The sequence below is a fragment of the Osmerus mordax genome, chromosome 9, assembly GCF_038355195.1.
Source record: "Osmerus mordax isolate fOsmMor3 chromosome 9, fOsmMor3.pri, whole genome shotgun sequence".
NCBI classification, from domain to species: domain Eukaryota; kingdom Metazoa; phylum Chordata; class Actinopteri; order Osmeriformes; family Osmeridae; genus Osmerus; species Osmerus mordax.
The window spans coordinates 11,247,730-11,319,222 of NC_090058.1; the positions used below are offsets into that span (position 1 = coordinate 11,247,730).

General features: G+C 41.6%; 5 protein-coding genes and 1 non-coding gene across 7 annotated transcripts in view; 2 read left to right on the top strand and 4 right to left on the bottom strand.

Moving 5' to 3' along the window:
* Window positions 1–17, bottom strand: part of zgc:110158 (uncharacterized protein LOC553590 homolog) — an 18,429-nt gene extending 18,412 nt beyond the window's left edge. The window contains exon 1 of the mRNA XM_067242857.1: window positions 1–17. This exon is cut by the window's left edge and continues 122 nt beyond it. The gene's annotated coding sequence lies outside the window, so the exon portion shown is untranslated.
* Window positions 18–13,597: 13,580 nt separating this feature from the next.
* On the bottom strand, window positions 13,598–13,740 carry LOC136949658 (U4 spliceosomal RNA). The gene has a single exon (XR_010877459.1). It is a non-coding gene; the product is annotated as a U4 spliceosomal RNA (small nuclear RNA).
* Window positions 13,741–14,160: 420 nt separating this feature from the next.
* On the bottom strand, window positions 14,161–24,901 carry mocs1 (molybdenum cofactor synthesis 1). Of its 2 annotated transcripts, none has more exons than XM_067243687.1 (11): window positions 24,654–24,901; window positions 23,512–23,647; window positions 22,961–23,128; window positions 21,640–21,804; window positions 20,587–20,648; window positions 20,012–20,123; window positions 19,311–19,423; window positions 18,947–19,057; window positions 16,900–17,020; window positions 16,440–16,487; window positions 14,161–16,220 (listed from the first exon to the last, which is right to left on the bottom strand). In XM_067243687.1, exons 1-11 carry the CDS (start codon window positions 24,873–24,875, stop codon window positions 15,121–15,123), a joined length of 2,358 nt encoding a protein of 785 aa, XP_067099788.1. In that variant the 5' UTR covers window positions 24,876–24,901; the 3' UTR covers window positions 14,161–15,120. The 2 variants fall into 2 exon arrangements, with proteins under 2 accessions (XP_067099788.1, XP_067099790.1); XM_067243689.1 differs by having other exon boundaries at window positions 16,081–16,220; window positions 16,425–16,487.
* A 2,079-nt stretch (window positions 24,902–26,980) lies between these two features.
* spdya (speedy/RINGO cell cycle regulator family member A) lies at window positions 26,981–29,519 on the top strand. Its single transcript, XM_067243657.1, has 7 exons — window positions 26,981–27,109; window positions 27,340–27,624; window positions 27,722–27,780; window positions 27,882–27,967; window positions 28,083–28,254; window positions 28,495–28,837; window positions 29,231–29,519. Exons 2-7 carry the CDS (start codon window positions 27,372–27,374, stop codon window positions 29,290–29,292), a joined length of 975 nt encoding a protein of 324 aa, XP_067099758.1. The 5' UTR covers window positions 26,981–27,109; window positions 27,340–27,371; the 3' UTR covers window positions 29,293–29,519.
* A 443-nt stretch (window positions 29,520–29,962) lies between these two features.
* Window positions 29,963–33,022, bottom strand: trmt61b (tRNA methyltransferase 61B). Its single transcript, XM_067243608.1, has 7 exons — window positions 31,966–33,022; window positions 31,487–31,589; window positions 31,018–31,208; window positions 30,698–30,789; window positions 30,385–30,587; window positions 30,175–30,255; window positions 29,963–30,087 (listed from the first exon to the last, which is right to left on the bottom strand). Exons 1-7 carry the CDS (start codon window positions 32,815–32,817, stop codon window positions 30,053–30,055), a joined length of 1,557 nt encoding a protein of 518 aa, XP_067099709.1. The 5' UTR covers window positions 32,818–33,022; the 3' UTR covers window positions 29,963–30,052.
* Window positions 33,023–33,570: 548 nt separating this feature from the next.
* On the top strand, window positions 33,571–43,492 carry wdr43 (WD repeat domain 43). Its single transcript, XM_067243576.1, has 18 exons — window positions 33,571–33,793; window positions 34,849–34,983; window positions 35,223–35,344; window positions 35,743–35,863; window positions 36,144–36,262; window positions 36,937–37,039; window positions 37,158–37,222; window positions 37,470–37,629; window positions 38,361–38,447; window positions 38,684–38,809; window positions 39,106–39,243; window positions 39,359–39,445; window positions 39,570–39,601; window positions 39,731–39,794; window positions 40,242–40,355; window positions 40,579–40,648; window positions 42,249–42,307; window positions 42,460–43,492. Exons 1-18 carry the CDS (start codon window positions 33,587–33,589, stop codon window positions 42,586–42,588), a joined length of 1,938 nt encoding a protein of 645 aa, XP_067099677.1. The 5' UTR covers window positions 33,571–33,586; the 3' UTR covers window positions 42,589–43,492.
* The last annotated feature ends 28,001 nt before the right edge of the window (window positions 43,493–71,493 follow it).

Below are 71,493 nucleotides of genomic sequence, written 5' to 3' on the forward strand. Positions count from 1 at the left end.
GAAAACCTACTATCTCCATAGCTACCCAGTTAGTGTTCTTTGCTCCGGTTTCCTTTTTTCTACATCCCCAACATTGCCCACAAATCAGGCAGGGTTTCAGCCGAGGGGGAACTTGAAACGGTCCACTGGTGGATCTTTTTTTTTTTCAATCGCTGTTCCTGGATTCTGCTCACGCCCCCCCTGTTGTGAAATGGTGGGGGCTTCTTAAAGGCGCAGTAGTCCTGTATTAGTGGATGGTGAATGACGGAGTACAGAAGAAGGCCTAGCCACATGTGAACATCTATGCAGTAAGACTACACTGGCATTCTTACAGCCACTAATAGTGGTTAAACGCTATAAGTAATATCAGATAAATACAAATTGACTTCATAAATAGCATTCTACAAAATGTGATTCCACCAGGTAGCCAAAAGACTGCACGTAACGTTTTAACATTGGTTCCGGCTTGTTTTTTTCTCAGGAATGACTGCTAGCTACTTTCTCCACAGTGTAAGTGGGGGTTTTCAGACATACTCAAATGGCCACAAACAGTATAACATAAGATTGTTTGACATTAAGCAATCATATAGTTTATCTTAATCCAAGTATGCTTTCTAGTGCAGTACAGTTTCTAGTATTGTAAGTAGTCTGTTTCGGTGTAGTCTAATCTCACAAGCTTGTTTTTTTATGATATTAAACTGAGTTGGGTGTAGTTGTATTACAGTGTAACCTCGTGACTGTCATTGCTACATGACTGTAACAATGTAGTCTGTGTGTGTGTGTGTGTGTCATGTTCCTTTAAGAGTATGGTGTGTGTGTGTGTGTGTGTGTGTCATGTTCCTTTAAGAGTATGGTGTGTGTGTGTGTGTGTGTGTGCATGAAGGGACAGTGGCAGGGAGTTTGTGTGTGTGCGCGCGTGTGTATGTGTGTGTGAGGCAAAGGCAGCGTGTTGTGTTTTTATGCTGCTCGGCTGTGGGAAGGGCACAGCTGACTGTGTGTGTGGGTGTGTGTGTTTGTGTGTTTTTGCGTGTGCCGTCACAGTTGACTTTAAATATGGCTACATTATGCACTGACTTTAGGATGTCAAGATATTGAAGGACAAGAGAAGAAGGAAGGGGACAGGAAACCAAGGAACCACACACCGAGGAGGGGGGTGTATGTGGGGGGGTACTTACTAGACATCGAAAAAAAGAGATTGCACAGGGCTAGGTCTGTCTGCCTCCTCCTCTCGCCTCTGCAGTGTAGGTCTCACCTACAATATCCACCGACACACACACACACACACACACACACACACACACACACACACACACAGACAGACAGAAAGAGAAGGGTGGATAAAAAGCGAGAGATGGAGTAAGAAAGAGAGAGAGGTATCTATTAAGCTCTGAACCACAGTCTCTATCATTGTCTCATCATAGCAGCAGTATTGATCCCTGAACCCCGAGACCTCGGAGGCACACCGCTTAGTCCTCAGCAGAGAACTATCACACATACATACGCACAAACGAGCCTCTGACGGGGTTGGTGTGCGCGTACGTGTGTGGGATTTTCTGCCTTCTCAAACGCAGATAAGGCAGTTGGACCTGTTGGACCTAACAATATAAATAAGGAACAGTACAGCCGGTAGCCTGCATGTACATGTCTAGTGTCTATGAATTCGATCCCACTCATCCTCCCCCTCTATCCTTCCTCTCAATCTCCACGTCTTTCTCTGACTAGCCTCCCTTTCTCCTCCTTGCTTATTTCCTTTCTCTCTCTCTCTCTCTCGCTCGCTCGCTCTCTCTCTCTCTCTCTCTCTCTCTCTCTCTCTCTATAACATGAGTAATTTTGTTCGCTGTGCTACAGAGCCTCTTAGGACAGACACGCATCACAGAGATGATAGATGCTGCTCACTAAGGCTCCACCATCTAGTTAGCCTAAAGGCCCTTCTCTTGCATACAGATATCACCTACAGGGGCTGGAGGGGGAGGGACATGCACTGCCCAATCATCATCCAAGTTTGCTCATCTGGGTTTTTTTTATAGTGTGTGTACAGTGTATGTTAAGGTGGGGGGTATGATTACGTCTGAAATCCAGGGGAGGAGTTAGGTTAATTAGAAGTGAAAAGGAAGTGGGTGTGTCTCTCTTCTCTGATGGACTGATTTGCATAGCCAAGCTATAATTACGCTAACAAACAACATGATCAAGCCCCTATCCCACAAGAGTACACACACACACATGCACACAAATATACACATAAACAAAATCTCAAAACAGGTTGTATTCAAACATTCCAAACATGTATTTTTCATCACTCACTCACTCGTGCTTCAAGCATACCATTTACATTTTTATTGCTAATTGAATGGAATCATCTGCAATGCCAATCAGTTTATTTGTTGGGTTTCTGTATCAGTATTCACAGCAGTTCGTATAGAAACCAGTCCCAATACCCAAGATGTATCCACGTTTCTCTCCTTACTTCCCTTCTATAGGCAATCCCCCTACAATATATGGGTCACCCCCGGGAAGAGCATCCATACTGTCCCATGGTATTCACCAATCCACTTAAAGATCTCATAGGCCGTTCTTATTGTATGACTGTTACATCACTACAGTCGAGTTGGAACAGTCACCTTCCTGGACATTGCATGTTGTTAATCACATGCAGCATGCTATATACTCCATGTTTATTGATGGAGGGACTTTCATTGAGACCTATATCCACCTCAGGTCCTGTCATGCAGCCCCCACGGTCATCTCTCCCATCTCTGTCCTTTTCTGCTCCTTCCCAGACGACTTCCCATCTCAACAGGAATGTAATCTTTCGAGCCATCGCGCTCCTTGTTTTCCCGCGCCCCTATTTTCTCTGCTCGACGACCACAGACTGCCTCTGTATGCTGATGCCTCGCTCTGCCTCTGTGCCGTTCTCTCTCTCCCCCTCCTCACCTCCCCTCGGCTTCCTCTTCTTCCCCTCTCTCTCTGCCTCTTCGCTCTACCCACCTCTCCTTCGGTGTCTACCTCTCCCTATACCGAACATGCTGCGTTGTGTGCATGTGCGATTCTCTGCTCCGTGGATAAACGGAAGGAGATCGGACTCCTCACTAAGGTTGAGATCACCACTATGCTTACAAAGTTTGACGTCTTTGTAAATCCATGATGCCGTGCCGACAAATAGGTGTGCCCTTTTTTGAGATGTACAGGGAGCAGATTGTATTAGAGAAGGGTAAATCTCACCGAAGAACCAGACAGAAATGGGGGGGCCCCTGGTGCAATGGAGACGGAAGCTTAGGGTGGGAGAGAAAAAGGCGTACCAGTATTCTGAAAGATTAAATGTAGAGAGAGAAAGCTGGGGGAGAGCGTGTGGGGCATGATATGGAGAGGGCAGAGTAGAGGGGCAGAGAAAGAGAGACAGAGACAGCGAGAGACAATGTGTGTGTGTGTGCGCCGTGTGTAGGCGTGTGTTTGTGTGAGTGTGTGTGTATGTGTAAAGAGGTCAGGCTAAGCTTATGAAACATTCTCTGACCTAACCTGGCCTATTTCTGACAGAACAGAATTCTGGACCTCACATCAAACCCACAAGCCCTGGAGTCAAAAGGGAGGTGGCTTTTCTGACAGAAACACACACACACACCAAGCACTGCACAAGCAGACATGTACACAACCCTAAGCATTAACAGTAAATCTATAGTTAATCTATGAGTGTTATATTTTCAGTGAAAGCTTTGCTGAAGTCAAGTAAACAGACATGTCATTGTTTAAGATTGTGCCAGTTTGTGACTGTCTTAAATGAGTGTTTCTTCACGGGAGGATATATCAGGAAGCCAATCTAATCTATGTAACATACCGTACCTAAAGTTCTAATATTGATTCTTCATCAGTAAGTAAAACACAACGTTTGTACATACCGTGCGTGGATAATTGTAAACTTTATACCAAGTCTTGCATATACATTTAACCTGTGAGCCAGCTTGAGGAACACGTTGCCTGGGTGTCAAATTGAATCCAGATTGTGTGTTCACTCAAAAAAACAAACTGTGTGATGTGTCTCCACAGACAGCATGCAGATGTTGTTCCCTTGTACCCTGGAACCTTCTTTTGATTTCCCATCGATGTCATCGCCGGTCACCACACTTAAGAGTGTTCTTACTTCTGATTCTAGAACCCAGCAGTTGTATTTTGCTGTTGCAGAACTTAAGGCATTCTAGGATACAGTTCTCTCTCAGAAGAAGAGGGTTCCCTAATAGAATAAGCAAGCAAAAAGAGTCATTTAAAAAATAATTAACAACTGAAGATAGGTAGCACCTATTTTAGTTTGTCAATTAATGTCCATCCATCTCATTACTTGATAAATGTAAACAGGCAGGACTGGAGCTACACTGGAGGACCACGCACAGGAACACAGTGCTGCGTGGGGGCCACAAACAACCCCACTACTGCTCCATTGCTCTGGCCTGGATGCAATAGTTTGTCAGGAGATTCTGATGTGTGTGTGTTGTTAAGAGTCTTGCCCCTCAGCCAGAACTACAGGGCCTCTTTCCCCCTTCATTGGGCCCCTCAACCTTTTCTCTCTCTCTCTCTCTCTCTCTCTCTCTCTCTCTCTCTCTCTCTCTCTCTCTCTCTCTCTCTTTCTCTCAAACACACACACACGCTACTTCTTGATCTCTCTTCACCCTCTTTCTTTTTGCTCTTTCCCTCTTTCTCCTTCCTTCACTCTCCGCTTTCTTCCGCCCTCTCAGCACACCGCTCTCCCTGCCCCTCTCCCTTTCCCTCCCCTCGGCCTTCTCCTCTCCTCCCTCCTTCCTTCTGCTTCCTTCACCAGATCTTCCCCCTTGCTCCCGCTACCCCCTTCTTCTCCCTTTCGTTGTCTACCTTCCCCCACCCACCCCCCAACCCTCCCCATCCTCCCGTAGACTAGGTATAAACACACACACATGGACACTCACCAGAAAACTGGTACTTCAGCTCTCTTAAGAAGAAGCTCTTAACACGCAGCCTATGTGTTTGTGTGTGTATTTGTGTTCACAACATGGCATGGTGGTATGAAGGCTTGATGGTGTGTATCTGTTTATTGAGTGAAAGGTGATGCAGTGTGGTATGAGTGTGTGTGTGTGTGTGTTTGTGTGGCGGGGGGGGGGGGGGGCACTTTGTGTCTCTGAGCTGCTGACTCCACACATGATCCCCATTAGAGGTTGGTGGGAGCACGACCAGAACACACACTCTCTCACACGTGCACACGCACACACAAACACACACACATTAAAGTACATGAATGAATGCACACTAGTCGGATGTAAATGCATACAGGAAATCTTAACGGGGAGCCATTCTAAATGCCTAGAAAAGAAGTAGATCTGCTGTATCTGTATCACACACATGCAAGCACAAACATTCACATTCTGCCTTTCCAAATTGCTTCTCACTTAGACATTAACAAACATCTGGAGGAATAAGAAAGACAAAACAGTTCAACAATCATAACTCAATGGATAGTGACCAGTCTTTGCATGTCAATGAAAAAATGAAAGAGTTAAACTGGTGTATTGGTTCAAAGCCATACAATCCTGAGACGATTGCAAAGGTTATCAAGATTATGAAGCGTCATGAAAGGAGAAAAAAACTTAAGCAGCAACAAAACTGTAACCTCAACAACAGTACTGCCACTTCACTTGAACTTCTAATATCTGCTATAAACTGTCATTGAGTTGATCAGGATCACATGAGTTTGTTTGGTTTCAAACCTGTCAACGTTTTTAAATGGTTGCATACACTTAAAAAAACTACAGTATTTGTCAATGTTTATCAACACTGGTACATACATATATAAATAAATAAATCCTTGTGAAAACATTCCGCAATCATGTTTTTCTGCTTCTTACAATAAAGTAGTAATGTTACGTCTCTGTACTGTTAAATGACACTCCAATTGTTAATCATTTGTAATAATTTGTAATCATTTTCATAAAACAACTTTCAGAGCCGGCCCCCTTCATATCAAGTATTTCCCCACACTGTAGCAAAATAAACAACAACAATGAAGGCAGCAGGAGAGATAATCAGGTCTAAGTCCTCATCTAAACTGCACCCATTCTGGTCCACGCCTGCTGGCCCTGGGGATTTTACTGTAGCTCTAATCCACTTAAGAGGAGAGGGGGCTCCGCTGCTGTTTCTAAGGGGCTGACCCAGGCCGTGAAAACACACGCACGCACACACACACACACACGCGGGGAACACACAGGTACACACAGTCACATACACACGAGCGCACACACGTCGAACACACATGTAGGCATATGCAAACAAATACACACCAGTGCATTTACACACACACCAGCACACTGGATGCATACACACATCCTATGACATCCGTGCATACATGATGGTCACACACATACACACATAAACATGCACACCGAAAGAGAGAGAGAAAAAGAGAGAGGGGCGGCGGGGGGGGAAGAGATAGTGAGAGATAGTGAGAGAGAGACATAGACAAAGAAATAGAGAGAGAGACTGACTTTGCTATCGTCTCATAATCCTTTAGCTAATACTTTGATGACAGACTACAAGTGAACACGACACACACACGCGTGTGTAATCTGCATGCCAGTGTTTGACATGTCATCAAGCAGTATGAAGACTACATGACCTCCGCAGGCATAAAACCAAGAGATCAAACTCAGTAGGCCCTTTCCATGGTCAGACTAACAGTCTTAAGTACAGTCGTCTACATTGTCGAATGGCAGGACACTAACTTTCTGCAGGTGATGACTTTACAACACTATGAAACATACCCAACACCGACTAACAATCTTCAATGTATTTGTTAACTTAATATGGAATATCTACATGGTATACATGGTAATTAACACTGCATTCTGTAGATATTATCTATTAATATTACCTACTGATAATTTTGGAATAAATATTTGGAATTGCAGTAGGCCTATACCGTAAATAAATATTTAATGTATGTAATGTGGTTAAAAGTATGAACAAAACGACCAATTCATGTAAAGAAAAACGAAAAACAAATACTAAACATTAATTTAATAATACTTGATAATACCAATCCCTTATTTTTTGTGCAGTCAAACGTTCTGGCAGTACTTTTCTCTCCCCACACCAACGTTTTCGTTATCTAATTTGAAATGTACTAATTCCTTATTCTTGCGGAGGGAGGGTAAGATGGTGACTTGAACAGCTGCTTCATGACCCAAAAAACTGTCAGTCTTTCCCTGGAATAAATTGTGGAATATACCATCTTTAGGTACAGGGGTTACAGTCTTCACTGAAGCGTCGTGTACACCAACACATTTCACCTATATACTTGCTTAAATAAATTTGAAGTGTAACACTTAATCTTTGAAATCCTAATTCTTATGTATTTTGAGCATATTTCTACATAAAGAGCTAAAATATATAGAAAATTATACTAGTCAACCCCTGTGCTCTCCAGTCGAGTTTCTAGCGGACCCATAGTAGAATCAATTCAGCGAAAGGGGAGCTTGAAACCGTCCACTCATGCTTTCCTCCGAGTTTGAGGGAAACAGAGTCGAACTGAACACACTGGCTATCTCGCAGCACAACATGTGGGGTGCATTTTGACCGTGTTATTCTCTTTTCTTTTAGAAGAAATTATAAATTACGAAGTATTTGTGAATTCACAAGTTTTGATGAGTACAATTGAAATTGTATAGATTTGATAAATGTATTGTTTAGTTATCCAATGTGGATCATCTTCATAGTACAAGCAGACACGAACTAAAGAAAACAATTTAGTTGTATGCCGATACGTTGCGCCCATCTTTCATGCGCCTGGTCAGGTGGAAGTGTATCTTAGACAATTATTCCTACCTTTGCGCGAATATGTTAGTGTTTGCATGTGCATTTCAGAGAGATAGATAAAACAGGTAGAAGGAGATAGGGGAATGTGTGTGAGGTAAATATAGCGAATTAGAGAATGACGTTGTTTACATTTGCTCATTTACCAATAAATCAATCAGTTGAAACGACTCAGGGCAAGTTCAGCATCAAGCATGTACAGAGCCCACAACCTTAACACATCGAGAAGGTTCATACATAGACCAAGAGGTCGATGTACCTGAGTTTGTGATGCACAACCTCTCTTTGAGTTGCTATGGAGATGTCATCTGTGGATTCAACTTGGGCACACCAATATACTTGATGTGACGCTGTGTGTATTTTCATGTTTTCTGCATGGATAGCCAAGAATTTCTGTATGTGTGTGTGTCTGTATGTTCACCAGCAGACAAATGTCACCTTCATGGGTGGCTCCATATGTACGAGCATCCTTCAGAATATAACAGATTAGCTTTGCAGGCAGGGATGTTGATGAGGTCATCACTTCCCAAGGTCACCTAGCTGCACATTAAGGCTCAGTAACATAACAGCCTCTGGACACTAACCCCCCCCCCCCCACCACCCCCCTTATATACCACACCTCCTTCTCCCTACACCCACATCTGAAAGGACTAGATAGCTGTGCACCACTGCACATCTCCTGTCACTTGCAGAACCATTGCCGTTCCTTCTAATTCTTGTATTTCTGTGAGTTTTGAGGCTCCATTCAAACCTTGCTCTCTTGCTCCCTGTGTGCTCCCCTCGGGAGACAATGAACACATTGAAGCAAATCTGTTTCCATGGGTTGTGAATCACAGCCAGCCAGCTTTGTTTAGCATGAGGGAAAGAGCATGTGTGTGGTTGTGCATGGGTACACACAGTTTTCTGTTTGTGTGTGTGTGTGCGCAAGAGGGAGAACGAAAGAGAGAAAAAATAAGAGTGTGAGTTTCTCTCTGTGTGTGAATGTGTATGTGTGTGTTTGCACTGCATGCGTCATGCGATTGCCATGTGAGTCATCCTCCCTAGCGTTGGGGTTTAAGTAGTGAGTAAGAGCCCTCCTTCTACCATCTCCACTCTGTAACTCTCTGAGCCAACCTGAGCTCCATACTTCTTCACCTCACCTCACCACCCCTTTCCTTCTCCTTACCTCCTCTTTTCTTCCTTTGCCGTCTCCTCAGTCTCTCCCTTGCGCTCGTCCCCCCTAATCCATCTTTTCTATTCCACCCCTTTTCCTCCCCTCTTGACTCTTTTTTTACCACTACCCTTATCATTCTATTCTCCAAACCCTACTCCTTGATTCTTTCCCTCCTTCTCTACTCCCTCATCCAACAGGTTTCAGACTTATTAATGACTGGTGTCCAGATTCAACCAGCGGGGAACTCCTCAGTGTAATTGTCACATTACAACAATTTCCTAATGATTACTATTTTTCTATTTCTTTTACAAGTCAAATTCTCCTGTTATTCGACCGTACAGCCTTGGTCTAGTTCTAGTTCCATGCAGGTGTGCAAGCAAGGAGCCAGACACAGTGCCGATAAGTCAACACCACGCTGACGTAACTACACCAGAGGCGACTGATGTTGCAACAAAGATGGACGAAGACAAAGACGAGCAGGTCACTTATTTGACAAACATCCTATTGAGTGGAAGATCTAGCACTATCAAGAGACCTTCATATTTGTTTGAATGTTTGTGTGTATATATAAACCAACATGAATAAAGGTATGTATTGGATGGACAGCAACCAAGAACACCTGCTAGCTCTGAAAGGGTAAGGTGGACGTTTCAGAAGGTAATCATCTGCCAAACTTAGACGGAGTTCCTCTGTAAGAACAGAGCTTGCTGCCTGACATTATTTGACATACTTTTTGAATACAGCCATGTATTCTTAGGGTTCTTAATTGGTATTCTTACATACTGATTCCCCAAACCTCTGCAGAGGTTGTACTGCCATACTGGATGGAGACAGGGGAACCTGGTTGAGCTCCCATGGTTTTTGGACATATTCTACCATCTAGTGGCTGTAGACAGGAAAACAGATCACAGCTGAAAGACCTGCAGACAATATTGGCAATACAGATCATCATTATGACATTCGATTTGAATGTGCATTCGGTATGTTTTTTCAGTAGAAATAATTATTTGTTACTTTTAAACATGGTAATGAGGCCCTTTGAAAGTTGCTTCGCAACACAGACTGCTCAGTGCAGGTGGAATGTCCGTTTTTAATTTTTGGAGTGTTGTTACTGTATAGTTCAAACCTATATAGTTTGAACTTGTTTGTGCTTATGTAAGCTAAAGTACAAGGTAATACAAAACTACTTGGCGCAAAACAACTGTGTTAAATGTTGTTTTAAGAATGACTGTGTCCATTTTAATGTCTAACATCTAATTGTGCTCTGTGGAATTATGGTCAGGTCATTATGAAGGGGTCAGTTCATGTGACCATGGGGCAAGCACAAATTCGACAAAATGTACAGATGTTATAATTAACATAGTAATGGCTAGCAAGTTTCCTTATCTGTTTGTTCAGGACATTCAAGTATTTCATTAATGAATAATTCAGTTTCAAATTCATTACCACTTCAAACTGAGTGAGATGGACTTGGACTACCAAGACAAGAAAAGCCTAAGTAAGTAACTCAATCTATACAAGCCAGACAACTTTAAATGGATTAGCCAAAGCTAGTGGCCATGTTAGGTCTGTATTTACCGGCATCACCAACACTCTGGAGAAAAGAAGGATAGGGGAAATGAGAGCACAAATCAGTCAGAGTGAAGGAATGAGAGAAAGGAAGGGACTACAGAGTCTACAAACAATTATTGATTACTACTCAGTTTCCCCTAGTCTCTCAGACTGTTATTTTACAGAAGAGAAATCATGTTGCCAGTAGAGAGGCTCTGTATACAACCTGTTTCTCAGGCTTATATTTGAAGACAAATTGGAATTCAATTTTTCTAATTGGGTTTAATTGGTTTCTCACAAATTGATGTTCCCTCTCTGCTGTCGGAACTCAATGCAGCTTATCTATCACCTTTTCACTGTTCAGGAGAAGATGTGATGTGAGATGTAAGACATTCCCAACTGGACTGACATTCCTTGGTAGTGTGTCTCAACATGTTCTAAAATCACTGTTGTACTCTAATTAGTGTAAGAGGAATATACACTCTCTAGTCACTCTCAACTTAAATATAAACTAAAAAAGCGAACAAGCACTCTTGCTTCTCTACAGTGATGTGGTGTGCTGATCACTACAGTGATGTGGTGTGCTGATCACTACAGTGATGTGGTGTGCTGATCACTACAGTGATGTGGTGTGCTGATCACTACAAACCCCCATGACAGAGACATTTCCTCCACCACCCCAATGCCAATTCTCCTTGGATTCTTTAGTGAATGTTCTTGACCCCTACCTGGACCCAGAACACACAATGGCAGAACAGGCAGACAAGGTGATAGAAATGTAACTTTGGGCTCTGCTCTGGTTAAATAATGTGTGGAACAAGATGTTGAATCTGTTCTCTCGAGAATAGTGTATGTAGTCAGTACTTCCAGTTCCAAAGCAGCTTTGAAACCTGAACCCGAAGCACTTGTGGAGCCTTTAGTGCAGTAGACAAATATAAACACTGAACTGCAGTGGACAGATATCACATGACACAACAAGGGGGAGGTGCAGTCCTTTGCAATAGTTGGCTTGGAGGGAACAAACAAACAAAAAACAAGTGACAGAAAACATACATAACATGAGAGAATGACTATCATGGAAAGACAGCTGACTATGAAAGAAAACGTAACTTCACTCGCCAAATGGTTTGCTCCAAATATCCATCCTGAAAGTAGTCCTTGTAAACTGTTTGGAAAAGGGCAGGCACTTTCCAAAAATACTTGGCAGTTAATTGGATGAACTGTCTGATATGAGGAACAAACAATCTGGCGAGTCAGATTACAGTAGCATTCACGTGAAAAGTAACGAAAGACTCATAGCTGAAGACACAGTTGAGTGGAGAACGAATCATTCATGTATTCTTAGCTAAGCTTGGCGATAATGGAAAAAAAAGCGAAGTCATACCCAAGAACACAGTTTAGAGTTGAATTAATAATTTCTGTTTCCTATCCTGAATTTATGCAACTGTCACGTGACAAATAAAAGAAAGACTCTAAACCAAAGATCCAGTCGAGTGGTGAACAAATAATTTTTGTTTCCTCTACTGAGCCTATGCAACTGTCACAATGTGCGGGCACAAGAAAATGAAAGAATAACTCTATTCGACTGACGACACTTTAGATTATTACAATATTGAAGCATAACAGCATTCCTGGGAAGTGGCAGAGAGACAGCATGAATAATTATTAGTGTTTAATTGTGGCAGGAAATGGGATTGTTCTCATAAAGTAATGAAGTTTTTAATTAAAGCATGAATATTGTTCTGGTGCTTCCGATCATCATTTCTCCCATCCTGATGTAACACAGTTACATAAACAGAACGTGAATATGGAAATGAGGCTTGAGGTACGATAACAACATGATGCTCACAGTATAGACATTAACAGACAGTAGCTTTCAATATTTGTATTTATTTTATATTTTATTGTCTACATCACATAACATGTTATTTAAGTTTATGTTTATAAGTAAAATATATATTAAGTCATACAGAATGAACTATTATTATACAATTATATAATAAACAATGAAACAATCGTACATAGCCTGTATTTTATGTTTACATTTATATACAATATTCATTTTCAGTATAAATCAAATATCTTATGTACAATTATACTTTAAATGGTGAATACAAATAGGCCTACATACATTTCCTATGTTCATATAAATTGGATTATTAAGTAAGATCTAGAGTTCAGGATCTCTAGTCTTCCCAGAATAAAAGTGTCTCTTTATGGTTCCTGACTGACTGAAGCTGTTCCCACACTGGTCACAGTGGTACGGCTTCTCTCCTGAGTGAACACGCTGGTGTCTCTCTAAGGTTCCTGAATCTCTGAAGCTCTTCCCACACTGGTCACAGTGGTACGGCTTCTCTCCTGAGTGAACACACTGGTGTGTCTTTAAATGTCCTGACCGACTGAAGCTCTTCCCACACTGGTCACAGTGGTGATGTCTGGCCTTTTCCGTGTCCATGCTTCCCTGGATCGGGGGGAGGGAGGAAGTGGTGTTGGGGCGTGGTGGAGAGGAGGACAGAGTCTCTGGTCTGATCTCTCCACTCCTCAGCAGAGAGACGTACAGGTCATGGTGGCACCACTTGATGTGCTTGTGGAGGTAGACCTGGGCGGTGAAGGAGAGAGGACACTGGGAGCAGGAGAACACCTCATTCTGGGACGTTTCTATCCTTCAGGGTTCTTGCAGGTTTCAGTAAGTCAAATTTAAGACCTTTTTAAGACATTTTAAGACCATAAAGATTGAAATTTAAGACCTACACGACGCATCACCCCAAAAAATATTCAAATCAAAGAAATTCCGAAAAAAACATTTTATTTCAATTAATTCAGTCATTGAAAAAGCATAAATTTAATTTACAGATAATCACATTAGTAATTTTTGAATATTTTTTATGGCAAATGAGTGCATGGGCCATTTTGGTGTCTATTCTGCTTGTGTGTTTACAAGCTCATCTATCTCACTCTTAGTTTTTAGACACATCATAGCCTACTGTATAGTAACAACTTGGTGAGGCCAGCCGGCACAGCGGCTGATGCACATGGAAACAGTGCCTCAACTTGTATCTAACTATCCATTATTTTGCACACTGATTTCAGCCTCTTAGAGGCTATCAAAAATTGTCAAGGCTGACTATATTTCAAGTCAAACATGACATGGGGTATTGGGTTAAGTTTTCAACCAGCAAAAGTCACGTCTCAGTTACACGCCATAGACTACGATATCGCCCCTGCGAGAGGTTAAACGACTTATGACCTCAGAATTCAACCTGATGTAGGGGCCCAACCAAGCCATGGATGGTGTCCCATTCATGGATTCTAGCGTATGTTGAGAAACAATTTAGGATAGTGTGTCGGTGTATTCTTTCAAAATGCCATGGATGTTACTGAAAGTATTGACCAAAAGAGTAGGTGGTGAGGTTTTTTGGACTTTTGCGGATCGAATCATGAAGCATGACGATAATGCGAGAGCAAGGCATTTTGGGTAATATACTGCAACAGTGCCTGCTTACCACCAAACCTAATGTGTCTGCGGCAGTGGGTCCCAGACTGCACAAGCATCTGGGACCAGAGGCTATAACAGCATGTACCAGAGGCTATAACGGCATGTATCATATCACACAGGTTATGGAATGTGGACAATATAAGAAAGATATGCAGTAGGGAAATAAGTTTATTACATTTCTTCACACATGAATATATAGCGGCATAAGTGACATTTTACAGAAAGAGGAAATCACTATCAATTTCAGATGGATGAGTGGCCAATATGTCAATCAAAAAAACTAACACGCATTGTTTACACTCTCAGACAGACTTAAAATGTTTACAATTATTGACAGTAACCATTGTGTGATTGTGCTGCTTCATAAAAAAATGCATCCAGGTGAACTAGTTCAATATAAATTAGATGCAAATTTGCTCTTCATTATCTTCTATCATAAATGAAGGAAAATATTATATTACAATTATATATTCCTATATTTACATAATACTATTATTAGTATTATTAGTACTATTATAATTATTACAGTTAAATGGTTGATGTGTGGAGAACAATTTGAGAATTTAGAGTATCAGTCAAAGCAATTACTGAGAAATTAATCTAGTTTGTTGTCGCACACTTTACGGTAGGTGTTGAAATCAAAAGGTTAACAATGCATAGTCTACATGTATACCTTCCAACCTTGGACTTACAATACAGGATATATGGAGCCTGCCTACTCAACCAATATAGTAGACAGTAGACATTAACTGAAAAACGAAGGACTGTATAATGTTAGCATATACAAAAATCCTTGTTTGAAAGTAAATGAATGAGTAATGCTGAGTAATGTTTAGTACAAGGCACCACCTACTATCAACTAGATTGTGCAAGCAGCCTGTTGGTTCAATCAAAGTTCTATAAAAGGCCAAAACTGTAGCATAAGCTTTGTCATTGGAGAAGTATTCATGAGGCTTTGAATTTGAGCAAACCACAAGCTGTCTGTAGATTATTTATTTTTTGTGCATCACAGCCCAAAACATTCCAAGAAGCAGTCACTAATGTCATCGATTAATGCAGCTATTCTGAATTAAAAAACAGAAGCTCAATTTAACAGGGGCTGAAAATGAACCCAATGTTACTGGTGAGAGAAGTTACTACACGTTACTTCAGGGGGATACCGGTGGAAGTCCCTCTTACCACCTGTCTTGGTTACCAGCTGGATGTCCGTAATGGTGATATTGTGACTCACTGCCTTGCACATGTCATAAAGGGTCAGTGCGGCCACGGACGCGGCCGTGAGCGCCTCCATCTCGATGCCTGTGCGGCTCGAGGTGTGGCAAGTTGCTGTGATGACAACACTGTGCCGCGCCTCATCAAGGTTATACGTGACAGAGGCGTGGTCCAAGGGGACTGAGTGACAGAGCGGGATGAGTGCTGCGGTCTGCTTGGCTCCCATGATGCCGGCTAGCTGTGCAACTGCTAATGCATCGCCTTTGGTTAGTTGATTGTCGCGAAGCAAGCGGAAAGCAGTAGGTCCCAGATGTATAGTGGCATGGGCTGTGGCCATGCGCCGGGTGGGAGTCTTCATGCCCACATCTACCATGGAGGCTCGGCCTTCGGAATCAGTATGAGTTAACTGGGCTGTGGAAGTACCGTTTGTCTGGAGGCTGGCGTCCTCCTTCGAGCGTTCCTGTGTTCCTTTGCCTTTGGGAATGACTTTGGAGGCATTCCTGTGACACAGCCTAATGCTATTGGCCTGAGTGGTATCTATTTTGGCATTGGTCCGTAGTGTGCAAAGGGAGAAAATTCCAGCCATTCTTGTGACGTGATTCTTTATTTTGTTAGGACGTTTGGCTAGTGTGTACTTGTGGAACTCACTGTGATTTTGACTTAATACATATGTGTGTGTGTTGTGGTCAGGGGTCTTCATTTGAGAAAAAGGGATGTGCGGGGCTCTTGTATATTCCTTGACTCCCTCAAAAAGGTTTTTCTTTACAACATAGGACCTCTTGTGGGATCCTGAGCAGCTGACATCAGGTCCTCCTGTTGAAACAGGACAGTCTGAAAGGCACAGTGTGTTCCCACTGTGTTGAACACCCATCCCAAAGGACTGGGACGGTTCAGCAGCCATTGGTGAAGTGAGGACTGCTATATCACGGAGATAGGAGATGGGGATAGTGTCCCCCTGGGTTTCTTGGCTCACGGGGAGGGACAGGGTTTTTTGGCATGATGTGTCTGCAAGATGAGAAGAACATTTATATAAAAGGTAAGTGCAAAGATTTGTGGAGCCTGCAAGGATCAGTTACTAACATATACAAGCAAGAAGGCTAAATTGGGGCTTGGTATTTTATTGAATACCATCCACTAACATTGTCGTTTGTTTTTGGAAATTATCAACACAAAAAAAAGGGGAAAGTTTGGCGTTAATGTTTTACGTACAGCCAGATCACCCACCGATGAGGATCATGGGTCTGTTCTTCATCTGGGAGATACTGAACATGCCTGCGGACAGTCAGAGAGAGAACTATTTAAAGGAAACATTGTAGCGGCTGACTACCTTTGCATTTGACGCAAACTGTGATGCAGTGGGAAAGGTTCCATGGATTTCCCTGTACTGCCATTTTATTACATTTTCATTTAATTACATTACCAGTACTGTTCATTCTGGATATTCAGTGTCAACAAGCACTAGATGCAAATAATTAATCTTGACTGAAATAGTGTGCTATAGAACCAATGTAGTAACCTTTCCTTTGTCCATCAAACCAGCACATTTAACAGAAAAGTGAATGCTGGACAAATGGATAAAAATGACCCTGTCACTGCCACAGTCCCTTTAAATAATAATTTTTTGGGTGGCACACATGGTATTTTAATAGAACTGTAGGCCTCCATAGTCAGCCAAGTGTTGCACCTGCATGTTGCTTCTTCTTCCTGCCCACAGCAGCACCAATGATCTCCAGCAACTCGTCTTCAGATGCCCCGGAACGCAGACAGTCCCGCAGAGACACCTCAGAGTTCCCAAATAAACATACCTGTTGAAAGAGGAGGTATATATTGTGATATCTAACTGTTCTAAGTACATATTTCAACTTCATGTGCGGAATTATACAACGTGTTAATGGAATAAAATCTTTGCACTTGATCAAATCCCAAGACACTCCTTCCACAACTTTTTCTAGATGAGCGTTTTATCACTTAGTATCGAAATTTTTTAAATCACACAGGGATAAGATAGTTGACAGCAATCCAGCTCCTATTTCTGTGATATTACTGCCAGCCACGTTGATTCCTGCCTTTCAAGGCTGCAATTCTGTTTCCTCTCAGCAGATGTCGCTGGGGCACCCTCGTACAAGTTCTGTCATTCAGACCTTCAGGCATGTTTTGTTTCATATACATGGCCGTTTATGTGTAGACTATGGTAAGCTCCATTCTCATATCATGACATTACTTTATTTACAATGGTAAAATGCTAATATGTACCTATTGTTCTCGACTGTCAGTCGAAAATGAAAAGGTCTGTCCTTAACCACTGATCAGGTAACAATAATTAAATATTACAACCAATGATTACATTATACTGTTTGGAATGCTCTGAATATAATAAACAATGTTTGAACTATACCCTGCTATATTATCTCATATTATATTATCTCATGAGAACATGGAATGTAAGGGCAGGGGTGCAGATGGAATTTTTTAACTGGGGGGGACCAAGCTGTCAGCAAATGATTCCAACTCAATTAGTTATTTTGTGTAATATACACACACACATACATACACACACACACACACTGAAGCTGCAATAAACATTAGGATGTCAATCACGCACCAAAACATTATGCCCTCTGCAAATGTTTTATTTAAACATTTGCTGATCTCAGCAGGATGTAAATGATTACAAATATAACAATGTGTATGAAAACGGAAGTATAAACACTTAAAAAACAGACTTACATAAATAAAAATAAGTATAGCCTACATAGCATGAAATGTGAAATGAAATTTACACTTTAAATTAAATATTCGAAATTCCCTCTGCAAGTATGACTTTTCATTCTAATTTTTTTCCAACAATAAACAAAACTGATCCCCAAAAAAACAAAACAAAGAATTCCCTCTGCAGCCAAACAAATGTACCCTCTTGAAGCAGACTCAATAGGTCCCAAAAACATCTCTCTCATTTCCCTGAAGATATTACTGTGCAATATCTTGTCTGTCCAGTTTGTCAAGTCTGTCTTGGTGAATATGGCACACAGCAATGCCATTGAGCCTTTTTTGTATCATGGTTGATCGCAATCATGTTTTTAATCTGCGTAACGCACAGAAACTGCACTCTGCCTCCACAGATGATATGGGCACCACCATCAGCTAACTAACGTCATCTCCATGACAACTAGGAAGCCTAAAAGCACAAACGGTACGCAGCAGAGTCCAAAAATACTTTAAACAAGCATAATACACTTCTTTTTTTTTTTTTTTCAAGTGTTGTAGTACTTTTGTGTGACCAACGTTACACACGCTAACATCGCCTAATCAGCTGTGCAGGTATTTGGGAGTGGTTATTCGTTTACTTGGTAGCCTACTGAATGGAATTGGGGAAAAAGGCCATAGGTGTAGTGTTTGCTTCTGTTACAACATCATGTTCGGTGTAGTTATCTGCGTCCTTTTTGTTAAGTCTTGTATATGTAGCTGGGCCTACATCAAGAATGTCAATGCCCAGTGTTACCTTGTGTGATTTTTGCAAATGACTAAGACTGACTACTGTTTGGCTTATACTCCATCACCCATCACGCCTCCCAACAATTAGAATGTCTAAACTGTAACCTGTCGCAACGACAGTTATATTTACAATCACAAATGTCTCTCATTTCTACACTACTTGGACCTTGCCCTGACGACAAATGAAGGACATGTATTCTATCTAATAGTGTGCATATAAACGTCTGTGTTGCATTCACCTTTAGGTTTCCGTCAGCAGTGATGCGTAGCCGATTGCAGGAGCCACAGAAGTGGTCAGACATGGAGGTGATGAAGCCTATGTGGCCTTGGAAGCCTGGAACTTTGAATGTCTGTATGAGAAAAGGAAAATGGAGATGGATAAATAAAGAGTCAATCAAACGCAAAGAAGGGGGGAAACCAATTAGCTTCGCAGACACTGTAAGCCCACCAAAATGCATGGCCTGTCAGTGTAATTGGTTCTTGGGAGGACTATGCATTTAGAATACTAAATTTGGGTGCCATGAAGGTGTTAGATGTGTGGATTAATAATTCAGATAGTCTGTGAAACAATAGATGATGGGGGTGGGGGAACGGGGATCTAACCTTGGCTGTTTCTGTGTGTCCAATGGGAAGCTGTTTCAGGGAGGGCCACTGCTGCCTTATGTGGTCCAGCATCTCTTGGTAGCTCACCATCTTCTTGAAATTCCATTTGTTACCTGTTTGAGGATAATCAATAGTTAATTTAAGTAAATTAAATGTGTACTTTATCAAAGGCACAGATCATTGTGTGCATGCATTGGAGAATAGGATTCCACTATTAAAGTATAATTGAAGAATTACATTATTTTTTAGTCTGTACTCTTGTTTCTGACAGGTTTGAGGATGACCTGGTGAAATGACAAAGGTTCTATAGGTAATAGGTAAGAAAAAGGTTTTGTCCCATTTTTGGCCTACTGTACTGCATTTTCACTTACAGAGAATAAAGAACACTTCATAAAATGAAAGGCATATTGTCTTTATATGAGAAAGGGGAAGTGATAGCTAAATTAGAAATAATTGTAACATATTGTATCTCTGACTGCTCGCCCATCTCATTTCGTGTTCATGTTCTGAACTGAGAGCATGTCCACGTTGTCAAGAACTATATGAGGGCTGAGAATATTGTTCAGATAAATGTCTTGTCGTATTTTGTGAAACCACCATCAATCAAACTCGGAAGGCTATCGTGGAAGTTTTGCTGTTTCTTACTTTAATTACCGGTAATTTGTGTTACCTATTGCAGCTTTAAGAGATGGTGTCCTTACCATCAAAAGGCATGTACTCAATGAAGCGTACTTCAAGAGGTTTTTTCTCTGTGAGGGACACAAAGTCTAGCAGCTCATCATCATTGAGACCCCGCATTACAACACAGTTGACCTGCAGAGGGCAATGAAAAGCAGCAACCAAAGAGGGTTTAGAGAAATTGCATAGAGAAAGGAACATTGGAGCATGGTCCCAAATATAACTTGGGTATTCACAGACCTCTCTTGAACGGCTTTCAAATGTGAACCATTGGAGTACAGCTTACAGCTTGGGAGTCAGGTGGCTGAGCGGTGAGGGAATCGGGCTAGTAATCCGAAGGTTGCCAGTTCGATTCCAAGTCATGCCAACTGACGGTGTCCTTGAGCAAGACACTTCACCCTACTTGCCTCGGGGGAATGTCCCTGTACTTACTGTAAGTCGCTCTGGATAAGAGCGTCTGCTAAATGACTAAATGTAAATGTAAGCTTATTTCCCATCTCTATCACCCTTCCCTACAGGTCTTTAAATAGGTAGCCACTGATCCTCAATCCAATAAAATGATCCCAGAAATAGGATAATTGCAGAAATGGGTTGTTACCTTCACAGGGTTGTATCCCATCTCAATGGCTTTGTCGATGCCCTCCATGACCTTGTGGAACCCTGTCAGGTGAGAGGAACCCAACAATGAACACACAGCTAAAGTGTCATTTTCCACAACAGGAATAAATGACATGACATGACAACTTTCAGACATGAATTGGGGGCAAGAATATGCAATGCAAGTGATAAAAAGAAAAAGAATAAAGAAAAAGGGTCTGAACTGAGCTCAGAGTAATTCAAAACTGCTGAGTCACTGTTGCTGTTGTGTAAAATGGGTGGTGTGTGCAATTCCTGCCAAAGTAAATTCCTTGTCTGTGCAAACTTTCATGGCGAATAAAATCCTTTCTGATTCTGATGACTTGATGTAAAGGTAGTCTTTTATTTCATAAGAAAGCTTGAGAGCCAAAGCTGTAATAATCTTGAACAGCTTTTATGCATGGTATTCATTTTTTACATCTCCAATCTACTTATTAACATTTAAAGCCGTTAATATTTAGCAGATAATACAAAGTGTCCACTTTCAGTTATGTGAAGATCTCTCTGCATTTGAAAAGGTGTCAATTTAAATTTGAAGGATTGACTATGTTCCTTAAAAAAATGCACCATCACATCTGCTACAACCCATTACAAAATAAAGTTATTACTGATATAACTATCAATAGTTGTGAGCAGGTGGACCATTTGATAAACCCTATAGGTCCTTCTTGACGGTAAGATTGCTGAAACAAACAGTGAAAGCTTAGTGTACTGTAAGAGATCCGGCTCCAACTCCATTTCCTCCACTGCTGCTGCTTCTCTCCTTATAAGCCGTCTCAGTCCATCTGTCCTTTACTCTCATGCACGTGCTCCCCTGAATCCCCCTCCTTTCCCTTTGACACAAAATGTCCTCTGCAAGCCATTCATTTGGGCTCATAGGGGACAGCGCAATCACTATCCTTCCTAAACTATTACATTTTGAATCATTTTTAAACCTCTTACCTAAAGATAAATGTGTTAATACATCCCAAATACAGCTTTGGCAGGTCTCTATCCAAGCCAACAGTGTGCCTACCTTTCCTTCTGACGATAAACTCAAACTTCGCTGGCACCAGAGTGTCCAGGCTGATGTTAAGCAGGTCCAGCCCAGCGTCCTTCAGTTTGGGAAGTTGCTTGGCCAAGTTCATACCATTGGTGGTCACAGCAATGGTCTTCAGACCAGGCAACCTCCTCATCTCAGCTGTACAGTTAGACAAAGACAGATGATTGAACCATTTGAAGAGACAAGCAGGGAGAGGAAGACGTAATATACAAGCAAAGTGCAACAGGAAGCGTGTTCCAGTGTTTTCGGTCAGCGCTGACTCCAAACCCATGTGATTATTAAGAGGAAGTAGGAGCCTCAGGAAACTTTGTAATTGTTTTCAAAACTATTTCTGAGCCAGAAACAACTAAAAGAACACTGAACATAGTATACTTTATTAGTACCACTTCACACTAATCACCAAGGATCTACTTTGAATGGTATTTGTGACCCTGAGGTAGGAGGGATACTGGTGATCTGCACATGACCAGTGGCGAGGCTGTTCTCAAGATACCTCCTTCCTGTCAGAAGACTGGCTTTACACACACAGGATATGCTTAAGAGCCATGACCTATGATGTGTCTTGACTTGGATTTGATTTGGTAACATCAAGAACCATTCCCCTCTTTCCACTGATGACATGCCCATGTTTAACCACTAACTATTCAATCGGTGCAGTTACAGGCCAAAGAGAAAGACATGGCGGAACACCGTTTAACCAGATCAACCATGCCGTTGTAGCGTTGAGAATCCAATCACCCCTCACACAAGGTACATAAAATTGGGGGAATGCATGGAGGGTGAGACAGTGATATGGATCATTTCTCTACGGAAAGTGCAACATGCTAGGCTTCCATAACATTTCAATCTCTCGGTGGAGTAAGAGTCCATTAACGGGGAGTTTGTACAAGCCTAAGGGTTTGAATTTGGTTCTGTTCATAACGACTTATTCCAGCTACAGTAAAATACATCAGAGAATGATAACATAGTATAAAGAAAAGACAGATTCAGCTGGCCTGCCACACAAGTCATCACTTATGGGAAGCAAGAAATAAAACATGACTTAAACTAGCCCCCAACAAACCCATAGGAACCCATGCAGCAACATAACCTTCTCTTCTTGGTTGTTATCAGGATTTATTTCAGAAAATATGATAAAAAATGCTTCTCAACAACGTTGGGGAATGGTGGAATTCATTAGGGGAACCCTAACCCTAACACACCACCTGACCAACAGACCAAAAATCCCCACCCCACCCTACCAACCATGTGCTCCCTTTTCTACACGATTCCCAACTTCCTTACCCCGTCTTACCGATGATGTCCAGGACATCAGGTCGGATGAGGGGTTCCCCTCCAGTGAGGCGAATCTTCTCGACCCCCTCCCGTACAAACAGGCGTGCCAAGGTCAACACCTCCGAGGTGGACAGGAGTTTGGCCCGTGGGGTGAGTTTGACCCCCTCCTCTGGCATGCAGTACTGACCTAATGTTGGAGGGAAATAGGCACATATTCAGACAGTTAACACACAAATTAGTTGTGGAGTTTGTCCAATGAAATAATGGAATCCTGACTCAACTGACAAACTATACAGAGGTTCAAACAGATCAGGGTTGGAAGAATATGATGATGCTATAATCCGAAGTTAAATACAGAAATACAATAAAAAAGGAAGGCTTTTACTTAACGTAATAGATAGTGACTGTATGTGTGACGGTACTCTGTGGGGCCCGCTTTCGAACGATCACATGTGTGACGCTACTCCTTAACTTAAGCTGTCTTAACTGTGACACTAATTAGGCTTTCCCTTTAACTATAAACCTTTTTTATCTTAGTTCCCCTTTGCAGCCCTGAGCATCAGAACTTACAGCGAAGGTTGCATTTCTCCGTCAGGGAGATGCGCAGGTAGCTGTGCCTTCGATCAAAACTATCCGTAAGGAACGCGGAGAAGGGCAAGACATGCTCGCTTATGCGTCTCCTTCGCCCTCCTTGGATAGTCAAGTCCTGGATGTAAACAGTACAGAAAGAAAGCTTCATTTAATTATTTCTTACAGCATTTAGCTTTACTTTTTAACATTGTCATTTGTGCCTAAGACTTGCACACACACACCACACACACACACACCACACACACACAAAACTATAGGCCTGCTCTACATTAACAAAACCCCCTCTGTCGCCATCGATAGCCTGTTGTAGCCTACAAAACCTAAAATAGTTGTCAACGCATTTAATCGAACTGTGAAAAGAAGTAAGAACTATGGAATAAACAATCGACGTCGAATCACCGGCTGCATCACAGACACGAGAATCATGTGCATGTCACAGGCACTGCATAGTGTTTCTAAAAGTGCAGCCTAGGTGACGTAAGGGTCCCACGCCGACCCCTCTCTCAAATCGCCCCAATTGAAAACGGAATAAAAACGTTTTTTTTTTTTTACAATTAAGACTACCGAATTATTCCGATTAGCCACTTTAAATTATGTTCATACATTTCCGTTAAATTATGGGACATTCTGCCTCTGCAATATTTCAGGTTTTACAGTTAATGATTATGCTACCAAATTCCGCGAATCCGTCCGCGTTTTCCGTATCTCGGAAAATATGGCCCTAAAAGTCTTGGATATTTGAAGATGATCTTACGCTGATATGTGCATATATAAATGGTTAAACCCCCCGGTTTAGACTGCAAGCCAACAAAACAACATTAAAAACCTCAATACATTTTCAGACAACTTCATATTTTAAGAGTTTGTATAGCACGAACTCTCCATCTTTACATTGGACTCAAAGAAGACCTTTGCGACAGTTTCAACAGATATCTGCTGTCAAAACAAGGCATGTGCAAGGCTACTTCAGGCTACACTAGCCTATTTGTCAAAAACGATTGGCTAGACTCAGGGTTAAGCTTCGCAGTGAACATCAGTGGTCAACAATTCTCTCTTAACTTGAAACATAGAGTAGGCCTATTTAAATGTTCTCAATTCCAACTAATCTTGAAATGATTTACCTCTGTGTCGCTTTTGGTTGTTGCGACACTGAAGTTGGCTGTGCTTGGATCGGTCAGAGGTACGGGGACAAGTTCGTTCTCCTTTTGCGTAGCACTGGAATACCATCGCTGCATCCTCGTTTTTGTGCCTTGTGCGAATAGTTTCCCAAGCTGCGATGACAAGGCCACGACATTCCCAGATCCTTCAATGAGGCGGAAGCACCTGCTTTTGTTAAATACCATGGCGTACTTTTACCGAGTCTGTCTTCGTATTTGCTGTCCAAGTGTCACTTGAAAACACTAGCAGTGAATAACGGCAAGACAGAAACGCATTACGCCTTAAATGTTGCAGGAAGCACGCAGAAGGGGAGTGGGTAGGTTCAGCCAATCGTGTGCAACTGTGATAACGCTGCCGTCTGGGTAGTGTAGTGTAGTCTACGATTAATAGACGAGTAGAACTTTGACCTCAAAGTAAAGCATTACAATTACAGTAGGTTGTATCTTCGTGATGGGTTATTATGTTAGCTACATTCAGGGCGTAGGTTTCATTATAGCCTACATGAAAACGACAAAACTGCCCCCTATATTGTTATTAATACATTTTAATTTAATGGCCATTGACCGCACAATCAATTATTGAAAGAATTCTGTCCCATCCACATTTGAAAACTGTATCTTTACAACTGAGATTACAAATCCTTAATTACCTTTGACACTTTCTATTCTGTTATGTTTGACACCAGAGATCAGTGGATGATGCTTTCAGTGTTTGGAACCATTTGTTAACTCTAAACATATAAAAAAGCATCAAAGTTCTTGCCCAAAGACTATATTACCCATCCCTGCCAGTTTGTTGCCGGCTGAAAACAAATATGAACTCTGGGAAACATAAATGGCTGTTGTCTTTACACATCCACAGAAAACTGAATCCAGAGCCTAGGGTGCTGCCCACATCACTCTAAATCAAACCCACATTGGTAAAACAATCTGTGTATGAAAACTACTATTCACTATTACTGCTACTAACCCTAACTGTTCAATAGGCAAAAATATATATTTGAGAAAAAATATATAGGCTATCTCCTAGTAGGCTATACAACTGTGTGCAGGTCTATGGGTGTTGTCAATGATTGAGGTATGTAAACTGGTGACACCGATACCAGGTGCAGAGTTTGGAATTTGACCAGCTATGGTATTGTGCACTGTGCACACCACCATCACACCTTATTTAAATTGAGTCGCTCCAATAAGCTGTATCCTTCTAGGTCAGCTGACCCCTAAATCATTTTATATTGAAGGCAAGCACTTATGGCCATGCTCCATCATGAGTTTTCAATGCCTGAAATGTTTATTTTGAGAAATTGCTAATTGTACAACCTTGCTATCTGACCATTACATAATATATTTAATTGTAAGTACAAAAATGGATTGAAACCAATTATACAAACTGTTCGCTAAAAAACAGAATGATCAGAAAAAAGGTTAAAATAAAACATATTTTCTGTTTATATGTTGACAAAGTGCTGTTTTTTTTAAATCAAATTATTACTTTTCAGTCACATCCATAGTTCTTCAGAGCAATATTTTTGCAGTTGTTCAATACTTCTGATGAGTTTTGTCCCATGTGTTCCACAAAAGGACGAGGAGTTGGATGGGTTCTACTCTCATTGTAAACGATTCATGTCTTTGTTGTTCTTGCCTGTGTAAGATCCCAAGAAGGCACCTTCTAAATGTATTAGATATGCCGTTTACAAACTAATTGTCATCCTACAATAAATGCAATGGACTGTTAAGTGGCACTTAAAGAAAACAAATAAAACGGAATTAGTTGTAACTTGTAACCACCAAGGTAATCTACAAATGAACCTGCTCTACTCTCACTGCCTATTGTTGTAGGCTACCATATCCATTCAATATCTTGTTAATATCCAAAAATGTTCGTTCAAATTCTACTTTCGAGAGGTAAGGTCTACTCACATGATCACAGAAAACCTTGTGCAGGGTTGTGAATTTGAATTTCCTTTATTTTGGGGGTTTTCACAAACCGTAACTCCACATAAAAAGTAGTTTGTTTTAAATTAGTGACATCGTCATTAGCGCGTCAGAAAAAACGAGCACTTAACTACACCCATTGTCACGAAGCGCGCTCCCTATCATTAATCAGTCTGAGGCTGAGCGGTTGTGTTTTGTCGTGTGTGGGCACGAGGGCTGTGTACACATTGATTTTACATTTTACCAATGGTTAAAAAATGTGTTGAGATAGCTTTTAACAGCCCACCCCCCGCGCATTCCATTAACATTTTTCATACATAACTTCATCTAATTACAAAGTACTTCTTGCTAATTACAAAGTAGGTAGTTAGTGCCTGCTGTCGACGTTATTGATTTTGATGATCTGTGTGTGAGGAAACTTTTACCACAGTGCTAGCTAGCCAGTGATAGCCAGTGCTAGCTAGCCAGCTATCAAGCAATTTAGGGTAAGAAAACTGTTACGTTTCGATTATACTGGTCAGCTGGTATAACTATTTTGTACGTATATTATCAAGCAGCATGGCGTATGGATTGTTCACATTGTATGATATATGGCATAACTAGTTAGACCGACTACCGCTTATTGTAGCCAGAGTTGGTGTATAGTATGTAAGCAGCTTGCTTAGTTTCTTAAGCCATCAGGATCGATAAAAGTGTATGTTTTTATCACTTCTAGAAAATTCAGCTAGATATCACAGCTGAAGAAGCATGATGAAACACAAACATAGATGGTGTCAGACTCCCCCTTCTGTCACTGTCCGAATCAAAGCCAACACTGCGCACACCCTCCAGATCAAGAGAGGGCTTCGACTGAAGAGACCCAACGTCGAAGAGGCCCAGGGGCCGCCTGGCAAGAGTCAACCTAGTCGGCGACAAGAAGAGGTCTCTTTGACCAAGCTGTCCTGGGGCCCAACACTTGTGATACAGCGAGAAGAGATGTCAGCTTTCTTCAGAATTTTTGGTTGGTCAAAATAACTAGGGAAATTAAGTTTTCACTTGCATCATTAGCCACACCTTAATCTAAAGTAAAACACATTTACTTGCTTTTTAACGTACAGAAGACGATTTGATACAAGACTTTCTGTGGATGGACTGCTGTTGTAAAATCACGGATAAGGTGAATCTCTTGGGTTAAATATGTTCTTTATAATGCACCACTGTCTAACAATACATTACATTATTTCTCACTCTTAACTTTTCGGTGCTCACATTTTTCAGTACCTACTGGCCATGACTTTTGTCTACTTCAAACGAGCTCGCTTCAGCATCAGTGAGCACAACCGAATGAACTTTTTTATTGCACTGTAAGTCAATCAGAAGTTTTTCATGTCTTAAAAGTTGCTATGTTACCTACACATAATGCATCATAATTGCAACACATGGGTTAACTAAACAGATCTTGTCATGACTACTTTCCAGTTACCTCGCGAACACCATGGAGGAGGATGAAGAGGAAAGCAAGTACGAGATCTTTCCCTGGGCACTGGGGAAGAGCTGGAGGAAACACTTCCCCCGCTTCCTCAAGCAAAGAGACAAACTGTGGGCACGCATTGAGTACAGGGCTGCTGTCAGTCATCGCTGCTGTGAGGAGGTAGGCTATGGCTAAGTCTCTGCCAGCAGTCTCACAGTACCACAGGCCTCCAAAACTAGCTCGCCATTGATGCACCATGAGCCTGCATCACGATAGGTACATCACTAGTTTGATTCCTGTTAACGTGTATAAAGAAAGATGGTCTTTTTTTGGGAGTTGGTCTTTACTTTTAGAAGTGATGAATATTCACGACTTGCCTTAAATTTGTTGTGATGACTGTTTGTGTGTGTGTCGCTCAAGGTCATGGGCATTGTACCCACTCATTTCATCTGGCAGCGAGAACGAGCAGAGCACCACAGTGGTGCCAGGAGGCAGTACGGAGAACGGGCACCAGTCCACATGCCCCGCGGACCTTCGGCTTCCCCGGCCCCCTGTGCCCTCTGTGCCCATACATCCAGCCTGGGCCTGTCCTCATCTACCTCAGGGACACCCTCTTCCCCCTCCATGTCCTCCCCGCTTCCCTTTGCCCTCGCTTTCTCCCTGGAGACGACTCCTCCTAGGGTCCAGGCTGTTTCCTGCAGGGCTGGCACCAAGACCAAAACCCAGTCCCAGCGCCCCTGCTGCTGTGCTGAGGAAGCCCCGAGTAAGTGTTGCAGTGCTCAGAGAGGCCTCCTTTTTTAGGACGAGCTGCAAGCATGTTTAGCCTTTTTGTCTCCGGTATTCATAGTTTTTTTTTTTTTCTGTGCTTCTGGAATTTGAAATATTCCCATTTAAGAAATACAGTAGAAACTCTCTAATACATTAGATATACCATGCGTATTGTATCAAGTGAATGTGGACACTGAAAAATCACAGTTCTACAGAATGATCCGCTCTCTGGATGGGTTTAAGCAATGGTGACACCTAGTGTCAAACATGTAACTTGACTTTCTTATTCCACTATTTGAGTGAAGTTGAGCAATGACTCAAGCAAAATGCTCTTGAGCTCATTTGTTTCACGTCACCTCAGCTATAACACCAGTCCTCTGTCCCTCAGGGTATGAGTCTGACTGTGGGGCTGGAAATGACGCTTCCATGGACTGGATCAATGAGGAGTAGACAGTCAAACTTGCTGTAAAACTACATTTCCCAGTCTGGTCAGTTCTTAAGTACATGAATGTGTACATATTTAGAAGTGTGTACAGCTGGATTTGATATGTAACCAGCCCACTCCTCAGGTTCAAAAAGGTTTGTGTGTGTAATTTATTTCTATAGAAAATTCTTTAAAATCTCAGGAGCATTCTATTACTTTCTGTGTACAATAATTAATATTTTTACAACACCAGTAAGACTATAAAAAATCTTCATGAAACTGTACGAAGCCATTCCTTCATTGGCTGTGAATATAGTGAATTGTCTAAAAACATGGATTGTTCTGAAAAAGGAACATCTAATCTTAGGTGCACATTCTTTTTGTACACGTTTATTACTGTATTTGTATTTATTTACTCTTCACACTTTTTTGTTGTTGTATTGAACCAAAAAAGCACCGGAGATTGTGTAAGAATTAACTTTTGATTGAGAATCAACTGTTAGCATAAATGGTAACCCTACAATAGTAATGCCATACTACTAGGGTTGATGTTTTTGACATCCTTGTTCATGTAAGAAAAGAGTTCTATTAAAGGCTGGATAAAAAATCTTCCTACATTATCCATGTAATGTGTTTGTGTGTATTGACATAGTATATACAGTACAGAGCAAAAATCATGACACTTTAGACGGTAAATATACATTTTAATATAGAAATACTCTACTAGCAGACATACAATTATTTTGCAATAAAATTCTTCAGTGATGGTCCTCACAGTTAGAATACCTACTTCTCACACTTCCTGAGTTTCACGAGGAATGCTGAAAGCATGAAGGATTGTTGTTAAACAATGTTAACCCCTGGTAAATAAGTGCATGGAGGATGTGATATTGGACACATTCACGGACCTGTGTGGCTAGTTTGTTCTGGGTGTGGTCGGGCAATGTAGGGAATACTTCCAAATGGTGGATTTTTTGTGTCACCCATCTCTGAAAGGTGAGGAAACATGCATGATATGGTAAGATAATCATTTTGCCAAACACAGTTTATTTAATTAGGCAAATCTATTAGAAATGTAAAACAAAGAATCAAAAATATATTAAACACTGAAGTGTCACCTTCATTTTCTTCATCCGACCTCTCTCCCTTTTTCTCCTGTCCTGCAAGTGGAGGAGGAGCTTTCCTGGTGCAAAACTGGCCATCTTTCTGGATGGCGGGGGCCAACAGCCAATCTCTGACCTGCACCTCGATGATGCGCTCACACAGGAGGGGGAGAGCTGAGCATCTTACACCCTCCAGCAAATCGATAACCTGTGTTATACTGAGTCCCAACATAAAAAGATGCAATATAAAAAAGTCACAATCATTTGGACTCAAAATACAGCTATTCTGTATTTTGAAAGAAAGCCTTGCGTACATTTAGTTACTTACTTGGCAAGGTAGACAGCGCACACAGCCCCAGAATGGAGGTGGGGAGTCACAGTGGGTAAAACTATTTGTGGACTTATTATATCCAGAGCAATCTGAAAGACAATAACTCAACAGTTAAAGCCTGGCAAGTTTTAAACTTGTACTGGCAAGTGCTAAGATGGTCATTTTATTCTGTGCAGTTTTTCAAACTTGTGTGTGCAGGTGCAAACAAATGATTGGAATGAAATAACATTCCTCCAGGTCCATGGTGTTACATAAAACACACAGCACATGTATTCCTGAACGACATAAAACATGACAAAAAAGAAACACGGCCTTACAGAGTGAAATCCCCGTCCAGCAAGAAGAGAAGAGGCCGTCTGGAGGTCAGTGTTGTAGAAGTGGACGTTATCAGGCCACTCCTCCCCCCTCCTCTGCATCCACGATGCTCGCCAGCGCTTGTAGTTAAGAACGGCTCTTTTATGGTGGTCCTCCCTGATCTCAACACTTACCACACTACCCTTGGACCCCACTGAAGAGAGAGAGCGCTTACACTGAGACACAGATGTGACAGAGACATAAGCTATCTATGGGGTCATACTTATTGCAGAGACTGAAAGCATGTAAAATGTCCCTTTACCAAATGGCATAGGCCTACAATGTGTTTTAGACCCGTTTTTCCAAGTTTCACAATGTTTTTTATGGTTGCATATGCTAGAAAATGCAAAGATCAATCAGCCACTTAACGTTGACAAACAAATCCACTTTCATAAACTCTCATTCAAGATGAAACATGGATTCTGTGCGTACCGGCTCTCGACAGGAAGAGAGACATGGCACCAGACCCAGAGCCTGACTCCAACACACAGTCTCCCTCTGAGACGTCCATCATCATCAGCATTTCGTTAGCATCCTGGAGAGAGATGTGCAAGAAAGGTTAAAAAGAGGATTGCCGGTATTTGGAAACAATATTACTAGACGGGACTAGGATTGAAGATATATGGGCTTTAGCAATGAGTAAACAGTCTTATTTAGGAAACCAATCCAATGACACAGGGTTATAAATGGTTAAGGGAGGGGGGGGGGTTCATAACATTAAAAAGGAGAGAAGATACGGTTAAGATAGCAAAATACTAATTTTGGGAACCCCCCAATGAGTCACAGGTCATTTTGAACCCTGCAGTGACAGTGGTGAACTGATGGTGGGCTCTTAAACCACACGTTCTGCTAACTGTTGATCTGGGTGAATTTGACTAGTCTTTCATAGATTGTAATTAAGCAAATCATACCTTCGGGTAGGCAATAGCAGGTCCTCTCCGCATGTTCAGCACAAATTCCTCCAGACTGGGCCGGCGTATGAGGATAGGTATCCCAAGCGTGGTGCGTTTGTACATGCCGGAGGGGAAACCCATGAGCTCATTGTGGGCAATGGTTCCCCAGCTGCTCTGCAGACGCACACCGTTCTGAAGCTGGAACATCTTCCTGAACTCCACCCGCCCCTTCTTACGATACTCCGCTATAAGCGCCTCACCAAAAGTCATCGAACGCTCCCCAGGCAGGGTGGATGCTGAGAATCCCAAATGACCTGAACACGTCTCATTTTCTGGAAACTCCAAACTAATCGGTTCTGCTACATTGTACTTGGTGGGCGGTTCCTGTTTTATTCCTAATCTGTCTTCGATTTGTGTCCCTGTACTTTCATCCCCGCCCTTTGCCCTCTGGGCATCTGTAACAAAATCGTCCAATTTGTTACAATCTTCCTGAGGACACATTTCAGTGGGTTTCTCATCTTCATCCTGTTTGTGCTCTCTCAGCTGCGCAACTTCAGAGCTCAATGCATCTTGGGGCAACAGCTGGCTTATCCTCTCTAGTGGCGATAGAGGTCGCCTCCTCCCGAACTGTGACCCTGGTCTGGAAGTCTGCATACGGTTTGGCAAAGACGGATCAGAGGTGTTTTTGTTGCTCCCATTGTTATTCGCCCATACAGGACTCGTCCCAAATGTTCTTGTATTCAACGTCCATTTAGAGAATTCGACTTTGGAATGTAGTGGTCTGCATCTCTGCTGGGCTATATTGGTTGTGCATGTCCGCACCACTCTTTGCATTAAGAGGGACGCTCCCATCGGCACGTTTACAGACATGAGTGCAAGGTGTAATGGAAGTTTAACTAGCTTACTCAACGTAAAGTGGTAACGGGTGATGAGCCTTTTCAATGGTTCCTTGCACAAAAAGTCCTGACACTGTAGTCCATAAGATGCTGACTTGAAAAAAACTACCCATCTACTACTATATCTATAGATAAATGCATAGACAGAAACGATGCTTCCCTTAAAGAATTACACCTCGGCCGTGAGTGCAGTACAGTTCATATCTTAATACAGCCAGGTACAAGACATACACTTCAGCTATATCCACAGCATGGGATATGAAGGTCGCCATGCTGGAAACAAACACATGTTCTGTGACGTTTTTTTCTGAGCGACAAATATGTCTTCTTCCTTTAAAATGTGCAGTAGCCTGGTTACAGCTGCGTATTGCTGCCCTCCTCAGGTTGCATGGGTATGAACGCATTAAGCAAGCAACAAATGGGCTGGGAATATAAAATGCCGCGTAGGATAAACTGCATGTTGTTTCAAATACTATTGTATTGATCAAATTAGATATATTGTAAGTTCAGTAAGTTTCCCAAACTAAAACATGTATTAATTGGCAATTCCGCCCATTTTTACCCACATGAACGCACCTAATCACGCCCAGAGCCATATCTTATTTTTCTATGGCTCTGATCACGCCCACATGTATTGATACTAGCCAATGAGGAAGATCGAGCCGAAGTGCCAACGCGCCTGCTTCGTGGACGATAACACGTGGTTCTTCACTAATCACGCAGACGCAAGTAGTGTTTCAGTAATGGCGGCCGATATTGGTAGTTCGTCTTTGGGGCTACCCTGCGCTTTCTCACCAAAATCACGACAATATCTGGCGTTGTGTGCCCAGGATGGCAGACTTCGTATTTGGAACACAGAGAGTAAAACATTTCACCAAGAATACGTGCCTTCAGCCCATTTGAGTGCCACTTGTACCTGCATAGCTTGGGGACCATGCCGAACGGCCAAGGTAATGTTGCTGGAGCAATGGAATTACTTAGGCCTAACAAATCCTGCTGCAAAATAACTCCGTTAAGTCTGCAAAACATTTGGATATAGATATACAGTAATAACACTGACAATATATTAAATCTACTATAGTTGTCCTTTGTGTCAGGTTTCGTATGTGGAAGCTGCGTATCTGGGCCCTAGCGCAAGCGACAATTATCTTCCTGGACGCACATGTTTGTCGCACATGGTCGGGAAAAAACCCACGATGAGCACTCTTTCACTATGCATGCCACGAAACAAATTGTGTGGTGTTCATTTAAGTGATTCTCAATAATGTGACTGTAAAAACGTAGCTAAACTATCGATTAATAAGGAAATCAAACAAAGCTCTAAAGTAAATTGACAACTTCGCGAGCTGTCCAGTTAGCTAGCTAGCTAATGTTAGCTACGCTAAAGAATGACGCACACGCGTATGATTAATACAATTTCAGATGAATAATGCTCTGAAAGTACCCACAAAGTAGTACATAGTACAGTCATTACCTCACTTACACATTAATTCCTTGTGCACTTGCTTTTGCAAATATCAACTTTATAAAGTTACAGATGACACCAACACATCTAAGTTTAATAGCTGTATTCTAGTACTCAGTTCATGTTAATATATTTGGATATATTAATAATATAAAACATAATTAATTTATCTAATAATTGCGAAGAGGAGATAATGAATTTCCACAGCCGATAAATGTGGCTAACATGGCAGCTTGCTATGTACTTTACATTTAGTCATTTAGCAGACTCTTAACGTTTGTTTTCTTCATTTGCTAGTTATGGATTACTTAAGGCCCCCTATACATTAGCCTACTAAAAACTAAATGTCAGATTTGGCCTTGCGTTTATGGTTGCGTTAGTTAAGTCATTAATGTATTAGACCTTCAACATCCACCTTAAGACAACAGCTATCAATGCATTTAGTCTGGCATGTCTTGAGTAATCCTATTTTCACTGTTTGCATTCACTTAACATGTTGTTTACATTTTCTCAATGGCATATATTAACTGTTTGTTGCAGGAGGGACCTCAGAGAAAGAAGAGGAAATCTGAGGCAGGTCAGGTGGAAGAAAAAGCAGACCTGTTGGCACTGGGTACGGCAGCGGGCACTGTTATCATCTACAGCACATTGAAAGGTGCTCTGCATTGCACACTGGTAAGATTGATGTCACAATTTGATTGACAAATATCTAAGTCTATACTGCTATAGCTACATCTCTTGTGAAATTCTGATTCGTGACTAAGAGATGCTCATTCTGTCCATACAATTGAACAAATGCTGTGCTCAACTTTTTATTGATGAACTTTACCTGGTATTATCTAATTATTTTGCTGCCCAGTTATTGCTTCTAGTAATTTCATTAATTCTGAGTCCGAAACGTTGTTCTTCCCAAGGATGGCGGTCACAGTGGAGGCGTCAACTGTGTGCAGTGGCACCCTGAGGGTAGTCTGTTGTACAGCGGCTCAGATGACACACACATCGTAGAGTGGGACCTGCAGACGGGCAAGACGCGTTGGTGAGTATTTGTGTGGTGTGAGGGAACATTGTTTGCCTTGAAGTGTAGAAGAATATAGCATGAGGTTGCACAGACTCACTAATGGTTAAATGGCAGACATTGAGGCCTGAAAGCTAAATAAACATGCATACCCATGAGAAGTCTGGCTATACAGAGATGGTCTTCTTACTACGTAGCTCTGCCAGTTTTCTGCAAGTAGACTTGTGCACTAAGTTACTTAGTAATCATCAAAGAAGTTACTTAAGCATTTGCATGTCACTTTGAGACTGTCCGTTTATTATTATTAAGGATAGGGGAAGGCAAATGTTGAAATGGTAAAGTAATTTCTACAAAGTGATATTGCAACCCCAGATAGCAGCTTATTCATTGAGGCTCATCATGTCTGTATTTGTCCACAGTAAGTGGAAGGCAGACCGTGCATCGGTAACCAGTCTGTGTGTGAGCCCAGACGGCAAGCTGCTGCTCTCAGCTGGACACATCATCAAGATGTGGGATCTAGAGACCAAGGAGTTGTACCGGGTGAGTGGGGGGCCTCCTAAGAGAGAGAATGTAAGGTATGACACAAGATAATGGTCGTTAGGCCTTTGTCGGGCACTTGTATGTCATGAAATGGTCTTTTGTCCTCTAGAAACCTGGGACAAGCATTTTATTTCGGAAGAACATGCATTATTTCAGTGAACTTGTCATAGTTTTGTGTAGGCGTATAGGCATTTCAAACAGCCGTAGAAATTAGTTCATACCAAGGGTCCACAATGTCCTCTTTCCTCTAACCGGTTACCACCTCGGTGCGCCTCTTCAGAAATTCACTGGTCACTCAACTGCTGTGACGACCCTGCGCTTTGCTACCACAAGGCCTCCTGAGAGCAACGGTCTCTACTTCCTGTCTGGAGCGGCCCATGACAGACTCCTCAGTGTTTGGTGAGTGTGGGCAGCAAACAATCTTGCTCAGATAATACAGTCCTAAGTCTAATTTCATTGGGTCTTAAAAGCTCTTTCAGTGCATTCTTGCTCATGCTTAATTACTAACCTCTAGTTTTAATTGATCAACTACAAACCTAAAAGTGGTTGTGCCTTGTGTAGGGTTGGGTATTGTTTGGGTTTTTACGATACCAGTGCCAAATTGATACTTTTAAAACGGTAACAAAAATCTTTGCATGAATAACTTCTCCCGTTGGTTTCGAGTTGATCTGGCCTCTATTCTTCTGTGTTTCTTGTTCACAGCCTGTGGTTCATAAGTGGTTTTGTATTCCTTGCACCCCTTAAACAATGCAGGCTATGCCACAGTTCAGCATTTCAAGTACAAAGTTCCAAATGTTTAGACAATGCTTCTTACTAAATACTATTACAATCTAAATTCTTGTTACCATTTTACCAGATCAACATTTTTCCTGTTATAGATAATAGACCAGAAAGTTGAACTATTTTCAGTCTTTTTGAGATTCTTTTAAAAGGTTGACTGACATTTGGCCAGTATGAACCTGTCAAACGTCTAAATAGCAATACAAACATGTTTGTCCTGTTAGTCGACATCTGGGGATTGTGGACATGATGATGGCTACTTTTTCACAGTTGTCCGTTTCTGCCCCTACCAGGCAAGTCCGTGATGACGGTAAGGACAAGAACTCTGTGGTGTCCTTTACTCTGACCGACGAGCCCCAACACATTGATCTCTTCACCTCCAACAACAAGGAAGAGGTACGAGTCTGGTAGTAGCAGCAATGTCCTTTGGCTAGACAATGTTCAGCCTGAGGAGCAACATTAGCACATTTCTCTCATCCATCTTCTCCCTGTTCCTTTTGTTTCCTGATTCCAGGCGTTGAGGCTGGCGGTGGTGTGTAAAGACGGGCAGCTGCATCTTTTCGAGCACTTTCTTAATGGGTGAGTACCTTCTGGAATCTTCTCCCATCACCAGGTGTCATATACATTGCCTTCAATGCAGAAATTGTGAAAAGCTGAAAAGTGGCTACAGAAAAGTGGCCCTTGGTGCACAGGTGCAGTGAATGTCCTCAGAAAGAAGCTCATATTGACCATCTGAAATGGCTTAAGAGCACAGAAGCTGTGTTTTCAATAGAAAAGAATGCCTGTTTTCAAAATGTCTAATTGTCTGTTCCCCTTCTCCCTTCAGACCCTGCAAGAAGCCCCTTTCTCCCTCCTGCACGGTTCAGATCTCTGGAGTGGAGGACTCCCCGGTGCCTGTCCCTCTGCTGGCGGCGGCCCTAGGCGCAGACGCACAGAGTGTGCTTCTGGCCTACGGAAGCCACCTGCAGCCTGTCATGGAGAGGACGGTGAGGACACAGCGTGGCGCGTGTCTGCCTGCCAAACACGGCTTTAGATGAGACGTGTCAGTCCTGTTTTTCGCATGCAGGGGGTTCACGTTGTATTGCTCTCTAGACTTGTCTTGGGTGACTTTGGGTTAAGAACTGTGCTTTGCCTTCGGTCGAGTACTGCAACACAACCCCGTCTCGAGACTGCTTTTTGAAGGTCTTGTCTCGGAATTGACCTCTGTCTCGTAATTCAAGACCACAACAGTCTTGCAGGGATATCACTAAATTGCATTGTCCAATTCTTTTGTTAACTGTGATTGGATGTAAAAATGTAATCTTCAAATGCAAACAGTAATTGACCCGTTTCTAATTAAAAACTTAAGGGCTGTCATTATCACTGGCCACCCTCACCCCAAGAAAGTGAATGCAGTAGATGGATAATGCTGTTACATTACATCAATGTTAGCTGTATTATGTATACTGCTCCTGACTTTCAAAATATTAACATTAAGTAACATTATTTTTTAATTTAGTGTTGGGAGTAAGAAAATTATCTGGTCTTTGTCTCGCCTTGGACTGGACCCCTCAAATTCCTAGTCTAGGTGTCCATACAGTCTAGTCTTGGTCTCGGTTTAGGTCGTCTTAACTACATTACTGCCTTTAGGCATTGATAATTCCCTAGGTGTGTAGTGAAGAAACATATTTCATGGTACTGATGTTGCCCCTGACCATTTCTTTACCCTGGCCTGTAGGAGATTGACACAGAAGAGAGACACATCTGCCTGACTCGAGATGTCAAGACCACCATATCCCTCTCTGTGGAAACCAGCATATCCAAGGTAACACCTAGCCACAAGCATGTTGATGTCCTTGTCTGCCTGTTCTCAAAGAAAGCAAATGCACGCACTCACAAAGGCCAATATAACTGCAAACTATGTGCTTTGATGGATGTCCTACCTGGAAAATCTCTCCAAATGCCCAATGTAATATTGAACATTGAAGTTGGGTTTGTTTTTCAGTTGCAATCATTTAATGATCATGAGTCGCTTGGTCCATTAAAGTTCTTCTCTTTCAGGTTAAAACTCCCATTGTCAACGCAAAGAGCAAAATTCTTGTCCCTGGACTTCCTGGTCATAAGGCACCTTTAAAAGTGGCTCCAGTGGCATCAGAGAAGAGGAAAAAGGGCAGCGACACCAGAGAGGTAACACTGCGGTGAACTGCTGCAACAAAGGGGAGGAGTTGAGCAGTATGATCTGTCCATGCTCTTTTCAGCTTGTCCAAAGTTCTGCTGTCCCAAGTGACAGCAGAAGCTGTGTGGCCTGCTGACTTTGCCATTGTATTCCGTACATTGACCCATGCACATCCACACAAGTTAAAACAAAGGCATACCCCTGGCCACCTGTCACCATACTTTGTTACTATGGTTCTCAATGTCAGTCGAGGGCACGAGACATTAGTCCTAGCACTAAACCCCTTCTCAAACTTGAACTCCCCCAGATGTCCATAGAGGAACGACTGGGAGAGATCGACCTGTCTGTGTCTGGTACTACCAAGGGGACCTCTTCTCTACAAACGGACAACTTTGCCGTGTTGCTCGTGCAAGGCCTAGAAAGCAAGGATAGTCAAATCCTTAATGTGAGTGCGACATGGAGAGTGTATATTGACATAACTAACCTGGTTATTTCTGAATTGGAAGGACGTCTGCACAGATACCAATTGTTTGTTGTGCATGTGTCTTCTACTCCAATAGAAAGTTTTCCAGACTCGGAAGGAGCTGTTAATAAAGAAAACGGTTTCTCGGTTACCCCTACCCGCTGTCTTGCCATTGGTCGAAGAGGTTAGTTTTGAGGACACGCAATGAAACCAGAGAAATGCATCTTTAGTTGACTGTTATGCTTTTAGAAATGGAGCTAGGCGTCATTACAATGTTTCTAAACCTCTTCTGTCCATTCCTTCCTTAGATCACCAAAAGACTGCAAGGACATCCATACACGTAAGTTGCAGTTTATTTTTTTACCATGATTGTCTCCTAAGGCTTAAGCCCCAGATACTGGAATTGAAACAGAATGGTACATTGGAAATGTTTCTCATGCTTGCATCAAATTTGTCGTCTTGTTTACAGGGCAGTGCTCATTGTACGGTGGCTGAAGGCTGTTCTCGTACACCACACCTCCTACTTGGCCTCGGTGAGTTGTGGTAACAGCAGTCCATGGGTTGTTTTATCCTCACTGTTTTTAGTTGTGTCATGGTTGTCACTCCAATAAAGGCCATATTCTGTCTAGTCGCACCTGTTTTCGGTCTGGTCAATGTGATGGGCCTTCTGATTAGAGAGCTTTATTGAAGTGGTTATGGTCCGATTCAAACCCGAAATTTGTTTGATGTTAAGGCTGGGAGAATGCATGCCAGAACAATCCCACCCACTGTTTTTGAAATTCCCATGTCATACAATAATGTTAGAAAGTAATCCTAAAGTGACCTTTATTTGGCATTCACACAGCCAGCTGAACGGTCGACACATAGTTGAGCTCCAGACGGACAGGGCTTTGACATGATGCACCGCTGCCCGCTAAGGGGGTGGAGCTGGGAAGCTTCCTATTGTACTTGATTTTACTGATCCATGTTTTCTAAAACAGTTGCCAGATTTGGTGTCCCAGTTGGGGGTGCTGTACCACATGATCGAATGCAGAGTGAAGATGTTCCACAAGTTGACCAAGCTACATGGCAAACTGTTCTTGTTTACAACACAGGTATGTCTGCCCCTGTCGGCATGCAGTGCCAAAGTATTGGGATGGCTTGTGTTTTTGCGTCATTCATCTTTCGTTGCATTTTGAAAGCATTTGTATGTTTACTTTTCCGTTCATAAGGTCACCGTATCTGTTGTAGAATAATCCTCGAGAGATGAATACTAAAGTCCATCATTTCAAACCTGATTTGGAACAACCGCTTAATTGTCTTTTGATTCTCCACCAGGTGGCGACGACTGACAGTAGCAACACAGTCACAGATGTGGACCACACTGCCAAGCTGGTATATGAGGAGGGTAAGTGCCATTGACCTTTCCCTCTCCTCGTTACCTCATCAATTCTTCAATTTCTTTAATGTTCTGAAACCACACCTTTACTGAGTCTCCCGTGCTTTAGAAGAGGTTAGAGATGAACTGTGTTGGCCACTTGGCAACCTGAGACTTGTCGATGGTGTATATACACATTCACTGTTCATGTTAGGGTAATGGTGATAGTGGTGTTTTGAGCATTACAATTCAACTGTAAGGTTACCAAAATGCTTCCTATGTATATAAAGATTTTTAACATTCGTTGAAACAAATCACTTCCCTCTTAAATGTGTGTTAACCTGGATAGATACATAGGCAAATTTGCATTTTCCATAGTCAGACTTGCTGATGCACTTCACGCAAATGTGACTCCCTGTTGCTTGGCAACTGAACAGGCAGCGTTCAGTCATTACGTATCCTCCCCTTTTGGGTGAACAACAAGACCTGCACTGTTCACTCATTACCACACTGTATAAATCGCATTTTTTGAACTGTATAGAAAATTGGCCATTATGAAATAGTTAGGCTTGGCAGTGATTTCCGAATGGCTTGCCAAGGGTTCTGTCGACGCGTGTTCATAAAGGGTAGTTCATAAAAGAGGTGTTTGTAGAGCTTCCTGAGTGTTGGGTTCCTGCTGGCTGGCAAACCGGAAGGACCTTTCTACTAAAGGTGTTTGATGCAGAGTTTGCCTAACATGACCACAGTGGGATGGGGAGGAGACTGGAGGCCAGCCGAGACCTTCTCCATGTTGCACCCAAGGCTTAAAGTATTTCAACACGTATCTATAACTATTGGATCTGCCCAGAGCCACTCTGGATCTGCCATAACCAATTGCTAGTGTTCGCCTTAGCCAACTCCTTCACCATTAACGGTGCTAGCTGGAAAATCAAACAAACCCTGTGGGGATCAAAGATTGTTCTTGCTCCGGCTTTAACTTCTGGATATTCGGCAGCGTTGCTACAACGGACCGAATGGCTTCGCTCGCATCTTTCTCCGCCTCCATTATGGAACTACAACTCAAACTAGTGCTCAACGTCATCGTTCTCAGCCATTCCCTCTGTTTGCTGATTGGACCGGTAAAAAGTTTACCGGAGACATCTGACTAATATACCTAAAGCCCAGATGCAGTACAGAAGCTAAATGAAAATTTAGTGGAAGTACGTAGGAGGGCAGAGCCAGGCTAACTATATGCCAGCAGCGGTAAGAAAGTGCTTGCTTGTCATGACTCACACCCCGGTCATAGAGCCGCTGCCCGTGCACTCAAACTTACCACAATGTTGTCGGGAGCAACTGTTACAGTTGACACACAGTTGTCTATGACTGACTGTGTCTGCGACTTAGATATACGCTTGTGCACATTTATTGCAGAACATGACTTGTCATTCACAATTTCTTAGCCACTGGTCACCCTGTGTAGAAAACTAGCAGAACACAAAGCGTTTCTCTCCACCCCCCCTCCTCCTCCCCCCTCACGTTGTCCTGCCCTGTTTCATCTCTGTGCCTGTCTGGGGTTTGTGGTAGAACTAATTAAATAAGAGCGTCTAGTGCTCCTCGCTGATTTTCTTTCTTTTCTTCTCCCACTTCATAGAATCATCCGATGAAGAAGAGGCCTCTGGAGATGAGGGTCTTCCCGATGAGGACTCTGATGTAAGTCAGACTACTGTGTGTTCATGACAATGATGGACTTGCTGAGTATTAGATGCTTCGCTTTATAGTAAACAACCTCCATTTAGAGACTTGCTGCCACTTCATGAAATATGTTATAGTTGGGTTGTGAACAATATTCTCATGTCATCCAGAACTGGGAAGACGAGGAGGCTATGGAGGAGGACAAGGCGGGAAAAGACATGGACGAAGACGGAAGGAGGGAATCGAAAGAAAATGGTGATTCGGACATGGAACCAGAGAACGAGAGCGAAGAGGAATAAGAGTTAAAGAAGCCAATCAAAACACAAATAATGTGGCGACAGAAATGGACCTGAAAGATTATTATATATATACTTTCATTTTATTTTCATGCTTTTGATTTTATTGTATCAGAACAAACAAAAAAAATGGTTTTAGGAAACGCAAGCAAAGGACAGCATACTTGTGGTTGCAGGGCCTTATGGCCATTGACTTGGTGGACACACTTCAAACCCAAAACATCCAGAGAACCCACCATTTTGAAAAGCTGCTCCTTGGACTCAAATCCATGCAACTTCTTCCTGCTTTTTCCATTTGTTTTGGTTCCCAGTCTCTACACCCCTTTCTCTGAAAGTGTACTACCGCTCTTCTCTTAGACTCCAGTAGGAAAGCCAGGTGTAAGGAATTGTGAATCTTAAGTCTGACTCCATAGCTTTGAATCTGAATGAGGGAGGAGTTCACAAGTGCACACTTAAGAACAAGGGTTTGGAGATTGGGATGGTTGGGTTGGTTTCTGTACCGTCGACTGTAGTGTACAGAATATCCCCCTCACTGCTTGTTCCTGAGGTGGGCTTGCCTGGCATGACTGTAGATCATGTCCATACGCAATGTAAATCTGTATGTACTGTGCAGTGTTTGTATGAGCTTCTTCCCCACCCTACCCTCGTACAGCAATCTCCCAGAAGCCTCTGGATTAAAGGAAATTCAGTCAATCCTCCCACCTGAACTTTAATATTGTTTGTCTTCTCAGTTTCCTCTCCCTCTGTTCCATGTTTGTCCTCTTCTCCCCCTCATGCATTATTTTGTGGTCCGTCACCCAATCTGCTGCCTCAATCTCATAGCCAAAGGGGCTATTTACAAAATACTGACTTTGCTGAGTAAGGTCAATAAATGGGTTCACCAAATGGATTGTGTCTAAACTATAAATACTGGGGCAAGATGGGCCAGGCTCTTATTTTTTTAAGGACTCATCAAATTATCCTCAATAGTTTGACCATTCTACTTTTGGCATATACAGTACTGCTTGGACCTGATATGTTTTTTGGTTAAGCCATTATAATTATTTTACAGAAATATAGCCTAGAACATAAACTGACATTTGGAGATACTTATGCAAAAGAGACGTTTTATAAAAATACTAAACTCAATTTGAGCTTTATAATGGTATTGAAGAAGCAATCCATAAGATTGAAATGCTTGATATCTAACAAGAGTTGATGAGATTGTATTAAAGTTCACAGGTGTTACGTGATGGCCTTTTCTGTTGATTATAAACGTGCATTTCCATGGTGCTCTTAACAGGAAGGGTTAGAGGGCATTTGCATGAAAGGGGTGGCCCTGTTGTCCTACTTGCAATGAAATCCCAAGAGTTTGTGTTTTGGTAGATGCAAACTAATTAAACAACTTTCAGTCACTTAAACCTTATTGAAACAGAATCATTTAATTTAAGTCAAGAACCCTGAATGATGTGAACTTGCTGCAGAAGTATGAGGCATGACTCAACATCCTTTAAAACTGTTCCTTCTCTGGAGGTGGCCTAGCCTAACTGAGGAGACCTATGGCTAAAGGCAAAGTTAACCAAGTTCATTGTGACCATACACATTCCTATTGGTGACTTTCCAAAAGTTCAGTTAAAAGTAATGACAAGTGTAACACTGCACCTTTTGAAAGTGGTCATACTGCTACATAGACCCGGAATAAGGAACATTCTCAATGTGGTTACACTGTCACTTGACTTGAAAAAATGGACCATCTGGCAGTGTAACACTAAAAATATATATTTTCTATGTGATTGCACGCAAGGTCTCCTGCTTTCTTTTTTGCACACACACTTGACAGAAAGTGTTAAACAAATAAAAAGCATTTTCTTTTAACCTTTGCGCTGTGGGGGGTGTGACATCCCGACGGTTAAAAGAAAGTGCTTCACTTTATTTTTGTATGAGGTAAAGTTGTCGCAACACGTGGGGGGTCACAATGACCCGAAGATAACACAAGGGTTAAACATCTTATGAATATTTGTGAAAAATAAAAATTTCACCTTCTATATTCTACAGTAGATGGTTGATGGAAATGGAGGTCATGATTTTGATGGCTACTACTATTTAAAGTGATATTCAGGACCTTACTAGATGGTTAGTGTCAAGAAACCCAAAGAGAAGCAAATTCTGCTTTGATAAAGACATTTAAAAATGTGGTTCAGCTAGCTAGACCAAGGATACACTGGTAATATTATGGATGCAAATAAGATGTTCCAGTTTTGCTCCAGATTATATTCCACTAAACCAAGTGGAGAATAAGAACAACATAGACTATTTAGTGCAAGCCATTTCTTTTAACATGCAAAATATAAATGTCAACATTAACTTCACTGTTGATTATTTAGCTTAGTGCATTATTGTTATTTACATTAGCCATTGTCTGGGAAAGATCATTTGGCCTCTAAGACAAGTAAAAACTAAAATTGATCTGATGGGGTTTTAATATGGGGATCACTTTAAATGTTGATCTTGGCATGGGCTGCGTGTGTTTTATTCTCTCCACTCTCTATTTTTGTGCGTTAACTTCACATTGAGAACATTTTGCGTTTGAAGAATTTCAACTGCGATCTGACTAAACTTGAGAATATTGGCCCTTCGTGCTGAATGGAGACTTTGATTGCTCATTGGATCTTGAATCAGTTTCTCTCACTCAGTAGCCTGCCTGATGAGTAATCCTTTGTTATGGATGATGATAGCTATGCTTGTCTTTTGATGTGGGTGCCCTGCAAACTATTTTTTTTTTTTTAATGCCACAAGATGTCACTGTTGTTAAAGCTTTGTATAAGCAGAAAATGCCTTTCACAGAAATGAGATATAGTGTTTAGCCTCTGAAATTTAAAACAACAAAGGGGTATATTTAGTTATTAGGCTGTCATTGTTTGGCCAAAGTGCAAATTTGACTGTAACTCTTTGTGTTAAAACACACTTTGGGGGTGCAACCATTTTAAAGGCTTAATAAACCATTAATTAAAAGCTTACTGATAAACATTGCATAGGTGTCACATGAGGATATTCTTTAAAGGATGCCGATAATCTGGGGGACAGTAAATGCTCGTATGTGACACTGTCGTCACTTGATGTATTTTGAATAATCTGTGTTTAACCTTATCAAAGATTTATAAAGCCTTCATCAAGACCCAAAATGTTGTAATTACTTAATGTGGGAGCGGAATGGGATTCTCTTTATGAACCGCACAACATTGGCCTTTCAGCTAATACCAATAAAATGTAATTGAGATTCGAGACTGTGTTTATGTCTTTCAGATTCTATTACGTCCAATGCGCCATGGTGAAATGTGAGCATAATCACTGATTAAAATGGTGTCTTTCCACACAGCTGTCAGGCAGAATACACAGTTGGCATTTTCTTACTAGCTCTTTGCAATGTCACATTGGATTACAGGGATGAACTATATGCTCCGGGTAAAAATTGTGGTAAATCAATTTTCCATTTTCTTTAGGACGTCACTTCTATCTGATGTCAAGCTAATGACAACGTGAGCCATTGGGACAGGAGTCATTCATCAAAGCTGTTTAAAAACCAACCGTGGAACCACTCCTCTGGCTGCTCATTAGTTCAAACAAAATTACTTTTGAGAATAGCGGACATCATGCGTCACTTCAAGAGGAAGTGAAAGAAATTGCAGTCAGTGCTGCTTCTTACATAAGCCTTGTTAGAAAACAACCTCTGGCTACAACTTTTTTTACTCTGTAAAACTAAAGGGATGAAGCAAGGACACATGTACAGGGGTTAAAGTTGACCATGAGAACTTAAATGTTTACTGCTGCCTTTCATCCTCCCTTCAATTGAATATCTCTTTTTGAAAACTGTCATTCAGTATATCAACTGAAGACAGTGTAATTTACTTACAGAAACCTAGTCAGGGAACATAATAGGAATACAGTCAAAACTTAGATGGTCTAACATAAAATAATACATATGTGGACAAAGAACAATACGTTTTACCACATTGTCCACAGACCACATTGTGTCTAATATTACCAGAGCATTCAACAATCATTTTTTTGTAGCTATTATTATAATATATACCCCTTCCTCCAAGAAAACTCTATCCCAAAACAAGAGAAAAGTTCCCATTCAGACAAAACCACCCTGGTCAGCCCAGAGTGATATAGAGAGAGTATATCAAACATTCATGAGTACTTTTTCCTGGCCATATTCTTGGCTGGAGGCAAGACAGCACTGCACTCGGGTCCAAACTCAGTTTGACAGGTCTCATTCAGATGGGTGCTACACAGGGATGTGTCCGATCTCTGCTGAACCACAGCAACTTCAGCTGCCAGAAATGTCAGAACTCCACGGAAATTTGAGCTGGAGAGGGGTTGCCAATCCATCAAAGGTTAAACCTGTAGGCAAACCATTGCAAAAGATTTGATATTGTTTGTATAGTGTATCAAACATGGGTGGGACCAATATGTTCAGTACTTGAAAGTATTTAAGGTGTGATTGAGTTGTCAATGTCTGAATTTTAAGACATTGTTTTGTTTCTTTTGTTTTGTTGCATTGGGTAGAATAGTTCAAGTGCATCATATGACATTAATATATGTCCATTTGACCCTGTTTTTCTTTGAATTGGTTGAATCAGTTACTTTTACCTTGTCAGTGAGAACATGACCTGATCCTCATAGCATTGAATGTACTTCAAGAACAAACTGCTTTTGGTGAGTCAGGTGGCTGAGCGGTTAAAGAATCAGGCTGGTAATCAGAAGGTTGCTGGTTCGATCCCCGGCTCTGCCAATGACGTTGTGTCCTTGGGCAAGGCACTTCACCCTACTTGCCTTGGGAGAATGTCCCTGTACTTACTGTAAGTCGCTCTGGATAAGAGCGTCTGCTAAATGACTAAATGTAAATGTGAACAAATAATTTGAGAATTGCGAACAAGGCAATGTCAAATGAAGGAGTAGAACTTTCATGCATGTAAAGTCCTCAGGTCTGTGAAGTGTTCCAGTTCACTAACAAATACAATGGTTGTAAAAAAGATGGTCTCAAAAGGTGTCAGAGATTTCCTATAATAAGAACAGGTGAATATGGAATACACACAACAACAATACACCCTTCTTGTTCATCTTTCACTGGTTTGCCATACTGATTGAACTCAATGGAATGATTTCTAAACGATCCTATATTTAACTTAATAATACCAATCAAATCTATTCACATTTGATTGGTCAGATATGTGGACAAGATATCTTGACCACATATCACTACTGGATTCTCAGATGTAGGTCTTGGGGGAGTTTAAGAACAAACTCATTATCTAACCTTTTAAGAAGTGCATTCAGTTTCCTAAAATGACAGAAATGTGTTCCTAGGTTAGTTTCATTGCAGCAGACATGAAGAGGAGGCAGGTAAAGAAGTACGGTGAGGAAATCAAAGAAGGATAAAAGCTAGCTTTCAGTAGGGGACTGAAATGTGTGTGAGCAGAAAAAAAGAGGAATTGATAGATAACTTCTCCCAGGAAGTCTCAAGCCTCAAGGCCAAAGAGACTAATGGACGATAAGGAGGTGGACGCGCTGCACTTTATGACCACTTGTTCTTCGGCAAGTAATCACATCATACTCCAAAAATACTGAAAAATAATTCCCATCTCCTCAGACTCAAAGGAGCCCTCCCACAAAGATGCCACTACGACAAGGCTGACACTGGAGCTGAAAATGATATGAAGATGTGAAGGGAGTGTGGCATCTCTTTCATGGATTTAACTGAATTATAATGTGCTTATCCGGGATGCCTCTGACAGGATTAACCGCTACAGTTTAAGGTTTTCCCTGGGGAGCTCCACACTGGAACTCTTCCCCCCTTTCTTGTAACTGTGCCATAATTGCCGAGGTTTGTGAGGTTGAGAACAATGAAACACGGCAAAAACTCATTGATTCAAGACTGGCTTGTGTTTGAGCAGTGGCTATATTTTGCTTCAGTGGCGTGTCGTGGGACCGGGTCTATCTTTGTCAGCAGTGGTGATCTGAAGAGTAATGAAATTCCTTGTGTTGTCAGTATGTCTCCAGACACTGTTATGATTTACATTTACATTTAGTCATTTAGCAGACGCTCTTATCCAGAGCGACTTACAGTAAGTACAGGGACATTCCCCCGAGGCAAGTAGGGTGAAGTGCCTTGCCCAAGGACACTACGTCAGTTGGCATGACCAGGAATCGAACTGGCAACCTTCGGATTACTAGTCCGACTCCCTCACCGCTCAGCCACCTGACTCCAGATTTAGATTTCTATCTTTCATTGAATTCTGTTGTGTTGACTTCCAAATATCATCATTTAGTTTTTGTTAATGCAGTTTTTTTCAATTCGAATTTGAAATGATTGTGTATGTAACACTGAAAATCATGACAGCAACAAACACCAGCCACCCCAAAACCCCGTCATACAAACCAACGCACTATCAACACTACGGTTATATAAAGCATTCAGGCTAATCATATGATTGCAATAGGGATATCGATATCAATATGAAAACATTGCATCTTGACAGACAGCTGTACGTTCCAAAAGCTATCCCTCTGACTGAAGTGTTTTCTCAGAAACTCACACATTTTATTCCCCCTGCCTGTTAAAGCGAGCCCTTGTTCAGCAACTAACTGTCAACTTGCATTTGTTGAAAAAAAATCTTGAAAGGTGTGAAATTCAATGGCTCGGGACTGGAGCGAACCAAAGGACACAAACAACAGCAAAAACAGTGAAGCTGTCATTACTGTCTCTGTTTTCTTTGAAACACACACCTTCACAGAGGTCTGGCGTGCTGAGATAGCAACTCTCCACCCACTGTTTTCTCCCCAATCGCCTTCATCCGATATAAACCTTTCAGTTAGAGCCATGTCTTGATCTGGGTTGATCTGTGAGACTGGTGTTATACAGAAAAACTGCTGACACCAAACATTCTGGCAGATGGCACCTTTTGATTCCGGGGCTAGGAGACTTGGCATGCTGGCAAGACACTTGGTTTTGTCTCTATTCATGATGATGACTTGCCTCCAGGACATTGATATATCCACCAGTATTGGTGTTGATCAAATTTCTTAGCTGCTGTCAGAACAAGGAACTATACCTTCCAGGGGACAAGAGTCTGTTAGTTGGCTTACAAAGCAAACGTCCTTATTTATTAAAATACGTTTGCATTACCACACCTGTCCACTAATTAATTGAAGCCAATCAAATCTAACTTAAGGTAGCTAGGCAAGGTAGGGGTAGGTAGGGTCATATCTTTGAGGAGATAATAGAGAGCATGGTTGAAACACTGAAGACAGTTAGACTTCTGGGCATTCTGCCAAATATGACCCATCAGTGGTAACTATCATTCAAGTGTGTTAATATGGAGTAGTTTGACAGTAAGGAAATGGATTTCCTGCGGTCCGTTGACACAGCATCCTGTATGTCTTTTTACACCTTCAGCCTTGCCAGAGTTTGTCTTTAAAGAGGATGTCACTTGACGTGTGTTTATACTTTAAATGAATTGATAAAAATTGCTGGCATGCTAATTACCCTGGCAACATCACACAGCGAACACACACACCACATATACACACACCAAATACACACACACACCACATATACACACACCTAATCAGAGCCGGAGCACCTCAGGTGCCTCCTTGGGTTATTGGCCCCCGGGCCCACGCTAGGAGTGATTAATGCCTGTTCTCTCTAATAAACAGAACGTTTCATCAACCCTACACTACCCACGCGCCCACCATGCACACCCATACTCATCAGCCACCATGCACACCCATACTCATCAGCCACCATGCGCACCCATACTCATCAGCCACCATGCACACCCATACTCATCAGCCACCATGCACACCCATACTCATCAGCCACCATGCACACCCATACTCATCAGCCACCATGCACACCCATACTCATCAGCCACCATGCACACCCATACTCATCAGCCACCATGCACACCCATACTCATCAGCCACCATGCACACCCATACTCATCAGCCACCATGCACACCCATACTCATCAGCCACCATGCACACCCATACTCATCAGCCACCATGCACACCCATACTCATCAGCCACCATGCACACCCATACTCATCAGCCACCATGCACACCTATACTCATCAGCCACCATGCACACCCATACTCATCAGCCATCTTTCACATTGGCTGTCTGTCTTCTGCAGTCAAGGAGGGCGTAAGTTCCCTCTTGGACCATGTTTCAAACGAAGTCATTGAAACAAAATGACAAATGCACGCTCTACAGTTCAAATTCACAGTCAAATTCAAAGTCTACCTAGAGCTCATGTTGTTGTCATAGTCACCTCCTTGCAATTTACTATTGTTGTCCAAGCGAGCTACATACTTTTACTATGCTATCACAGCCAGTGAGGACTCAAAATAGGTGACAGGTATATAAGTCCATACTGCCTAATTACTAAAATGAGCTTACTTAGAGCTCTAACAACAGTGATTTCCAGAGGCTGCCCACTGATCTGATTGAATTATCTGTATGATTAAACCAATTTAAGCTCCCCATGTTAAATTTCATTAAAAGTATCACTCTGGAGTAGGTTGATAGGCAACAGAGTGGAGTGGGGAGAAAAGGGTGGTAGGAACAAACCAGCAGATGTATGAAGGCCCTCTCAGGATTGAGAAGGGGCAAACTCTGGGTTCCTCATGTCTCTGGTAATGAACGGTAATGCTCTCACTCGAACATGGCACCCAGGGGAAAGGCATACCCTCTATTTTCTGTGGCGATGAGTCGGCGGTGTGCCATAAAAAAAAAAAAAAAACATTTTCGATACTGTTTTCTTTCTCCCACTTCCTATCACACTATAAATAACCCAGGCAGGTACCTCAAAGGTAATTGGACAGTGCTCTGGTTGCCTTGTTGGAAAATCTAGCCCCTCCATTTTCTCTCTCCCCCCTTGCCTCTGCAAAACGAACATCAAAGATACCAAGATATTGCAATATATAACAACAGGGGAAACATAGCTCTTCGTTTCCGGTAGTTTCTCTTTGGCTGGGGCTGTCAGTGTCAGAGCAGACTCGACACTGCCAGACCCACTCTCAGGACCTGAAAAATGCAGCCTCACAGTCCCTGCTTCAAACATTTTATACATTACTTTAGTCATTTAGCAGACGCTCTTATCCAGAGCAACTTACAGTAAGTACAGGGACATTCCCCCGAGGCAAGTAGGGTGAAGTGCCTAGCCCAAGGACACAACGTCATTTTGCACAGCCGGGAATCGAACCAGCGACCTTCTGATTACTAGCCCGATTCCCTAACCACTCAGCCACCTGACTCCCTTATAAGAACTCAGAATTGAATGGCAAAATAAGGGCAACGAGGGAGCTAATAAATATAGTATATAACAATTTAATTTTCATTCAACGTTCAATGTGACACTCATAGCTCCCAAGCAACTACAAAACAAAAATATGAGACAATACCGGTTGACAGAAACTTGGTATGATATTAACCGGAAGCAATTTATTGATAGCTCAGAGAGGAGTGGGTATAGAGAACACAATTGCTCAGAGACAAAGTAGACTCAAAGAGTCATGGATAGTTATCTGGTGACGTAAATAAGTCTATATCCCAGGACTAATTGTTGACTCTTTGTTGACTCATTGTTGACTCTTTGTTGACTCATTGTTGACTCATTGTTGATTCATTGTTGATTCATTGTTGTCCTTGGTTGCACTCACAGGTCTCCGGTTTAATAAAAAGCTCTGGGATGATGCATTGAATCTCTAAAAGTGTGAGATGGGGGTTCTGAGTTTTTGGTGGACGTATAACTTGGCAATGGATTATCTTATATGATGCTTCAATCAGACAATATAAATCTTTATATACTGTATCTATATTAAAATAACATTAACCATGTAGAATCTGCAGGTTTTAAGAAGTGAAAGTATCTTACTCCAACATACAATCCTGTGCTAAACTACAGCAGAAAAGCACAGCAAAAATGCCTTCAGAAATAAAGAAATGTAAAGCTAAACCAAAAATATGTTTTCGGGACCAAAATTATTTACAGACAATATTTACACACAAAAATATGTATTGATTTACACAGCACTGTATGTTGTTATTGGCGAGGATGCTGTATGTTGAGATTTCCAGTCAGACCACATTGTTTACAAAAAGAGCATGGCAGAATCAAGTTAATAAACAGGACTCATATTGACTGATTTTAAACTTCTAACCTTTTTTTTCATAATTGAATACGATTTTGGACCAGTTCTGGGGTATTAGTGGTTCTGGGTACCATTTCGGACTTTACTGGGGGGATTAAAAAGCACTGATTATTCCTCTTTGGCACCTAAAACCTTTGCTTCAACTGCAGGGCTTTGATCTAGTGTGGTTGGATGAATAGCTGCTGTTTAGAATTCATTATTTCAAACAAACCATGCCTGCCTGTGTACTGTATGTTCTTTCTTCCTCTCTTTGACACACAGACTTAAACACAAACACCCACACTCTCACCCTTTTTCTGTGAAATTCAGTTTGATATTATTTGATGTTCAATATCTGAAAATATGAAAGCCTAATGGGACTGCTTCTCATCAAACATTAATACTTTTCAAGAATAGTGGAACAACCAGGTGTCCTATCCAACTATAAAAATGCCTTTGGTTCAAATCTACACTGTACTTTCGTTCCATTGTGGCACATATGTACATGTGAAGCACATATTTTAATTAGTGCACAAAAGGTTTCGGAAATGGCAGTGGAGCATGTCAGTTAGACCTACCTTACCTACTGTAGAAAGTACTCGTTAGTTTTAGTAAGGCCTTCTTCTATGGACAGCTATAAGAATACATGTCTCAACAGATGTATGATGATTCTGATGTCATTTATGATGTTGAAAACATTCGGAATTCAAAACAACCCAGATGACAATTTACCAACACATGTTCAATGTAGTCAAAATGTAATAGAAAATAAAAAAAATTATGATGTTAATTAAGGAACCACACACACTCTAACGACACAGAAAATTTTCTATTTACCTTTAAGTAAAAGAAAGGTGACAATGGGAGAGGTTGTCATGGCAATAAGCTCCTACTCTTAACACAGTATCCGACTTCAGCATGACAGCGATTATATAGCCTTGACTTGAATCCTGTTATTTCATCAGCATGCAAATGAGACTAAAAAATAAAATCTATGGCACTTATTTGGTTTTCCACAATGTATGCTTCATGTTTTGGCTGCTCGCAATGTTTGGGGCTATCTCGTTGTTATGATCAGTGACCTATGCTCTTTTGTAAAGCTCTCTCTTGGAAGTCGCTTTGGATAAAAGCGTCTGCTAAATGCATAAATGTAAATGTAAATGTAATCTATGGAGCTGATAATAACAACATGAGGCAATCCAATCATCCCTTTTGTTTGGCTTTTTACTCGGACAAAATGACAAACTGCACACATCAGGCCTACTCAAAGCTTGCACAGTTCCATGCTCTATTTAATTGTTCGTCTCAGAACACAGAAGGGAGACCCATTGGATAATGGATTGTAGTTATCCCCTTTATACCCAGATGGTAGTAATATTTACTACCGTCCAAACAAAAGACCTTCGGTAGGAAATTCCAGTGTGGCACGCCTCACTGCTGACCCAACCCAAGGACCAATATGGGTTAGTGTCCATTCTGTTCTGTTTAGGTTCTCCAGGACTCCTTGTCTGTTTTGGGGGGATTCTTGTTTGCCAGACATACAGTATAAGATAAAATATCTTATTTTGAGATGACCTGCAATATTGTGATCCCTTCACATTAAAACTCTGGTTCCAATCCAGCCAGCCTCCACACATCTGTTTATATGTATGCTGTAAAAGTATTGTATTACAATACATTAAGTTTGTGGTATGAGACAATTAGTGCTGGTCATGGGTCATTTACTTTTATGAAAAGCAATTTAGACAATTTTGTCTCTTCCATGGATAAAATACACCTATTTGAGCACTGTGGGTCAAATCTAGTCTCAGTTTAGAGGACTAGAAAATCCCTTTTTTCTTTGAAGACAAATCACTACATCTCCCACACTGTAGTTGCTCTCAAATAAGGTCTCTACTTGGATGGTCCTTTAAATGAATACATTATTTCTTGGGGGTCAGGGTTGAATGTAATCCCTTCTTAAAGTCTGTACAGTTTATTGGATATTAAAAACTTCCTAAACAGCTTAAATAATACATTTGCAAGGGTACACAGAATCAGTGTCAGTATGTGGACTAGTAATGTGGATTGTTTATATGATTATTTTACACGAAAATGTATTTGTTTTGTATTAGAACTGTGCCAAAAGTTTATGTTCTATCTTGCACTGGGGACACAGTTGTTGCACATTACCACCAAAAACAAACATGAAGCATGAAAAGTTTTATTCTGGACATTGTCATGTGTTTGAACATTTTGGTGGATTTGATGACAGTGATGTTGACTAAAGTGCAACGAAGATAAACAAGTCCATCAGTCACAGAAGAGCCACAATGTCATGTATTTCCTGGTAGGAGTGATACTAGCAGTGTGCAAATTATACAATGACAAATCAGGGGGGGTCAACTTCTTCTCCAGGGCGTAAAGGCAACCCAGTACAGCGCAGGCGCGTGCTTCTATCATTAACATTCTTGTAAATACTCTAGAGCTAATTGCCATGAAAAATACAATCGTGACAAAAATATTATGGATCTAAATTATATTAGTATTAGAACTGTTGTTTTTACCTCTTTTGGGGGGCTCCAAGTCTTAATTAGGGGGGTCAAACCCCCCCCCCAGTAATTCGCACACTGGATACTAGTAATTGGTAAATGGAAGATAATAGATGATTGAAAGCTTAAATGGCAATACTGAGTGATATCTATATGCCAATCCCCACAACTCTACTCTCTCCATCAACTCACACCAACATTCAACCTTAACAGTCTCTGTTGATTTCAATGTTGGCATGATAAGGGCTAGAGGTTAATAAAACAATTACGCTTTTAATCTATGTCTGCCAACATCTCTGCTAATCTGGATCGTGCTCCCCCCTTCCTCATCTAATCTATTTTGTTAGTCAGACTAACATTCTCTCTCTCTCTCTCTCTCTCTCTCTCTCTCTCTCTCTCTCTCTCTCTCTCTCTCTCTCTCTCTCTCTCTCTCTCTCTCTCTCTCTCTCCTACACACACACAAACACACGCTATCTCTCTCTCTCTCTCCAGATTGATGTACCATTTGTCAGCAGTAGCTCTCTCTCTCTCTCTCTTCTGTAAGGTTTCGAGCAGTCATGTAGCCAGGCTTTGTTTCTTCAGGTGTTCAGGGAGCCAATGAAATTTTCATGCCCTCTGATGTACTACAGGGAGATGGTGATATGCGGACAGGAATGGTGTGTATGTGGGCATGTCACCCCTTTCAAGATGGCCAAATCAATAAATGAAAGTGGGAAGCGAAAAACAATTATAGGTGCAGAGAGCAGATTGGTGAGGGCTAAACTTGGATCACCTCTGATAGCTTAGCGTGTAGAATTCTTGACTTGTGCTTTGACCTGCGTTAACAAATTGAAGGCATCTTAGTGTCTCTTCATGATCTTTAAGCCTAAACGCGACCGTAAAATGAAACAAATCTTCCGTTCTCAGGTCACTGAGTATCAGTTTTAACGTGAATTAATTCCCACTTTACATATTCCAAACATACCAAGTTTCAATGAGGCCTTCGTAAATCTTTATAAAGCCTACACTGCTTTTTAATTTTACATTACACGTCCACAGTCTCAAGTTTTCTTGACTAGCTTTGAACGTAAAACCTGACTGCTCTAGAGATACAGTGGCTTAACTGAAAACAATCTAAAATTATTTCCAGCCTTGATTAGTGTAAATTAGTATGAGGTTTTCTCTGTGCCTGGTAATGATTGAATGTGGTACTGCTGTCTACCACCAAATATAACTGTCTCAGGTTGTCAACGTATTAGTGTTACGTTTTTAAGGTTACTTTTCAGTTATGTATTCATTGATTTTGAAATATGTTACTGGTCAGACTTAACCTTGAGAAATATTCAAGACCTTCCAAAGTTGACATTAAACAAAATTATCTTGCAGGTCACTGAATTAACCTTCAACACATTGCATCCACACATGATGCCCTGCTGCTCTATGACTGTGTGTATGACTGAGTACCACTAAAAGTTGCTGTTATGCGAATAGGCCCCATGATCTAGTTGACTATTACTGCTAAACACCAGGAAACGATTCATGGAAGGACCATCTATGTAGGGGAAGAGATTGTAAGTGTGTGAGCTCATAATAGTTTCACTAGGCCAAGCTAGACAGGTTGATTTGCCACCTATTGTTATGTTACATGGTTACAGTACATACATGTAAACACTATTTCCATGTTACTGGCATTCCATGTAAACAACAACAGAATGTAATGTTTAGCAGAAACATCAGCATCACCCAGAGACAGCTTGTTTGACAGAGGATGCTTGTAATGTGAACATTTTAAGATTAATTGAATTATTTTATTTTTAGTAGTGAAAATGTTTCAATTTGATTTATTTCCAATTCAACTGACAAAAACTCTTTACTGCTTTCTGTGAAATTTTATAAAATGTGATACATTTTCAATGAAAAAACTCAACTAAAATGTTGATCACTGATAGATTGAAATAATAAATGATATATATATATTCAGAAAATGACATATAGACAAATAGACATGAATTCCCATGATGTCATTCTGTCCTGATATCTCCTCCTGTCTATTCAGAAATGTATGTAATTTACTTGGCCATCTAAGAAGACCAACTAACGCTCTATAATGCTGCTCTTTAGTGTTTACAGTTTTTCTCAATTGTTTACACACAAATACTGGTACTTGAGACACAATGACCACAACATGTAACTCATGCACCAACCCCATGAACCAATTCTGCTAAACTACAAGCACAATTCCTGCTTTACACTCAAATTGCAGTTCTAAAACACACTTTTTTCAAAACACTACACACAATTCTCTGCATTTGGCACAATTTTCATGAAGAAAATCTTTTGTTTTCACAAGGAACACACTGCCATTCAAATACGCACTCTGACTCATCGCAAGGACAAACACCTGTCACACAGTTTTACAATGAGCAATCAGAGCTTTATATTTAGTCATTTAGCAGACGCTTTTATCCAGAGCTTTAGCATAAAAGGGCAACAAGTGACCTCTTCTGTTTTTGAGCAATGGATGCCAACATTGGAAACAGAGGCAGAGGAGTGAGAGTAAGAGGAGGAGGACGGGGAGGACGAGGATGAGGAAGGCCAAGGACCATAATCTCTGATGAGATCCGAGCCGCTTTGGTCGACCATGTAGTCAACCATGGTCTAACAATGAAGGAGGTTGGGCAAAGAGTACAGCCAAATTTGAGCAGGTACACTGTAGCATCCATCATCCGGACTTTCCGAAATGAGAATAGGTAAGAAATCTACTCTCACTACAAAATTGCAGTAGGCCTACTGCATATCAATACAGTACTCAATGAGTACAGTAGTACAGTATTGCCTGTGGACTGTTCTGTAGGACTGTACAAATAAAGTATGTTTCAAGTATTTGGGAAATGTATTCCTACTTTGTATTCCTACACAGTATTTACAGTATTTTACTATTTGTTTGGCAGAACTGAAAGATTACCAACACAAGGTGGTCGGGAACATCTTCTGTCTCCTGAACAGAAAACTGAAATCATGAACATGGTCCTAGAAAATAACGCCATAACATTACGGCAAATACAAAGAAAAATAATAATAATGTAACTGTGTACACTATACAGTAAATGATTATGTTGTTTTGTATGTAGAGCACTGTATGTGCAACTTTGTGTTGGTTGGGATGTACACTGCTTACATTGTTTTTCTGGGAAAAATACTTAAAATATATTTGTTACCGTGTATTTCTGTGATCTGAGTATAAAAACAATATTCTCAATATTTTATAACACACTGAACAAAAAAAGGCCTAAATCACTATGATGATAGTGTTTTACATTGAGCACATCAGTGTTCAAATGGTTCTTATAAATGTCGATTCATATGATGGGTTGTGTGTGTCATTTGAAGACAAAATACCATTTTGAGAAGAAATAACATTGTTTTGAATGTAAAGTTTAATTTTGCAGGAGAAGTGAGGGGTTTTGCCCATTGTGTGTGTGTTTTCTTGATTTGTGTGTATAGTTCTGAGAGTATGAGGTATGCATTCAGAAAATGTGTGTAACCAATCGAGAAAAACTGTAATTGGGCTATTTCCAATAAGATGTTTCAAAAAAGACACATCAAACGTTCTCAAATCCTTGTCCAAAAACCACAGTCTAGAAACCTCAAATCATGCCCTTGCAGTGAACATCCCAGTGATAGGCCAACAGAGAAGCCGGCTGCCTCCTTTCTTCTTCTCTGTCGGAGGGAATGTTGAGCACTGCCAAAGCCCAGTTATGTTTACTGTTGCTTCCTGGGGGGGAGATGCGATGTGACTGATACGATGGCTGGGCTGCTAGCAAGGCTAAGCAGGGATCATGCTGAAATGTGTCTGCCTGCCCCTCTGCCAGCCAACGTTAAACCCTCGCACTCCCCCAGGAGATTTGTACACAGATGCATGCTTTGAGGGGAGGGACTCATGTAGCATTTCTGAAGCCTTTAATTGACATGCAATGGTTTTAAACGTCAGAGTATAGGTTCCCTACCAAAATAGACCTTCTGTTGGTTTTCGGATGACACATGCAAGAAAATGAATTGAAGGTTATACCAACGCAAATAATTGATTTTAAAGCATAAGTGGCCTCCAAAAACAATACTCATTTGCACAGTAGAGAGGCGCTATGCATTATAAAGCTTTAAGATGGAAAGGAGTGAAGGGGCTCTTAGAGGATATTATGGTCTGTCTGGCTGTCTTTGTGTATTTCCTGGAGCCTTCTTCTTTATCACAAGCAGAAAAAAAACACAATTTGACCACACAAATTGACCACCGTCATCAAAACATACAACTTAACATCTGATAACAAGATTTTACAATCTGTGATTTCACAATGGCCCAATAAATACAAACGACAACCATCGATATCTTCTTGAACATGTCTGTACAATCTGTTACCACTGTCATTACAATTTCTTTAGACATGTTACACAATGGACTGTATTTCTTTTCTTTCTCATTGAATTTGACAAAATATGACTAAACCAGAAAGAATGTCATTCACAAAAGCAAGAATGTCCAGAAACAAACACACAGTACAACGAATGAAACCGACAAACTTTGTAATATAATGTTTGTCAGAAAATTGCCTTTCTCTATGTAAAAAAGCCCCCCAAATGACTACCGTGGGAAGGTGACCGGTTAATTGCTGGCCAACAGACAGGCGTAATTCTCACTGCTTCTCATCCCCACTGCAGTTCACAGCATTTTGTTTGCAGACGGTTTAATTGCTCTTACCTTTGGGCTCATGTGCAACGAGTGTACATCGTGCTTCATTAAGTCTATTCACTCTCGCATCTCGTGTTGACAAATTAGCTAGAGAGGAGGATGACTCCTGTGCTCAGGCAAACATACTTTCTCTGTGTTTTAAGATTTAGGCTTTCTGACAGTTTGCTGAATTAACTCCATGTAGACTGTATTCTCTCTGGCACATTCATCACCAACTGTGATTTACCTTGAATCACAGTTACAAAGCCAGTTCTAATTAGCAAGTAATTACTATGTATTGGGATTTTATACACACTTCCAAATACATGTTATTATTACATGCATGTAACCCCATAAGCCATCACACTCTTGGTTCTACTTGGATTTCCCAAATCTGGCATTTTTACAGAGAAACCCAGTAATATTACAAGTGTGGTCGGCCACTACTTACAACTTAATCTTTCCACATCCCCAAGATTTTTATCAAGAATGACAGGCAGAGATGTTGTCAAACTGCTGGCTGTCAATGTATAAAGTACCATGTAAATATGATCAAAGGGTGATATAACTAAATTAAGTTAAGTAACAGTGGTTAATGGACTTTCAAATTGCTTTCAGTTCTTGGCAGAAACATTTTTTCCAACCGCTTTGGGAAAAACTGTCCAAAGAAGTCTGTGCAGCAAGCAGGGGCGCCGCTAGGGTTTCGGGGCCCCCTGGCTAATTGTACTGCAGGCCCAAAATCTATTTAGTAAAATATGAGGTTCTGTCTGACCAGTGACCCTTAGAATCATCCTAATCTTCCCTCCCGTTACAGCGACTGAGAAACATTTCGGTAAAATTAATTTAGGTTAAAAAAGAATTAGACAAATGTAAGTACGACAGGTTTGGAATATCCAATTACAAAGCCTATCAGTGCAAAGCCAGTCATGGGGTTGAAACACAGCAGGTGTTCATGTATGCATGTGTGTGGTGTGTCTGTAGGTGTGTGTATGTGTTTGTGTCTTTGTGTGTGCTCCAATGAAAATACACGAAGAAGAGAGAGAGCAGTGAGGGCCAGAAATTGTGTGTGTATGAGAAACTGAGAGATGGAGAAACTGAGAGATGGAGAGAGAGAGAGAGAGAGAGAGAGAGTAATAAAACCATATGACTCACATTAGAGGGAGAAAGATGAGGTGCCAGCACAGAAGGAAATAGGATTATGAAACTGCCCCTGCAGGCAAATGAATATCTTTGAGAACTATCACTTGCTCAAAGATGATTCAACACTATTGGGAAACTGTCCTCACAGCATCTCCCCAACAACCCCTAGCCCACTTTGAAAAAACATTACTTTTTTCTATCTCTCTTAGTTAAACTATCAGTAATAAGCAAGAGATTGTAACACATCACATTACTTTTTTTGGTCGTCTCAGTCAAATGTGGTTCCTTTTTCTAACAGAGCGATCTTTAAAGGACAAAGATTAATCCTGTCGTTTAAATCCTCTGGCCCACTCCTCCCTTTTTGGGCCTCTAAGACTGTTTGATATGCACAACCGCAGGGCACAGAGCGAGAAAGAAAGAGAGAGAGAGTCAAAGAAAGAGCCAGGGAGAGATGCAGGCAGAGCTTCCTCCTGCACTGCTGTTGATGTCTGACTGTCTGCAATCGCGCATGCTAACAAGGGGCTCTGGTTAAAACTACCTGGGATATCTTCAAAGCTTGCTGACGAGGACAAGAGAAGGGGGAGGAAGGGGGAAGAGCAATTAGCATTGGACCAGTAGGTGTGGCTCTCTGACAATGCTAAATTTCCAGAGACACAACATAAAAACATACACCACCCATACGCCACAAACTTTTCTTTAAGGAACCATTAGGGGCAACAATTAACCCAATGTTATCATTCGTTTGCCATATTTCTTTTTTTATTCATATATTTTGAAGGGTAACTGTGGGGAATTTCTGGCAGGGAAAACATGGACAGGTAAGATCTGTGAGAGATATCCAACCCCTTCATGAAAGTATTGGGAGTGTGTGCATGCACATCTGTTTGCATGTGTGTGTTTCTCATGGTGTCTGTTTATAGCAAATAATAAGCAGGACGGTTCTGCAATGCCAAATACCATCCAGGTGGCCAGCTTTGGGCGAAGCTGGGGAAAAGGTTGTTGTCAGAATGGTAGTCTGTTGGGGCAAGACTGCAAGCAAATGCTGTTTAATTAGAATTCTTCCATACAATAGTATGCACTGTTGCATAGGAAATAAACATGAAACATAGACATGGACCACACACCTTTGGCTTTTCTAAGCATAACATATCAAGTTGACAGAGGGACAAACACAGAGACTGAGAGAAGGGCAGAGGTTGTAATCGACATGGTGACGTAAGTGTATGGCTGCAGACAGATTGTTTTACAAGAACTGTTAAGGTGTGTTTGTTTGGTTTGGTTGTCTCATATATTTGGATAGAACAAGATACAGGCATGAAGGTCAAATAAAAAAAAACATTTTATCCATGGATTCACATATTCATTCAGGATTCTTTTTCATTTCTGCGTGCGACAGATGCTGAGATTTATATTTGCAGTGCTGCATGTCTGTGCAGCGGTTGTTGTGGTTGCTGTTGTAGTTAGGAATATAGGAAAATGAAAATAAACCGCAATATATATTCCTTTGCACAAACCGAATAGTCAAACTGCAACTTGCTGTAAGAAAGAGAGACAGAATGGAGAGGAGAGAGAATGACAGAAATAATGCGAGAGAGAGAGAGAGAGAGAGAGTGAGTGAGGAAGATGAGGAGAAAAAGGGAGAGAGAGAGAGAGACACAGAGACAGAGAGACAGAGAGACCAGGTGAAAAATACAGTAAGTACTATGAAATGTGAAAATTAATTAATTAGGTTTTGCTGTTATCTAAACATTAGGTTTTCAGTAAGTTTTCAGAACATCTATAATTGCATGACTTATTGAGACAATAATTTTGAAAAAGAATCAACAAATCAACAAATACATCCTTGTATTTGTTGCAATGAGGAGATTAGGAGAGGTTAGGAGATGTTAAAATTATGTTGATCATATTTTCTCCAGGAGAGCATCAGGCATTTGGTTTCATTTTCATGCACCAGCATCTGACCATTATACTTCGAATTCCTTTCTATTTGATAGCACATATCTGGTTTGAAATTATAATACAAGTGTCAACTCTATGTTTTGAATTATTGCTCTCATGTGCTTTCATATATCATTTCATGCACTGCACGGCCTGTGTAGACCATTTATCAAACAGAGAATATTTACTGTGGCTCCCACCTCATGAAGTATGTCAGAGAGCTAAATATGAGTCTTGCTCTGTGTCATCTCCGACTCTCCCCCTTGTGCCATTTACAACTTCAGTGTCCTGTTGGAGGAAGGGGTCATATTGACAACCAAGCTGTGAAAAATAATCTTGCGCCCATGACCCTGCGTTCTACCTCGCCCATCCATTTCTCTTTCCCTTGGAGAAGCCTGATCCGTGAAGTAAATTGAATCGGCGCTTGCTTACTGCCGAATTGCTCTGCTCCTAGATTGAAAATCCATCAATTGTTGCATTTAAAGTCTAAGCCGAACGGCCCATTACTCGCTGGCAGGTTGAATCTTTACTAATCGAGGGCCAATTTGATGATATCAGTCTGTCCCTTCTGTCCAATCAAAACCAACTTGATCGAGAGAACTGACTGATGGTTTCCAGATGATTAATATTTAAATCTGATATTGATGTAGTACAAGGAATACAAGTTCACAAACTTGTTGTTCTTCCCAGCTACTATCTGCGCATAACATGGTATCATTGCAACAAAGCTTAAATCAGGTATTGTGCTTTCACAATATTGCAGGGTGCTCAGTCCTCCTCATATAACGTGTTGAGAATGTGTGCAGGAGATTCATAAAGGTTAGTACACGGCAAGTTTATGTCTAGTACTCTTACTACTCTGCGGATCTAAAGTCACATAGGAATTGTGAGCAGGCTTTCGAAGAGCATGCTTTTTCCACAATGGGTTGAGTCTATATACAGGAAAGAAAGAGCTACGTTCACAAGCTTTAAAACCTGTGAGATCTCATTGTGTAACAGCTCATGAGATGTGGGTGTTTCATCAATGAGCATACAAGGAGATATTTGTGAGTTTGAAAACCTTTGTGTGGAACTTAGGCGTACCCTCATTTAACCCTCAAATAATTTTTCTTTAGATAGTGTGCATGGGTTGCAGAAATTCATTTTCAGGTTGGAATGAAATTCTTAGGAAGTGGTCAGCTCATCAATTTGATTTTATATATATATTTAAATCAAAAACAAGGGGGAAACGACAAGAGACAATTGATTCCTTTTAAAATATCCAACCAGAAATTGAAACATGATAAGGTAATCATATCTGATTTCAGATGTCTACTTCCAGTGGAAAGCCCAACTTTTACCATGCTTCATTTGTTTGATAACTTGTTAAACAGTAATGACGTGTAACTACATAGTAGTTTCTAATAAATAACTATAGGTTTGTCATCCCACACAGAAAACCAGGAAGGGTCATTGTACAAAATACTTTATTAGATAGATACGAATGAATGGGCGTGTTTCCAGTCTTTGACACAAGATTTGCCCCACTGACCACGATACCGGTGCTAGGAGTTTAATATAGAGGTGCTCCTGACTGACAGGTAGCGCCTACTTGTTTTGACCCTGTTATAGTCCCTCAAGCGTAATGTAGGGTGGCTCACTGGTCTGCAGCGTAATGTAGGGTGGCTCACTCTGGTCTGCAGTGTAATGTAGGGTGGCTCACTCTGGTCTGCAGTGTAATGTAGGGTGGCTCACTGGTCTGCAGTGTAATGTAGGGTGGCTCACTCTGGTCTGCAGTGTAATGTAGGGTGGCTCACTCTGGTCTGCAGCGTAATGTAGGGTGGCTCACTGGTCTGCAGTGTAATGTAGGGTGGCTCACTGGTCTGCAGCGTAATGTAGGGTGGCTCACTCTGGTCTGCAGTGTAATGTAGGGTGGCTCACTCTGGTCTGCAGCGTAATGTAGGGTGGCTCACTGGTCTGCAGTGTAATGTAGGGTGGCTCACTGGTCTGCAGTGTAATGTAGGGTGGCTCACTGGTCTGCAGTGTAATGTAGGGTGGCTCACTGGTTTGCAGTGTAATGTAGGGTGGCTCACTGGTCTGCAGTGTAATGTAGGGTGGCTCACTCTGGTCTGCAGTGTAATGTAGGGTGGCTCACTGGTCTGCCGTGTAATGTAGGATGGCTCACTGGTCTGCAGCGTAATGTAGGGTGGCTCACTCTGGTCTGCAGCGTAATGTAGGGTGGCTCACTCTGGTCTGCAGTGTAATGTAGGGTGGCTCACTCTGGTCTGCAGCGTAATGTAGGGTGGCTCACTCTGGTCTGCAGCGTAATGTAGGGTGGCTCACTGGTCTGCAGCGTAATGTAGGGTGGCTCACTCTCCTCGATAGTTTCCCCTTGTTGCCAAGTAACTAGCAAGTGAACAAACAACACAAAACAAAAGGGAAGGGGGGAGAGGCCAAAACATAGGTCATAAAATCCTCAAACTTCGCCCTCGCCTCCTCCTTCCTACACCCCCCCCCCTCCAAACACACACCCCTCCCACACACTTCTCCCTCCCCCTTTCCATCCATCCATCCATCCATCCATCCATCCATCCATCATTGCTAATGAGCAACTCATTGATGCTTTGAGAGAAATTCCCTCTCTCTAGTTCAACCATTGACATTGCAACTTTTCCTATTTTTATGTTCACACTGTAGACATAGTTTGCAGCTTTTACTTTACACAATCACCACCAGTAGCATTTGATTTCGAAATGCTATCTTGTTTATGGTTGACAGTGATGCCTAGAGTACGCTAATGCTGATGACAATTATGTTCTAATGTGTGACTCATTCCCCACAGATTGCTTGTAGTGTGACCAAGGACACAAAGTTGGATTCCCATCCAGGCACACAATGCATTATATGAAATTGGCTTTGCAGAGGACTCAGTGGAGTGAATTTACAGGCTGTCACTTTTCAAGTTGCCTACCCAGGGAATCTGCACTTATCTAAGTTCACACCCCTACACATGAGCCCATGGTATTCAATGACCACTCTGTATGCTTATTACGGCTGGCAATGGAAAGCAGTGGAACGCCCCTCTCTCTGCATGGGAGAACTTTTTACTTCTTTCACATGCATGTACACAAACATTTACATTTAGCAGACGCTCTTATCCAGAGCGACTTACAGTAAATACAGGGACATTCCCCCGAGGCAAGTAGGGTGAAGTGCCTTGCCCAAGGACACAACGTCAGTTGGCATGACCGGGAATCGAACTGGCAACCTTCGGATTACTAGCCCGAATCCTACACCGCTCAGCCACCTGACTCCCTGACAAACACACACATGCACACAGGCACAGACACACACACACAGAGACACACAGATACATGTGAGAGTTTGGTTGGCTGGCATTTGATCCATGGAACAAACGGAAAAAAAAGTGTGAGGCATGAATGCTAAGGGAAGCAGGGTGGTCCCCTGGCCAATGTAAAATGCATGGGGCGAGCTCGCAAGACTCGCATGCCCCCTCCTCAATCACACACTGCACACGTTGCACGTAAAAAAGGGGGCTGGAGGATGAGAGGGGCGGACTGACGCTCAGGGGAAAACTTCTGCAATCAAACACTCCCCTCCAGGTCTAGTGGTATGACACGTTGGAGAAGTGACTAGACTTGGAAACTGGAAGTGTACGACTGGCACGGGGAGGCGGGTTGGGGTTGCTGTTGGTGGTGATGGTGAGGAAGTGGAGGGCTGATTTATATGCTCCACCACTTGTCATTGATGTGGTGGGGTGGGTGACGATTTGTTTCAGAGAACATACACACCTCTCATTTATCAACCCCATACGGCCTCTCCTCCATCCGTCTCTTTTGTCCTTCTTGGAACCATGTACAAGTTGCAAGGAGCTCTAAAGGTGTTTGAGAGTCAAACAGACCCAAAATCATAGCAGGAAATGCACTGCATTCTTCTGAAACCAAATTATTTATTGAAAATGGATGTTAGGGGACTTATAGCTCAGGAGATGGCACGGTGCAATCAAATAGCCTGTATTCATTATTTTTTAAACAGTCTAGAATAGGTTTCAAAGCACATACCCATTAGAAACAAGTGTAGTGATAGGCCAAGCTGTTGGCAAAGTGTGGTCAGATCCTGAGAGAACATCCCCAATGAACATTACAAAACAGCAACAATCAAAGAAGCATTCACAGAAATTCATTTGCATTACAAACATGTACATAAAGTAAGGTTCCCTTTAAAAACAATTATTCCATTTAAGAATGGTCGTTTTTAGTGCTTACATGCCTGAGTTGGTGTAGCAACACTTAAAAATCAATTTAATTTACTTCTGGTTTAAATGTTAATCTCTTATTAATAACCCAAGATGCCGACTGATGATGAATGATTCTACAGTGCTTATATAAGTGTATGCTAATGCTACTTAGCCTACCATGGCCATATCTGGATAAGCAGTCTAAGTTGTGTTGATACGGCATCAGATATCCAGGTATTAATTCACAATAGATTAAAATGGGGTTCAAGGGGATAAGCTTGTGTATCTGTTTATGTGTGCTTGCGTGGGGGTGTGTGTGTGCAGGGTGTGTGTGTGCATGCGCATGCACACACACACCCTCACGCAAGCACACACAAACACATACACACACACATTGGATTGTAGAGCAAAGGCAGATAAAGATCCAAGCCAGAGCTGACTTCAAAGTTCTACTACTAACATACAAATCTCTGCATGGATTGGCACCACTGTACCTCTCCGGTCTCCTTGCACCCTATTGCCCCGCAAGGACACTTAGATCTCAAGATGCCGGCTATCTGGTGGTTCCCAAAGTTAAGAAAAAAACAGCTGGAGGTAGGGCGTTCTCATATAGAGCACCTCTTCTCTGGAACAAATTACCCGTCTCAATTAAGGAGTCTGATACTGTTTCGACATTTAAAATTAGGTTAAAAACGTTATTGTTTAGTCAATTCTACGACTGTTAAAGGTAAGTATGTTACTAGTTGGAGGCAACGGGGGACGGGTTGCTTCCATCCTTATTCTATAAGTATAACTTATTTTAGAGTTCTGTTCCCCTGGAACAGATTTCATGTTCCAAATGGGGGGGGGGGCTGTCGCTGTCTTGGTGTGTGGGGTTGCATCAAATTCCCCTTTTTTGCTCTGTTAAATTGCTGCACCAGTCCACACTTGACCGGTGGGGATCTCATTCTATTATGACTGTAACTGTTAGCTGCTCCTGGCATTCTCTAATCCCTGCTCTCCTCTCTCTGTCCCCCCCTACACACATCCCTTGTGGTGTGGGGGGTTTGAGTTGTTAGCACCTGCCTGGTCGTCGGTCAGCCAACGCTGGACCTGGTCGCGAGTCTCCCGGTCCTGTCCTACATCTATAAAGTTGAACAATGGATTTTGGTGTTTTAAAAACCCACCGACACTGTATGACTATGTTTAGCCTGTGTTCTGCTCCTCTCTCTCACCAACCGTCTCTGGAGGAGGGGATCCCTCTCTGAATTGCTCCTCCCAAGGTTTCTTCCATTTTTTCTCCTGTTGAGAGTTTTTGGGGAGTTTTTCCTTGTCTTCCTTGAGGGTTTAGGTTGGTTGAGGGGCAGTTCTATGGGCATATGTGAAGGCCTCTGTGACATGCTTGCGTGTAAAAAGGGCTATACAAATAAATTTGATTTGATTTGATTTGAAAGAGAGAGGTGGAGCCTACAAAGGAAAACAAATACAATTCCCAGAATCCCACCTCAAGCCCCTTTGGGAAATGCATGGGCTTGTGGATGATAATCCCAAACCCAGAAGAGCCATATGGATGCCAAGTGCTTCATGACCTGTTGTGGGGGAAATGTACAAATTAGATACTCTCATGAAAGAGAACGCTGGTTTGATATTAGCTTGAATGGATTAATGATATAATGCTCTATTTATAGTGTCATTGTTTTCTGATAATTTAAGGTAGTGGAAGGATCACTTAATTCTTTACAAAGGCTCAGGAGTGTGAGAAGTACTTTCATAATTTCTCATCTCTTGAATTCATGATTGTCATTAACCACATTAACTGCTCCTGCGTCACATACTGCCTATGTATGCTCACTATTGACATCAAAGTCATTGTATTAAAAGTAGATAATAAAGTATAGATATTATTGGAACAAAATTGGCAGTGGCATATGTTTTGTTCTAAGTCTAAGTCTCTGCATTTCAATACTGTCTGTCTACTTACTGAATAACGGGAGATACTGAAAGGCTTCTTGACTGTGTAACTTTGACAAATTAATTGTTGATTAAGTCTATTGTTGCTGAGATCAAGACGCAAGCCGGATGCCACGATGTCACTTAATTAATAAGATTAATTTACATTCAGCTAGACTGTCACTTGTCTTAAATACAAAAATGAATACAGTTATCAAATAGGTTTTCATTTTGTAAGACTGATTATGTTTTATGGTTAAAAAATTCAAAGCTATAAGAGCTTAAATTAATTGGTCATCGATCATGAAATACATTTTTGTGTCTAACAGTGCCATCTAGTGTTCATGGATGAGGATCAACGATTCATTTCTATTGTCATTTCATCAACATTTCTTAAAAAAAAAAGCTTTACATGTTGAAATCATAGTCAGTACTCAACAGATTCAGTTTACATTTGATTAAACCTCCTTTAGGCTACATGCTACTGCTGACAAATGGTACATCAATCTGGAGAGCGAGAGAGAGATAGCGTGTGTTTGTGTGTGTGTAGGAGAGAGAGAGAGAGAGAGAGAGAGAGAGAGAGAGAGAGAGAGAGAGAGAGAGAGAGAGAGAGAGAGAGAGAGAGAGAGAGAGAGAGAGAGAGAGAGAGAGAGAGAGAGAGAGAGAGAGAAAATACACACTTGAGCTTGCAAGACTGTAGAGCTGGCATCAGTTTTTGCAACAAGAAGTTATCCTTCTTAGAGATTACATTGGCTACTAGACTAACGACATATTGAGGTGATATTCCCAAACACTTGGCTTATCAAACTTAACAATTAGAGGACAAACAACTAGGCTGTTAGAGAACGGTAATTTAGGCCTAATTATTTCCGGGCAAAGGGTTGATGATTCATCGAAATTCATTAAGAAAATAATTCCGGAACACTGTGCAGAGCCGCAGGTGCCATAACAATTACGCTCTCACAACGAGTGCGCCTAGGGTTTGGGCTATTGCTCCCTGTCCTGTACGCACAACGTTCAACGTTCGGCAATCAACGACCGAAGACTCCTTCGTTCCCCGTTTAGTCGTGCACACTTTGGAATAACTGATTTATTGACGTCACTGCAACGCTATAAGTGAGTTTGCAATAGGAACTAAATGACGCACAAAAATGCGCGGTAAAAAAACATCTAAAACCACATCTGTCGGATGGATTCGTTGAATTGTGGAATGGCAGTACAACTTCACTGCCTGCACAGATGATGGAAAGACTACGATTGATAACCCAAGTGAATCTATCGTTGCATTTTAAAGTTCCACGTTATGCTGGACATCTTTAAACTCCGAATGTGAATCAAATCAAATCTTCAGCGGAGGACAGGCCACATTATCTAGCCCACTTCCAAAGGAGTAAGAAATTGTATAGCCTACCGGTCCGGCCAGTGGATAGTTATAGCTTGAAAAAAGAAAACGACACGAAATCTCTTTGCTGATAAAACGGCTACTTGTACCACCACAACTGTGTAAGGAGGCTTTGAGAACCTTTGCAGCAGACCCGACTGGCATATCAATCAGAGCCCGAAAGTGCGAGTCGTTGGAACAACCCCTTTACAAATTACATAATCTGGGGGGAAAGGATGCCACTTTTCCGATTTACGAAAGGATAGTATCAGCCAACACTATCACCAATCTGAGGCAAGTCCCCCCTCCTTTTGCCGTGGGTGAGCACAAGCGAGAGCCTCAGAAGCCGCATGATCATCGATTCACTCTTTGAATTTGTGCTGTGTCTGTGAAACCTAAGAAAGCGGAGAAGCAGCCTCAATAGGAAAATTATTTTATTTAAGCATGACGACCAGGATATTTTATTTGTTTATTTGGTCTGCGGCATTTTTATTTGAGCTGCATTGCGCATCGCAAAGGACCACCGCGGGGCTTGCGCTTTCCACCGCTGGTCTCCTCAACAGCAGCGCTGATGCTATAGGTAAAAAAGACTCCAACCAAACATACAACTCGAGACTTAAGAGGAAAAATCTCGCCGTGGATTTTGCTGTCCCTTCTCTTTTGAGGTATTACTTGGCAGAGTTTATTAAACGGCCACTCAACGGTGATTGTCTGACTGTTAACGGATGCTACACGGTGCGTGCTAACTTAAGAATGCACTGCATTCCCTTACAAAAAACAATTTCAACTTTTGTTGACCCAAAGTTGGCAGCAATCGATAGTACAGTGGTGGACAAAGGGAATTCATCTAATGCTGGACAGCTCCC

Bases quoted from the DNA above. Each gene is read 5' to 3' on its own strand.
- spdya (XM_067243657.1), top strand. From the start codon at position 27,372: ATGATGAAACACAAACATAGATGGTGTCAGACTCCCCCTTCTGTCACT. The intron at 27,625-27,721 runs GTTGGTCAAAAT...TTTAACGTACAG, and splicing joins AGCTTTCTTCAGAATTTTTG to AAGACGATTTGATACAAGAC. The intron at 27,781-27,881 runs GTGAATCTCTTG...CACATTTTTCAG, and splicing joins GTTGTAAAATCACGGATAAG to TACCTACTGGCCATGACTTT.
- mocs1 (XM_067243687.1), bottom strand. From the start codon at position 24,875: ATGGTATTTAACAAAAGCAGGTGCTTCCGCCTCATTGAAGGATCTGGG. The intron at 21,805-22,960 runs GTAAGACGGGGT...CTAACTGTACAG, and splicing joins TGATGTCCTGGACATCATCG to CTGAGATGAGGAGGTTGCCT. The intron at 16,488-16,899 runs GTGCAACACTTG...GACTGTCCGCAG, and splicing joins GAAGAAGAAGCAACATGCAG to GCATGTTCAGTATCTCCCAG.
- wdr43 (XM_067243576.1), top strand. From the start codon at position 33,587: ATGGCGGCCGATATTGGTAGTTCGTCTTTGGGGCTACCCTGCGCTTTC. The intron at 33,794-34,848 runs GTAATGTTGCTG...TGTTTGTTGCAG, and splicing joins GACCATGCCGAACGGCCAAG to GAGGGACCTCAGAGAAAGAA. The intron at 36,263-36,936 runs GTGAGTGTGGGC...TGCCCCTACCAG, and splicing joins GACAGACTCCTCAGTGTTTG to GCAAGTCCGTGATGACGGTA.
- trmt61b (XM_067243608.1), bottom strand. From the start codon at position 32,817: ATGTCTGTAAACGTGCCGATGGGAGCGTCCCTCTTAATGCAAAGAGTG. The intron at 31,209-31,486 runs GTACGCACAGAA...CTCTCTCTTCAG, and splicing joins TCTCTTCCTGTCGAGAGCCG to TGGGGTCCAAGGGTAGTGTG. The intron at 30,256-30,384 runs GTGACACTTCAG...CTCACCTTTCAG, and splicing joins GTCGGATGAAGAAAATGAAG to AGATGGGTGACACAAAAAAT.